This window comes from the organism of the source record quoted next, unplaced genomic scaffold, assembly GCF_019419815.1.
Source record: "Pyrus x bretschneideri cultivar Hongxiangsu unplaced genomic scaffold, Pyrus_bretschneideri_v1 Contig110, whole genome shotgun sequence".
Taxonomy (NCBI): Eukaryota; Viridiplantae; Streptophyta; class Magnoliopsida; order Rosales; family Rosaceae; genus Pyrus; species Pyrus x bretschneideri.
The window spans coordinates 535,143-607,231 of NW_025999403.1; the positions used below are offsets into that span (position 1 = coordinate 535,143).

Consider the following 72,089-nt stretch of genomic DNA (forward strand, 5'->3'; position numbering starts at 1 on the left):
TAAGATATAAGAGATTGTGTTGTTCGAAATGCTTTTTACAACATTAAACACTTAAAAGCAGTTTTAATAACCAGAGGAAAATGTTTTTTTTTTTTTCTTAAAAAAGAGGATAACTAGTGGGAAGCCACAGTTATCTATCATTTCCAGGAGCCACGAAAACTCATAGAAGCATTTCAGACTCACAAAGGAAAAGGTTGGCAATGCCATTTCCAAATCATATTTTGTAGGTCACATGATATGGTGGACTTTAACTAAAATGCTTCTGGACTATGTTTGCTATAAGTGATTAAAACTGGAGTAGGATTTTCTGCTCACTAAATCTCCTTCATGTTCAGTCCCCTCCTATTTGAACGGTTACAATTAAACCACGTAAACATCTTATGTTGACTTCTTTATAAAGAAACAAAGAAAAGAAAAAGGTAAAGAGAGGAGGGGACTGAAAAGGGGAAAACTTGGAGGAAAAAGAAAATCATACTCGGTTGAAACTTGAAGTTGTAATTACCTTTTTAGCCAACCAAAAAGTTTAGAAGCATTTAGATTTGACGTGTCTCTAATAGAAATGTTTTCAGTTAATTTTCTTATAATTTTGTTTGGGAGCTGAAATTGCGTAATCTTGGTGCTTTTTTTGTTGTTGATAGTTGTGGTATGCCTTGGCAAAGACGCTGTCTGAACAGGCTGCTTGGGCTTTAGCCATGGATCGAATGCTTAGGATGGTTTCCATAAATTCCGGACTTGTTCTTGGCCCTGGTGTGACACAACAGAACCCTCGCACAACTATGTCTTATCTTAACGGTAAGTAATTACACATTTGGAACATCTTTTAATCAACGGACAACGGTAACTTTGCATTTAAAACCTCTTTTTAAAGTTTGTAATTCGACTTTTAATTTGAGTATATGTAGGAGCGGCTCAAATGTATGAAAATGGGGTTCTAGCATTCGTTGATGTCAACTTTCTAGTCGATATTCATATTCGAGCTCTGGAGGATGAGTCCACATGTGGGAGGTACTTGTGCTTTAATCAAATAGTGAATACTGAGGATGAAGCTATTAAGCTTGCTCACAGCTTGAGCCCTTTGATATCATTACCACCCAGGTGCTTACGCTTTCTCAACAACTATTACATAATAAATCACTTATTGCTACGTACTATTGGAAACCATGTTGTAAGGTTTTGATTTTGTCCTTTGATATATGCAATGCAGGTATGAATATCAAGGGAGTGAGGTACATACCGAGCGTTTGAGGAACGAAAAGTTGAGCAAGTTGGTTGAAGCGATGCCTATTAATTAATATGACATGATCGTATTCTTTCCTAAGTTGTAATCTCCTTGTTAAAATCAACAACTGTATGCAGTGGTGAAGCCAGGATTTGCCGAGGGGTGGGGTGAAATTCAAAAGAGTGCAAAATTCAATCAAAGCGGTTGCTTTTACATTGGAGAGTGTAAACTTTTGAGTCACTATTCATAGCAGAAAATAGTCTCCCCATTAAAGCGGTTGTAAGCAATAATATCAAAATCAATGTAAGAAACTTAAATTGGCTAGGATTAAATCCTAAAAAATGATAAGCGTCAAATAACGGACTTAAACCTAGCAGGCCTAGGCGAGATCTAGGCAGGAACCATGATGGATTTAAATTATAGTAAAATAAGCATTAAACAATATTTACATTGTTTTTTAAAAGTAATACAATATTTACAGATAATGTAAGAGTCCAAGAGGAGTCTTAAAAGAAAAAATAAAAATACATAAAAGAATAAAAAATTAAAAATAGAGAGAGAGGGAGAGAGAGATGGGTTATAAACCAAAAAAAAAAACATGGGGTTAGAAAAGGTAAAAAAGGGAGGAAATGGGTAAACGGGCAGAAAGATAAGGACACGGACAATCCCATTTGGACCACTAAAGTTAAAACACCTGTCAAATAAAGCTCTCTCCCAGCTCTTACTATCTTTCTTACCAAACATACCATTTCATCACCTATACTAGTATCCAAACATCCATCTTCTCTCGCATTGCAAGCACTGCTGCCACATCTCCACCAACCACCTCCTCTTCTTTCTCTCGAAGCCATGGCAGCTTCACCCTCTCAAATTTCACGAAACCCATGAACGATCAAATCCATCTTGCTAATCTTATTAAGGAAATTTCATCTATAAGAAAAAAATTATGAAGCAGGTTGAAATTATTCAGTGAAATTTGGGAGAAGGTTGGTGTTCGGTTGAGAGCAAAGGGGCTGAACGAGCACTCCTAGGCATGTTTTCCGAAGAGGGGAGGTGCGGCCGCCACTTCTTGCCCTCACGTAGCTTCGCCACTAACTGTATGTTGTGTTATTTTTTAAGAAATTGAATACTAAGCTGTTCTTTTGTTTGTTGTGTTTTTTAACAACCAATGACATCCATCGATCGTATATCTAATACCCAACTAACAATTTACATTCTATAACTTTCAAGGTCATTCAGTTTAATTGTCTTTACTTAACTTCGTTATATACTTAAATCTTACTTTACACAGAGTGCGATCCATTAGGTTCTTTTTAGCGAGGCAGTGAGCAATTAAAACTATTACTAATCGATTGTGGACTAAAAATTACTTTCAGTTCTCCCTTTAGTGATTAATAGGATTTTTACCACCTGCAAAAGAAGGGATAATTTGCAAGAGGATACGGTAATTGTAGTATAAACGGCTCAAGTAAGGTCGTTCTTGATTGACATGCATAATTTGTATTTATAACCAACTCTTGGCTAATTATTTAAAACAAGTTTTGGAAGAGATTTGAAATTGTTAAATTAAAAGATAAACAAGAAAATTAAAATAGATGAAGCAAGGTTTTTATAAAACTAGATAGCAAGAAATTTTTTATTTTTTTTTGGATAAATCAAATTGAAAAAGGCACTAGGGTTTAGCCGTCGTCATTAACAATCCTATGTAGTTCTATAAATTACTTATGAATTTCCACATACATACTTTGAAGGTTAAGTTTTCATAATGCATATTTTCCTCGTGATGTTCAAGCAAGAACGTAGCATGCAATTCGTCTGCAATATTCAGGTCAAATATAAACATGCAAGACTCATTAAGCTTTGTGAAAACCTTTTGAAAAACCGTGAAACTCTGAAGAGTGAAATTACAATTACTAACCACAAGAAGCTCTCCTTAAATTCAGGGTGATGTTCGAATAGAAATTGCATCAAATTACTTGTCTAAATACTGTAATGGTGATCAAGTATTAAAACATATAGATATTTTAAACATGGTGATTAATAATTTAAATAAAAAAATAAAAAAACATGTATCCATTCATAAGCAAGTGAATAAAAATCACATACTCATGCCAAGGCTTGTAGCCACGCCAGTGCAAAAAGAAATTAATTACGCATATTCGTAATTAAAAACCCGGAAAATATTATGAAGAAGAAAAGGATTGAAATACCTTGCTAAATAAACTTGAATTGTCAAAAGCTCTCTAAACCAAGTTCTCCAAAGTAGTGCATAGAGAACACTAATGGCTAGCTAGTCTTATATATACTACTACAAAATAAAATCATTCCTAGAAAAGGTCTTCTAAAAATTAGGAAACAAAATAATAAAAGGATAACTTAAACTCACAATCCAAATCAACTAAGGAAATCTATCCAGTAGGTAATTAATCATGTTTCTGGACCATCAGGGCTCCAAATCAGGCCCAAAATGATTTGAAGCTTAGGACATCCTATACAAGTTTGTAGAAGAGCCAAACTCTAAAAACTATCATCTTGAAGCCCAATTCCCGCCAAAAAGACATGCAGCTCAATCTGCTAGCATTGCACGCTAGTACAAAATTAAATGGTCATGATGAGATGCTTTGGGATAAAATTCTCAAACTTTGATACAACCTTCTTGACAAATTCACGAACCTACTCCAATTGGAATTACTCAAAAATTCCACCATTTGATTACTTTATGCCAAAAATGGATTCGCATGTCCTACATTGAAAATACAAGCCAAATTATCAAAATCTTACCAAAATATACCAAGAATAAGGGAAACTTTAGTATGAAATCGATTCATCAATGATATTTAAGGCTTCCACAAATCATTAGTAACACCTATCAGTATGTCATGGCAACCCAAGCTATTCAAAAAAGGTTGGAGAACATATTTAGTTAGGGGTTACAATGCAATGTCGTCCTTCTCTAATTCAATACTCTTGATCACATTACTTTGTTAATAGTTTGTTCATGTCTATTATCCAATGTGATTCTCTTGTCTATATGACTACCCTGGATCTGATTTGGAATGACTTCCTAAATCTCATTCATACTCTAGCTAGAGATTTTTAATCATATCAGAGTATTCTCCCTCAACATTTGAAGGTTAGAGATCCCTTGTTGTACATTTACATGTCCACATCATTAAGTAACTTAGGCCCAACTAAGTCGTGGACATCCTCAAATGGAATGACTTTAACACAGCCAAAGACTAAGGATTTAACCACAAGACAACTATGATGTCTCAGGTCAAATGACTATTTTGTATCATCCGAATGATGAGTTCTCATGTGAGATGAGTATGAGAACTCCTTGTTGATCACATTCGGTAAACAATTACATAACGAATAAAAATGGGTTGATTTTAAGCCATTTGATCCAGTTCCATATCCTCAATTGGAATTCAAGAGTTTTGGAGTAAACTCTTATTAGGGTATGAGAGGTTCACCATTATCAAGCCCACCTCACAATGATATGATATTGGCTATCATTAATAATAATGAGAGACCAGCTCTTGCTCATTTACATCTATTGTAAGTACCCAACTTATTTGGCCTCTAGAGAAAGTCATCTCACAATGATATGATATTAGCATTGTTGCACTCAATTAAGTCATTCAGACCAAGTTCGTGTAGGATTCAAGAATGACCTCACAATGATATTATGGTGGTGACGATTTTTGAAAGCTCACAAAAAAATTCAAAGGTTAGGGGTTCCTTTGATTCACCTTAAAGTGAACATACTTAAATCCAACATCCAATACCTAAATATTTCTCATAGGAGTGAGAGGAATCGTTTCCAAGTAGTAGCAAGGTCTAGTTCACAGGCCATCAGCCATCGGCCAGAATTACCTTGTTGGAAAGTCACAAAACTTTAACTCTGCTTACTCGAAAACGACTATTGGTAAAGCAAGGATCGATTGGTGGTGGTTTTGTGGATTGTAGTCACCAAAAATGATAAACTCATTGCCAACTATAGTGGTGAGTCGCAGTTGGAGAGAAGAGCGAGAGGGAAGAGAGATAGGGGAGAAGGAAGCAAAAGAAAATAAAATGAAATACAGTATATATGTGACGAGGTCCTAGGGACAGAATCAGAATTAGCATAAAAATGTGAGGACAAAATCAAAAGCACACAATCGGAATTACCGTAATAGTGAATAATTGATTTAGAGTTTTAATTTAGTTTGAATTTGATTATATTTGATCAAATTGATACATGAAGCACCAAAATCACATGAGAAATGTGGATAAATAACCAAATTTTGGATCCTATATAGAATCATAGCCACCACTTTAAGTTTATGATAATTATAACCAAAACTTGATGTGGAAGTACTAATATAGTAATATACACTTAATATCAAGATTTCTCACAAAAACCAATAATATTGCAGATCTGAATATAAATGGAGAGAGTTTTTCGAATTCCCACATTATTTTTGGCAAATTAGCGTCAATTTGAGAAATTAATCTCTATCATTTTTTATTTTTTATTTTTGTTATTCAAAATATAACCTTTAAACTACCTTTGGATATCTACAACCTTTAAATCAAAATAAAAGCATGAATTAAAAACAAAAAAATAAACAATAAAAAATAAAGCCTTCGAGATTAAATTGTTAGGCATCTTGGTACTTCCAATAAGATTCTAAAATTGATAGGTGAGTGAACAATGAAAGTGTAGCCAAGTTAAAAATACGACTGTTGTATCCTTTTGCAAAAATCCTGAAGGTTGCAAAAAGTAGTTTAAAAATTATAGAGAATAAAAAATAAAAAAGTAAAGTGATAGAGATTAATTCATCATTTTAAGGTAGTTTAATGGGAGCCTTACTTAAAGAGATAAAAATATATACCATATTTCACACAACTCCAGTTTGTACTTTTAGTTTGTAAATTGATTGTTAAACATCTGAAAAAGAAAATAATTAGCCTTTAAATTTTGTGAGTAAAAACATTAACCGTCTAGCTTCGATGTTGTACTTTGAAACTGATGCTGCACTTTGAATTAATGTTGCTCTTTGAACTGATGTTGCACTTTGTGCTGCACTTTGTAAATTAATTCTAGTTGTACTTTCAGTTTCTAAATTGATTCTTAAACATCTAAAAAAGAAAATGAATATGCGTCTAAATTTTGTGAGTAAAAACATTAACCGTCTAGCTTCGATGCTGCAATTTGAACTGATGATGCACTTTGTAAATTAATTATGGTTCTACTTTCTGTTTGTAAATTGGTTTTGCACAACTATGCATCTACATTGTCGATCCTTTCACAGATGAACAATGTAAAACAAATTGAGGAGTCAATTGAACAGCGCCCAGAAGATGATGATGACGACTTTATCGATCCTCCACTTGCATCAAAAAAGAGGAAAATAGAAAAGAAAGTAGCTAAGAAGGGACCAAAAGCCAAGAAAGCTAAACCGTCAAACAACTTAGTGCTTCATCCTGAAGAAGTTGAAATGGTAGTGGCTCCTGAGCAAGTAGCCAATGAGGATGAAATTGTAATGGCACCTAAACTTCAAAAAGTTGTTGCTGATGATGAGATGATTGATGTTCAACAACAACAAGATGATGATGATGATGAAAGAATTGCATCAATTGAACAATCAATTCCTCCAGTGCAAATCCATAAATCTGTTCCTATAGTGCAAGAAGAGGCAGTGATAATAGTGGGTCCAAGCACCTCAATCCCTCCACTACCAGTTCAAGCTAAGGAACAAGAAGGAAATACAGCATCTATTCCTCAACTACCAGTTCTCCGCGAAGATTCGACAATAAAGACAAGGAAGCAGCAAACATTCTATGAATGGCTTCTTGCTCCTCTTACGGGTGAAGAAAAATGGGAATGTTACAACTCAGAAGAAGAGTTAGCACAAGAAGAGCTATCTCAAAGCCAAACAGATGTTGCAGAGTACTGGAAATTGAGGGTGAAACTTCAATTTCAGATGTTGAATAATATTATCAACACATGCCACTTCAAGAATTCTGTTATTGCAAAATAGTTGAATAGAAGGATGCTCTGCAAAGCGACAATAAGGACTTGCAAAAAGAAAACAAGAAGTTGCAAAAAGAGAAGAAAAAAATTGAAAAACTAGAAAAGTGAACTCGAGAAAAAGAGCACTGAATTCGAGAACCAAAAGAAAAATGGGAAGAAAAAAAGAATAAGTTGTTGGAAAAGAAGAAGGGGCTGCTAAAGGAGAACAATGAACTTGAATGGCAGGAAGAAAAGTTCTACAAGAAGCAGTTTGAACTCAATGCATTAAACAAGGAAAAAATGGAAAAAAAAAATAAGAGAGAAATTTCAAATTCTAAAAGCTGAGAAAATTTCTCTTGAAGAATTAGTGAAGAAGCAACAATAAGAAATTTATGAGCTAAACAAGACCTTGGGTTTCATCAATGAGGTTAAACTAGAAAAAGAAGAGAAAACTGATAAACCTGTTATTCAAGATTCTGCTACTAATTTTGCAACTGAAAAACAATTTGTTAAAATTGGGGAAAAAATTGTAATCGCCTCTAATCAAGAGGGAGATATCCAGTTAAAACAGGTTCTCCAAACTCCAAAAGAAGTACCAACAAAATCTCAAACACCTGTTCAACCTCAAACTCGAACAATGGTCAAGTGCATCAAGCAAAAACCTAGAAAAAAAAAAAGAGATATACAATTCTATTACACTGCGATGGAGAAAACAAGAGAATCGAATGAGTGGAAGGGCCATCCATCATACTTTCACCTACCAACAATGGACAAAAAAGCCATCAACTTTTTCTGGGAAAAAGCACCAATGTAAGAAAAATTACAAATAAATCTATAATTTTTGTTATACTTTAAAATACTGATTTTGCATTAACATATTTCTATGTATATTGTATTTCAGGGATATATATTGGTCATCAACTAAAAATGAGTTCAGCTACTATGACAATTTTGTGATGAAAGAAGATATGGATGGATTCCTTGGAGATGAGAGTTACAAACACTGTCATTGATGCACACAACTACATTCTTAGGGACCAAGAAAATAGTTTGGATCATCAAAACTTCTACTTCTTGGTCAATCTCTTTGTAAGTTATAAATATTGAATTTAGACAAAATCTATTCAATGCCATTAATGCTGCATACTGATTGTCCATATACTAATTATGTTTTGGATAAACAAAAAAACTCCAACAACTATGAAAACGACGAAGTCAACAACTATGAAAACGACGAAGCCAAAAATGAAAGAATTAAAGCATAGTTTGGGGGAGCAATTAAACAAGCAAATGAGTGTTGCACGAAAAATAGTTATACCTCTTCTAAATCACGAACACTACACATTGCTTGTGTTTGACACAGAGGAGAGGCATTTCAAATTTTACAACTCTTAATAGAAAAAACCTCCAAGAATGTGAAACAAACATCCACAATGACAATGCATATAAAGTGGTAAGTGTAAATTCATTGTCGCTTATATTTTCAGTGATTTCCTTGTACATTTTTCAAACAAACGCTTAATTTGTATATAGGTCAAAATGGTTGAAGAAGGGTACAACAACAGAGATAGATTATTCCATATGCCATTGAATGAAAGGGAAAGTTCAACAATTGACTACATCCGAATGAGCTCTACAAATGCAACTTTTGAGATGGATGAAGATAAATGTCCTATTCAGCTTGGATGTTCTAACATTTCAATTCATATGAACTTTGATGTTTAAAATTCCATTGTTATAACTCACTTTTACAAAAATAAAAACAAAAAAGTGTATATGTTTATATTTTTCGAATGTTACATTTCTTTTTGAAATCTATCCATTTCAAATGTTACATAGCTTTTTCAATCTATTCATTCATTTTCTTCATGATATAAAATTTGCAAAATTAGGAACAGCAAGCTTTTTCCCAATAACTACTTGTTATAAAAACGTGTATATAAAATTGAAGTTGCACAAGTATTACGTTGGTTAACTAATGAAAATAGAGGAATGGATAGATTTCAAAAAGAAATGAGTTGATACTACACAATGGAAGGATCTTATCAACGTCAATTGAATTTATCCTTTCAATTGGTTGTCAACTGATTAAGATTCTATGAGTTGATACTACACAAGTATTACGTTGAAAATTAATGTTTATATAAAACTGATGTTGCACATGTATTACGTTAAAAAAGTGATGCTGCATCCGAAGTATTAAGTTCAATCTATGCTATGATTTATCATTCATGGACATTGATAAGATCCTTCCATTTAGCAACCCCTTAGAGGATGGCATAGCCTTAAACAAAATTAAGGGCGAGGTTCAAAAATGCCAACCAATTGAAAGGATAAATTCAATTGCATCAATAGATTCATCGGTCAACTAACCCCCCTCCCCAAAAAGAAACTTATGCCAACTGATTAAGGTTCTATGAGTTGACACTGCACAAGTATTATGTTAAAAATTAATGTTTATATAAAAATGATGACGCACATTGATACTTTGCACTTATGCTGCACACATAATACATTGAAAAATAAAAAACTTATGTCAATTGATTATGCACGATTCTATAAACTGATGATACAAAAATTAATATATATGATAACTATACTACAAAAAACAAAAGGAACTTCAATGAAAAACAAAAGTATGAGTTGATGCTGCACAAAATATTACTTTTAGAAATAATGTTTACATAAAACTGATGTTGCACACTAATGCGGCCCACTGATGCTGCACAAGTATTATGTTGATTATTTAAAATTGATGCTACACAAGTATTACGTTAAAAATAGTCTCCTATCATTACAAACATGAACTCAATTGCTGAAAATTGATCTTCATAAATTGGGGAACCAAAAATTGCAAAATACAACAAACTGATGTTGCATACAAAACATATAACCTGATTGTGGATAAAATCCAAAACTTATTTTGATAAAAAAAAAAAAAATAGCAAAAAACCTCATCTAATAACAAACTTCCATAATACAAAAAAAAAATCCAATACTCAAAAAATAAAAACCAAAATCAAATTAAAGTCTAACATGTCTGCTTGTTATGGTGTGAAATCTGATGACAACAACTACATCTTGCACCTCTTGTCTCATTTTTAGACTTATAACGATGAATATGTGGTCTACCACCTTATTTCCTTGTAAGAGAAGGCTTAATAGGAGCATTTAGTAAATCAAAAGTGGGCTTGTTCAAGTCAGAAACAGGGACAATAGGAAACTGATAGCTTAGCTTATAAGAAGAAATTTTCCAGTAGTCATACACAAAATCCTCAATATCACGATGACCATGCAGAATAACTTGCAATGCATGAGCACAAAGGAATCCTTTTTGCTTCCATTGAACACATGAACACTGGTGTTAATCCAACATAACAACAAAAGAGTTCCTATCCCCTCGAAACTCAAACACATCATCAGATGACCTACTAATAATCCAATGACTACCTTTTGAACAAAACCTCTAAGATCATCTTCTTTTTTTGGACATAACAAAGAAAATCACTTTTCTAAAACACGTCTCCTGTCAGACATCAAAACCATCAACTTCCCCCTGATTGATTCAATCAAATCAAAAATAGGCATCCGACGCTCTTCAGAAATCATTGCGTTAAATGATTCTGCAGTTGCATTACTCATTTGCCCCCCCCCACCCCGATTTCCTCGAAAATGTATAATAGAATAATGCCCTTTTGGAAGATCATCTAAAAATGAATCAGAAATATCTCACACCAACACTTCTCATTTTCTCAATATTCCTATCAAAATCTTCAACACTACATGCATATGCACAATTCTTGAAATATTCACACAACTTATCCTTAAAAAATTTATTACCTGCACATCGCCTCTCTAAATTTTCCCTCAAATGTATAATCCAAAAACCATGAGAAGCAGTAGGGAAGTACTTTCGAATAGTATTCAAAAGCCCATGATGTCAGTCAGTAACAAACGTGATATTCCTTCATCGGTAATTTGAGCCAAATGTTCAACAAACCACATCCAATTCTCTTCATTTTCTATGTTAACAATACCATAACACACAGGAAAAATCTCTGTATATAAAAAAAATTAATAATTATATCAAAAAATAGGTTCTACACATAAACATTACTGATGCTGCACGTTATTAAAATAATGATGCAGTTTAATAAACTGATGTTGTTACATCCCACATCACCTAGGGGAGTGGATCCTGTAAGCCTTACATGTATATTCTCATCTCTACCTAGCACGAGGCCTTTTAGGGGGTTCCGTAAGAACTCCGAAGTTAAGCGAGTTCGCATAAGAGCAATCCCAAGATGGGTGACCCCCTGGGAAGTTCTCGTGTGAGTTCGCAGAAATAAAACAGTGAGGGCGTGGTCAGGGCCCAAAGCGGACAATATCATGCTACGATGAAGTCGAGCCCGGGATGCGGTGGGGGCCTAGGCTGGGATGTGACAATTTGGTATCAGAGCCAATCCCTGACTGGAAGTGTGCCGACGAGGACGTCGGACTCCTAAAGGGGGTGGATTGTTACATCCCACATCGCCTAGGGGAGTGGATCCTCTAAGCCTTATATGTATATTCCCATCTCTACCTAGCACGAGGCCTTTTGAGAGCTCACTGGATTCGGGTTCCATAGGAACTCCAAAGTTAAGCGAGTTCGCGTGAAAGCAATCCCAGGATGGGTGACACACTGGGAAGTTCTCGTGTGAGTTCTCAAAAACAAAACTGTGAGGGCATGGTTGGGGCCCAAAGAGGACAATATTGTGTTACAGTGGAGTCGAGCCCAAGATGTGGTGGGGGCCCGTGCCGAGATGTGACAGATGCTGCATATTATTAAACAGATGTTGTACATTATTAAACTGATGCAGCACTTTAATAAACAGATGTTGCACATTATTAAATTGATGATGCACTTTATTTAACTGATGTTGCACTTTAATAAACTTAAAAAAAAACTTACCATTATTTGCATTTTTAGAACAACAACAAAAAAAAATACTAGTATATCTTCCCTTCAAAAGTGTATCATCAAGGAACAACATTGGTCTACACCATAGGAATCCTTTAACACAAGCTCCAAAAGAAATAATAACTTTTCAAACCTATTACTATCATTATCGAGTTCTAGTGCACACAACGATCCATCATTGGCACGCACAAACTCAACAACGTACCAAGGCAAAAATCCAAATGAGAGAACCTCATCACTATTAACCTCATTGTATGCAATATCTTTGCCCAAGCTGCATGGTATTTAACATCAAGACCATAACTCTCTTTCACTTCTCTGTGAACTCACTTCTCTACGGATAATATCGTGCTACAGTGGAGTCGAGCCCAAGATGTGGTGGGGGCCTGGGCCAAGATGTGACAGATGCTGCATATTATTAAACAGATGTTGCACATTATTAAACTGATGCAGCACTTTAATAAACAGATGTTGCACATTATTAAATTGATGATGCACTTTATTTAACTGATGCTGCACTTTAATAAACTTAAAAAAAACTTACCATTATTTGCATTTTTAGCACAGCAACCAAAAAAAATACCAGTATATCTTCCCTTCAAAAGCGTACCATCAAGGAACAACATTGGTCTACACCATAGGAATTCTTTAACACAAGCTCCAAAATAAATAAATAATTTTCAAACCTATTACTATCATTATCAAGTTCTAGTGCACACAATGATCCATCATTGGCACACACAAACTCAACAACGTACCAAGGCAAAAATCCAAATGAGAGAACCTCATCACCATTAACCTCATTATATGCAATATCTTTGCCATGCCAAGCTGCATGGTATTTAACATCAAGACCATAACTCTCTTTCACTTCTCTCATAACATCGTTTGCCTTAATAGACAGATTCGAACGAACCTTGGCAGCTAACAAAGAAGACAAAATAGAAAGGCCAAGCCTTTTATTCTCCTTTTGATGAATACGTCCAGTGCAAGTATGAATATTATTTAATTTTTTTAATGAAAAAGCAACCACTAGGCTGTTGCACAACAGCATGAACATGCCATTGACACCCCTCTGACAGTTTCTTTGAGAAAACAGCAGTACAACACACTACTAGTAGAAACAATAGACATCTCCTTCTTAACTTGAACATAACCATCAACAACTAGATTTGAAATCAAGTTACTCACTAGAAGAAGGGTTTGAATATCTTCATTGCACTTTAATAAACAATTTGGTTCACCTCCATATAAAGAGTATTTCAACAGAAAGCCTCCTGATGACAAACTTGGAAACTTCAAAGTCAATTGCCCACACAAATCCTCATAACTAGTATGCGGATAAAGTGGCACAACTAATGCACAATTTTCATATACACACTTCAACACTTTAACAACAGACATGATCTACACCCAAAAGAAAAATAAAAACATAAAGTTAAACTGATGCTGCATATAAATAATTGTATATATCTATGCATTTTAAAATGTAAATCTATAATAAAAAAATTTATGCCAACTGATTAAGATTCTATGAGTTGATATTGAACAAGTATTACGTTAAAAATTAATGATTATATAAAACTGATGTTGCACAATGCATTTTAAAATGTAAATCTATAATAAATAAAAGTAATGCTACACAAATATCCCCCTCCCCCCCCCCCCAAAAAAAAATGCCAACTGATTAAGATTCTATGAGTTGATACTGCACTAGTATTACGTTATAAATTAATGATTATATAAAACTGATGTTGCACAATAATGTTGCACACATATTACGTTAAGAATTAATGTTTATATAAATTGATGTTGATCAGTGATGCTACACTTATGCTACACATGTATTACGTTGAAAAAATTAAATGTTTATGGGGGGGTTCCCAACCCCACAACCCCCAAAAAAAAAAAAAAATAAATAAATAAAACTTTTGCAAATTGATTCTACACGATTCTATGAACTGATGTTGCATAAACTAATATATATGATAACTATACTGCCAAAAACAAAAGGAACTTCAATGAAAACCAAAAGCAGCACAATGAAAAATCGCCTTCGCCAAACACTCGATCAAATAAGCTCAAAACCAAATCAAAATCTTCAAAACTAAAAAACTATGACTGAAAAAACAAGAACAATCCAAAAAAGCTAAATGCGAACAATAAAAAACTGAAAAATCAGAGACTCTTTCAAAATCTAAACCAAAATAAATTCAAAAACACACAAACACTTGAAAATCTAAATCAGAACACATAAAATTCAGAGAGATGAACATGAGATAAACACTTACTTTCAAAGAAAGCTTGAATGATTCGAATAGAAATTATGGCGAGAGATAATTAAGGGAGATGACGAAATATAAATCAGAACAGATAAACTTCAGAGAGAAAGAAAAACAGCAGAGAAAACGAAGATATAATTCGAATGATTTGAATCACCGCCGATCGCTATTTAACAGAATATGGGAATTTCGTTTCTAACGGAAAAACCGGACATGACGTCATCTTATGCGGAATTTAAAAATGTCCTTTCTTAAAATGTTTAATAGGTGTTGTCTCAATATATAATTAAGTATTGAAAGTATACTCTAAGTGTAATTTTTCCTAGTTTAAAGGTTGTGTTTTGTTTAATATGAGAAACCCTAATATCAAAGGTATACTAGTACTTTTACATCAAGTTTTGGTTATAATTATCGTAAAATTAAAATGATAGCTATAACTTTATATGGAGCCTAAAATTTGGTTATTTCTTCCAAATTTCCCAAATCGCACGATGAAATAATGCACGGTCCATTGGAGGCCTTTCCCTTCCATTTATATCCATTGGAGGCCCTTCCCTTCCACTTATATCGCTCTTTTTCTTCTTTTCTTCTTTGTTCGGTTTAGTCTTTTTGGGGTGTTAGTCCCTTGTGGTGGCTAGTTCTATCGCTGGATGCCGAGTTCAAGTCCAGTCTGCAAATTTGTTCCACAGGTTATTGCTGGAAGCAGTCTGCACTTCAAAAAAGTTCTCATGCACTTTTTGTTATTCTCTTTTTTCACTAGGACTCAGTGCACGAGGACTTTTTTGAAGTGCGAACAGGTTGGATTCATATTTTTTTGTTTTTGAAGTTTAACAAGTTGTTCTTTTAGTCTTGGTTCAAAAGAAAAGAAAGGGAGAGCAGAAAATGAGAGAGAGAAGTCATTTACTGTCGAAGCACATCTCAACCTGCAGCACAAGTAGTGCCTAAAATATGAACTGAAATGGCTGCTATTTTACACCAAAAATTTTCATGACTCGGACTGCCGCTGCTCTTCCACTCCAAAACTCAAACCTTGCTTGGGGCAGAAATCAGAAATGCTCAACTTCTTTTGGGGGATCAACTAAACCATGCCATTGCAAGAATTCTGAAGGTGGTTGTGAATAACTCTGATCAATAGCGAAGGGATTGCTGGAAGAATTTGTGGGGTTATGGCTGATGTTGGCTAACTGCTGCTGTTGCTGCTGCTGCATAGTGAAAGCTTGTTGTTGAGGCATGAAAGGAGGCATTTGCATGTTGGTTGGCGGTATTGCAAGTGCATTGCTATACGAATCATAAAATGGTACTTGGCCTTGTTGTACTTGTTGGGGCATGATAGCCATCTGCATGTTGGTTGGGTGAAATGGGGAGGCTAATTGGTAAGGATCAACAACATCATCAAAAGGATTAGACGGCATCGGTCTATGGTAGTACATCACGTTATTATTCTGATTTTGTGTACTTGTGATTGCACCATCGTACAGACTGTCCAGTGTCAACCTGTCCAGCCCAACACCCTGCATATTTTTTAACACAGAAGAGCAATGTTACCCCAATCTTCCGAGTAATTTTTTCCAACAACCGGTTATAATTAATTTGGTGTTATCAGATTTCCTTAATCCAAATCTGTAATCAGGACCAATTATCCTAAGTGCAAGCACGTGACTAGGAAAGGAAGCCTTACCGACTTTATCTCTTCAACTGGAACTACATTAGAAGTTGGTGCTGTAACTGCAGCTGCGTGGCAACTTGGTGCTGTAAAAAGTGCCACCTCCCAACTGGACTCCTCCGCACTTGTCGTATTCAGACATTCTGGTTTGGAATCTAATGTGATAAGATGTACAAGCCAAATAAACCCTTTAGTATATCTATCCTTAGACTGTTAGACACTACATGCTAGGTAGCATAGCATCAATTAAAAACAAAGGAAAAGTAGAAGTTAATTACCAGGCTCAACGATTGCAAGTGCGAGGGAATTTTTCTCATCCGATTCTGATGTTGCCAGAGTTAAATCATCGAAGCTCTAATATAAAGAATGACAAGAACAGATGAGTGAAGGAAATTAAAATGCAAGTGTCCATTTTTATACCAAACGCAGCAGCATTTACCATACCAGGAGGTCAACAACATGTGATGTGGCAGCAGCCTCACTCTCACTCTTTGGGCGGCCTTCATTTGATTTTTGTTCACTATTATTATCATCTGATTTGTGGTCAATTAACAAATCACCTTCTATCGTCTCAACTTCCTTGGGAGCAGAATCTTGCTCATCATCGGTCTGATCACAAGTTATGCTGTTGATTAGCTCTTTAATTGAGAAATTTTGATGGAAAGAGGTTTGATGCACGAAGTATATAATGCAGTTACAACTTGTTATAATTGCTCACGAGAAACATACAAAAGATTTAGATTGTTCTATTATGTGGACATTAGCCTCCCTTCGATCAAATAAGTTTGTCAAATTATGGTGAGTGCATAACATGAGAACCACAGAACAAAAAGTTGAAGCATCATACCGGTGTACATTGAAGCGTTGTACTGCAGGGAGCCTCCTTCACATAATCTTCCAGGGTAGTCAAGAATGATGCAGGGGGCTGCAGTTATAGATAATATCCACACTCAGAATCAATTCAAGGGGGACTCATAAGAAATACAAAGTCAAAATTGAAAACTCCAACCCGTTCAATTTTAATGAATTTCAGTGCCCGTCCAAAATTAAGGCTCCTGCAGCTCTCAAAGAACTCCGATAACCTCTCTTCCTACAGCAACATAAAATGTTTCCAAATTTGAATATAAAGTTTGATATAACATCTTTGAAGGAAGCAATAGTACAACAACAAGAGCAATGAGCAACATATACCTGACTTCCTGACTTCTTATATATTTCAAGTGCTTTAACTGCATCATCTCGCTGCATCTCAAAAAACTGCCAGAAAATAGAATGAGAGTGCTAGATTGATGTTTCACGAAAGCTAGCTAGGATGAACACAAAAGCCTTCCATATTGCACAGATGAAAACCAAGGCTCACCTTGTCAAGTAAATTGACAATACCACCATTAATTGCAGCATACAGCTTTGCACTTTCACCTGCAACCTGATGGAGGAACACCCTACGCAAGGTCAGAACGAAGATTACAGGAGCTAATCTGAGGTTAGGTTATAGCTAGCTAGTAACAATATTGATGAGGTTCTGATAATTCTTACCATTGAAAGGGCATATTGAATCAAGACATTATATAGTGTTCCCACCTCTGGCTGCAAAACAGCAAGATATCGATACTTTCATAAAATATTTAAGGGGGAGAGACACAACAGTGGCGGATAAGATCAGTTTTCAATTTAAAATGCAGGAAAAATGAATGACACAAATTTCAAAGAGGATAATGAAACTACAAAAATAAAGTAAAAAAGCATGGATTCGCACCTGGCAATCAAGAAGGCGAGAAAGAAGGTGTTGCAAAGCGGGTAATTGCCTTAGTAAGTCTGTGGTGTCAAGTTCCTTGGGTTTCTGTAGACATATCAAACATATTAGATCCCTTATTCGTAACAGCATCTCAAAACTGACCATTTATACGATCTGAAAATAGCAAAGAAATGTAACATACAGTTGATGTGTTAAAATCGATAGTGTTTAAGCATACCAAATGATGGGTTGGTTTAGCATAAAATACACGTTCAGTGGGCTTTAATATATTGAAGATCAGCTTGCTTACACATAATGATTTATTCAAACTGCGTACCGAGTGATCTTTCTGAACGTCATACTTCAATACGCGGAAACATTCAAGGTGCTCTTCAAGATATGATGCATATGTCCGCACCCAGGCAGAATAACCCAATGCTTGATGCCAAAACACACCTCAATGGTCAGTCTTAGCAGTGCTAGCTAGAAAACCTCTTCAGATAATAAATTAATGTTAAGAAAAGGAATAGTACGTACCACTTGTACTTGATTCATCCCAAACATGAGATAAATCCAGCATATGACCTCTACTCCAGCTATATTTGACTAGCGAGTCGCAAAATGTATCATCAACTTCCCTCAACCCGCGGTGCACAACAATCACAGTTTTCAGTGCTACCTAGGCATATACATAACTGCAAGCTAAGACTCTTTGTATTCTTACAAATATTGTTTATATTCATACATTAACAAATAATGGGAAATGTCCATTGCAGACGGAGATCATTGGAAACAAGGATCATATATGCGGAGAGTTATTTGAAGAAAGATGTATATACAACTAATAAGACAACGTGGAACCTGGAGTTATATACTTCTTTTTGTCAGGTTGAATACATTTCCAATGTTATCACAACACGAAATCAAGGGGTTACGACAACCATCAAAAAGCAGGTCATCAGGTCTAGTGTTAGCTGAATAATCTGATATTTCATCTGATATTTCGATACGAAACTGGTATTGAATAAAGAAAACTTGAGGGTTCTAGTTTACATTTATTTTCCCTTTCTTGATCTAGTACCGCATGAACAATACTAACTACCTATATCTGAAAGGATCCGATGTAATATGACTTTAATTTTACCACCATTATTGCCTATATTATACATTGGTAGAGTGGAAAATCGGTTAAATTTGAGAAGAAAAACTACTTCCGCTGAGCTGCTGAAAACACTAAACCGTTTGGATCCATTAGTAGATTATCTATGATATATTTATCGACTAACCCAATCTTATCGTATGCAATTGACATCTACTTCCTGAACCTATCAGTTACTTCTGCTGTATGTATGCACTGCATGAAGCAGTTGTAAAGGGAAACAAAATAAGCAAGGTGGTCAATAGGAGCATACCTTCCAACTGTGGGTCTTAGAAAGACGCCTGGCAAGACCAAAGATGCAATACGCAACTTCAGCGCGAGGTCTTGAAGCTGACACTGCATTTAATATAGCTGGCAACACAAGAACATAAGCAATCTAAGTGGAGATGAAATGAAAGTAGGCGAGTAGCAAACTTGTTATTTTCTGAATTGACATTAGATACTCGGAAAAACTTATTGCTGAAATTTCTCTGCATCCTATCCATATAACACAATGAAAAACAAGTCTGAAAACATTGGTTTATAATCTGAGGCTACTTTTCTAGTAGAACCGAACTGAATAATTGAATGCTCAACTTCCCTAGCTATCAGTGGGAATTTTCATATTACAGATCAGAAGTATCCAATCGAATGAAAACCATAGATAAACAAACTCAACGGAACAAGCATGCATGTTGGCAAGCAACAGCAATTCACACACTTATAACATGTTTCTCCTTGGGCAGTAGTTCATCATGATTTGTGGCCTTGGCGATGGCAATGTCCAGTGCCTGCATTGCATATCCCCTATCAAGTTTTATGAATCATAAAGTGATCAATCTGATAAACTAAGGTGACAACACACGCATGCTTTAATATTACCTTGAAATCACCATTGGCTTTCGCCAATCCAACTGTTTTCAACGCTTTTCTTAAGCTTTTCTGACTGCCGGCGCCTGCTGCCATTCCCGTTCAAGAGGATATGTATATAATTCTCCAATCCCCTGTGAATAAGCTCCGACACCAAACTGAACAAAACATTCCAAATTTTAGTGTGGACGCAGAACTTTATTTGAAGCACAAAATCGAAAAAAATGTGTTTCAAACTAAAGAAAAAGAAATGCACAATGATCGTTTTATATCGCGGTTAATATCTATAGTACCTCAAGGAACAAGAAACACCTTCGGCAGTACAAATTCTCGTATCAAGAATTGAAACACTTTCATTCAGAAGCCCTTGTCATACAAACCAAACATATATTATGTTGTTAATCGCCCCTAATGCCAATTCCCTATTAACAAGCATGCACTTACGCATTTTCAAATTTTTATGATCTGCAATGCACATATATATTGTATGTATTAACGAATTAAAAGGTAGAAAAATATTTATAAATAAAATAAAATAAAATAAAATAAACAACGTGATCACCAGAGAGGGTTTGATTGCCTGCCAGAGACAGGCAGTGATCGGAAGGAATGGCCAAATGTGGACTCCAAAATTGCAAGGACGAAGACGAACGCGTGAAAAAGGCCTCCGCGTTATATTCGCACCGCAAATGGAGGTGATAATAAATCCCGCGACATTATTCAGTTATTTAAACTAACACGTTTTAATATTTGTTGTGATTTCACCAAACCCGACAAGGCTCCAAAATTAAAAAAGGACTTGGCCGAAGCCTAGCATCGAGCCCAGAAGCAAGTTAAGGCCTTCTCAGCTAAGGGATACAAGCCACATGTCTATAATTGATGTGACAAGTGATGAAGACTAACTTACTACCAACTAAAGAACATTTTTTAGTGGCATTACAAGTACAAGGCTAATGACTCACTACCCTCTAAGTGCTTTCGGGCAACAGCAAAAGTTACAGCAGTCGGGCTAATTTGTCTATATAACGGAGAAGAGACAACAGAGACAAGAACACTCAACCAATTAAACAAACAAACATACAAACTCTGCTCTCAAGCCAGATTTGTATCCAAAAGCTAAAATCAACCCAGATCCAGTCTTTTTAGCGATAGTCCTTTAAGGAAGCTATCTCTTGTTTAGTTTAAAAGCTCTGCTACCTCCCTCAGTAGCATAGTATAGATTCCCTTATAAGAAGTTCAACCTTACCCGACAAGGTGAAATCTTGCCCGAAGCTCTTTGTTTGTTTTCTAAATTAGTAGATCTATTACTTAATGCTTTCTCCAGCATGTATTCAAGTCATTTCCACTTGTTTTTCTATTGTAAAGAGTTCCATTTGCATCTGGATTTGGTTAAGTTTAATGGATATGTTTCCATTAAGAGCAATCTAGGACCAAACAAATGACTTAAAGGGCTCTGAACTCCCTCCATTCAAGCATACAAGATTATAAACTAAAAGTCCTTGTTTGCAAGGCAAAAAAAAGAGCTTAATGTGGACTTAACTCATCCACGACAATCCTTTGATAACAAGAAGTATGAGTAACTTGGGGCGCAAGTAATCGACTTCAAACACACTTGTTCTACATCTGCTATACTGAGATAGCAATGGCACGCCTAACACTTAGTTAGTTTTGATTATGAGTCTCAAGGCCTACACCTAAGACCCCACAAAGGCACCTTTCAGGACTAACTTTATTCTCTTCTTGTAGCACATTAACAAGTAAGAGCCCAACTACACATCCAAAGTGTCAATCCCTTGGGGAGCTATGCTGAGGTCCAAGGAGCCTTCTCCAGATAAATCTTTGCTCGAACACTAGCACTCCTAGAAATTTCAAATTATAAAATAAAAAATATGCACCCCTTCAAGTCTTTTTGTATTTTCATATGTAACTTCCTTAGGTTTTACAAAGCTTTCACATAACTCCTTCGTTACGGCAACAAAAAAATACGATAAATCTCAAGGGACGTCCTTGTAATTAACTCTAAATTTGTCAAATAGAGAATTATCATGGAATGAGCTTTTCGAAAACAAATATGACTTTCATAGGTGTTGGTACAATTTTTGAAACGTCATGACCTTTTATGAGAATACAAAAAACATTGGTGTGAAGTGTAAATAACTCTTTCACATTTTATACTTTTTTGGGAGCTGTTAAAACTAGCACTCTAGCCACTTAGTACTATGGTCTGTGGTATTGTTCATTATTTGTAAGTGAGAGGTCTTAGGTTCAAATCTTGTAGACAGGGAATTCAATACCAAATTAGATTGCCTATTATGTAGCTTAGCCGAACTTCATCTCTCCTTAGTGTAAAATATATTGTTGTACTAAAAAAAAAAAAAAAAAAAAAACTGGCACTCTTAAATAGCCATTTAGAAAAAGAATTTCAAGTAACATTTTATATTTTTTTTAAATCTCATTTTATCGTTTAAGTTCCATTTCTACATCTCTTGCTTCATATTTTTCGTCTTTGCGAGATACTAGGCTCCACATAAGTGCGGGGAAATTCGTACACAAAAATAGTTTGCGACTCTCATTCAGGGACTTTCTTCTTATATTTGAAACCTTCTTATTAAAAATTATGTAAAATTATCTCTTTAAAAAATCAATTAAAATTAAAGTCGTTTAGTCAGTTAATTTATAGCTAATGTGGATGGGTTGATTACATTATTTTACTTAATATTTTATAATATCAACGGTTTTGATCATAAATAAATTTTCCCTAAATCCGTGAAGAACTATTTTAGGGTAGGAATTTACCTCTAATAAAGGTGCCCATTTTGATCCTTACATGCAATTAACCCATTCAACTAACTACGCCAGATGCAGGATATTCAGTTTATGGGATTTAAAGACAGCGTGCAGAGCAGATGGGTAAAAAAATCCAAATGACTTTGGCATGTGAGTCTGTGACTAATAGAGGATGAGATCTGTACGACTGTATGGCTTTGACTTTTGCACTTGAGAAACTTTGCCTGCAAGAGATTCATGCAGGAAAGGTTCGGTGCTGTGATTTTTTTTTAAACAAATTTCAGTGTTCAACTGAAAACATTATGATTCATCTTCTATCAATAGATAACTGTTGAACGACTAATGATTTCAAATTTAGTAAATCTTTTTGCAGAGATAATCTTTAAAGAGTAAGTAATTTAGAAAATAAGCGGTTTGAAACATGCACAATAAGAAGAAATGTGAAGGTTAAGGGAGAAGATCCTAACAAGGTCGTCAACATTCTCTTTATCGTTTTTTGTCCTTTTCCAATCCAATCCTTCTCTTAGTTTGGCAAAAGATGTGACTGAATTTTTGTGAGGTGGGTTTTTTAATTTAGCTTTTGTGCGTGTTAAATTTGCCCTTTTAGGGTTGTGTCTTTTGCTCATGTCTCATGGTGGTGTTGATGTAGTTAATCATGATGCAATTGGTAGCTTCGTTGGCGGTTTTTTGCGCAGCGACCCTATCGTAGCGGCCATTATTTGTTTCTTCTGCAATTCCTCTTTAGAGGTGGCGCTGCTTGTATGCAAAGTGTTCCCATGTTTTTGCTGGCGATTTTGTGCGCAAAGTCTCTTCAAGTTACAGATTATAAAATGATTGAATTTCTAGTGAGGATTAAAGTTCTTTTGATTTTGAAGTGCCATTTGTGTTCTTGTACTTTTCACACTAAAAGATCTGCAGATATAGCAGTTATTAGATTGGCAATGTTGGCCTTGTTTTTATTTTAGGGTTATTTTTGTCTGAGGATCCTTCGGATTTAATCCAAGATGGGCTGTTTGAAGTTTGTAAATTTTCTTGAGTTGCTAATAAAACCACTATCGTTTCGTCTAAAAAACATAAATAGTTGAAAGCCTTGCTCATTCATTGAAGAAAACGAAAAGTTATCAACTCTTTCACACTACCATTCAAGTAATTCCTCTTTATTTGTAAGTGAGAGGTCTTGTATTCGATTCTCACCAGAGGTGGATTTGAACCACATTATTGCTAGCCCATTGTGAGGCTAAGCCCCTTAGCATAATATCGTTTGTTATATATATATATATATATATATATATAAAATAAAAAATAAATTATTCTGATGACCTGGTTAAATAGCACATAAATCACAAGGAAATAATCAGGCCTCAAAACTACACAATGATGGTGAATGCTGATTCTTGAAATGCAACCATAGAGTTAACAAAACGAAGGTTTACTGGAGTAAGCTGGATTTGTTTATGGTATCATACTTGCACCATCTTATTGAGATTCACACCTTCCTGTGAATTTTTCTCAGCCAATGTTTCGGCATGGTGCTCCAAATATTCTTTGCTATTCATCTCTGTTAATCTGCACTCCGCAGTGGTTTCACAGTCAATACTAGCAAAGTTGCATTATTTTGATCAAAAAAGCAAAGTTGTAATATAGAGAGATCCAGAACAACCAGATTGACAACTTCATACAACCAAAACTACGTCATGTCAAAATAGACTTATTCTTCAAGTTTTTTTCCATTCCCTTCCCAATTCAATCCCAGAAACCTTAAAGTCACTTATTTTCAGTTACACTTATTTCGTTTTAGGGGTTGTAAATGGTGAAAGTAGGACAAAAACATGACGCAAGATTCTAAATGAGATATTCCGGTTCCAGTTGTAAAAGGTTGGGATAAGACAATGCATGCCTAAAAGAGGTGAAGGAGAACAAGACCTTTTGATGACCCAAATTTTCTAAACATAATGCACGCCACATTTTCTTTCCCGCCCTTAAATCCAAATCAACAGAATTGATTTGATACTAACCTCGGGAATTTCATCCAATCAAAGCGTGCATATTTTCAAGAAAATTGGGAAAGTTGTCATGTAGTACTAGAAAGGACGCACCAATGAGCAATAATAGACAAATGAGACAGGTACAAAGATAGAATCCGAGTTCCAAAGTAATTGCTATTATCGATTCTGCAGAGGAACATACCTACTAATGGTGCGGTCTTTGGCAAAACCCAATTCATTATCCACGCACAGCCCTGCAACATCATTTTTCCTTGACCTCGAAGAGGTTCTAGGTGCAATTTGTTGGGCATCAGCGATTGTCACTATCTTTTCAAAGAGTTCAAAGGGAGTTCCCTCAGCTGTACACAAAAGCCTGGCCTTGTTCTCGTACATCACCTGTGGCCACATTGGTGAATAGCATAATTTAATACAGCTTATCTATTTCAAATGCTACAAATCATGATGGGGGAGAAAGGAATGGTGATTAAGCTATAACCCAAATGAAGTTACAGCAGTATCCTATGGAGGACAACCAAAGATATGAACAAATCTTATTCCCTAATATTTCAGAAAAGCGGAATGTTGATGTGTTTGGGAATTAGCAGGAAAAAGAGGAGGAGGTATTGAAAAAGATTTTACAGAGGAGATGTGTTCCCTTCCGTGTCAATTTGGAGCATGAACTGACCGAATTCCAAAAGTTGTAACTAAAATGGCCAACCTATTTATGAAGAAACAGAGAACATACATCAACTAGAGTGACAAACCGGTATGCAGCTGTCCTATTGTGGAGTCCGAAAACTGGGACGCCCTCCAATGCCAAGGTATGGTAGTTCTCTGTAAAAGGAAAATGAAAAACCTTTAAGAGAACTTATTCTTGATTCTTGAAATACGAAATTTGCATAATAGGGTGTTTGGCAGCTCCTACTACTAAAGAAGAGCCAATAGTTCTAAGGAAATACGATTTCAATCTTTGTGCATCCAAGTAAAAATAAAATCTATAAGGGTTGACAAAGATCGATATCTATCATTCATTTGTCACATATAGGAATAGGCGGATAAAAGACACATGAATTTTGAAACTGCGCAAGTATTAGTCAAGAATAAGATGAGAAGAGGTTTTAATTAAAAAAAGAATACAGGGACGTATGATCCAATGTTCGACATCCAGATTTATGTTTTGCAGCTCCTATTCTTAGTGTAGGACTGCAACAGTACTAAATATTAATTTGAATCCGTTCCCAAGACTCAACACAACGATGTCATATATCGCTATCTGAAATTAAATTTAATATCCTAATATGCATGAAATGATCGAATCTGCTAGGCTTTACTTACTGCACAATCCCAAATAATCTGCAGCTCCCAATGGTCTGTCACAGAGTTCCTCAAAAGGAAAATACGCACATCCATTAGCACCTAGCGGAACCTTATAGGAATTAAAAAAACATATAGTCAGATCCAAAAATCAACATTACATAATATTTCTCAGCACATGCCTCAAAGGCAACCAAGAAAGTACCTTTAATGTCCTTCCCATTACTACTTCTGCTTCTTGTGGAACTGCTTCGTGTTCCCCAATCAATTCTTGAAATTTTTGCTCAAGAAATCCCGACAAATCTTTGCCAACAAAGTAGAAACCCTGCTCCGCCTGTAGTTAAGGTGCAATCATGAGATTCGATATTTATAAACATTAGGTAATATCACCTGAACATGTGGAATAATCTTTATGAACTTGATATCTCACCGAAGTCAGTTTCCGGTAGTCTACTGCAGAACCAATTTCATGAACTACACATCTTTCCTACAGCCAAAATATCCCGTTGTTATGAAGTGCAAACTAAATAACAGATAGGAAAGCATGATAAAAAGTCATGTACACAATGCGTACACAAACAAATTTTCTAGCACCAAACAAAACCCAGTTAAAGATTTGGTCACTCCACAAGTGGTTTGGCTACATTTTAACTTGTTTTGTGCCAAGCACATTTTAAAATCACTGGTTTGAACCAATCTAATAACGAGCAGATGAGATCACATCCAGATACATACCTTCAAGGTCGCAATGAACGGCAGAAAAAGATCCCTCTGCAGTCCACCTTCATACAGCTTATCTGGAGCACGATTGGAGGTGGAAACAAGGATCTAAACTTGCCTCGCACAAAAAATTAAAAATCAAAATCAAAACAAAAAAAATTGTATGAATTTCATTGGAAACTGCATAGATTCAGTGTATAAAAGGCCATGAGCACAAGAGAGTAAATAAAAGTAAACTACTTACAATACCATTATCGAACAGATGTCTAAACAGACGATTTAATATTAATGCATCAGCAACATCAGTCACCTACAAAAGACGACAGGATAATCAGTACAACAAAAGAACAAGTAGTAGGATATGATTTCCAATCATATTTTCACATACTAGTACTCTACCATGAATTCATCCAGACACAATAAGACTGCCTCGTCCGATATCTCTCCTGCAACAACTTCAAGCGGATCTTCTACACCCTGGTGCTTCTGAGAAAATACACAACATCCACGCTAACCTTAATGGGTAGTTTTAAAAGAACTAGTACCAAAGCAACAAATGTCCAGAATGAAATGAACAGTTAGTTCGAATGTGCAGATGAAAATTAACTGACTGAAAAAAATGTGTTCCTAATCCGGAAGTATGAAAACCAGTTGTACTGTAAATGCACAGCTCTTATTTTCAAATAAAATCTCTCTTTTCAAAAGTACTGTAAGACAATCTGTTCAGATATCTACTGCACTACATGATACATTTCTCACAATGGGAGTTAAACAATGTAACCCTAAAACTTTACCAAACACAGCATACGTTCGCATAAGAAGATATTTCTCAGATATGACAAATGAAGTTTTTTTTTATCAAGAATTGCATCTTACTCGCAATGTTTTATGTACATTCAGCATAAAGTCATGAAAATGAATCCTCTTTTTCCTCCAACTGCATTGTCTGAGAAATGAAAATCAAAGTATTAGAAGATAAATATGGCAATATGTGATGGAGGAAAAGTTGGAAAAGTTGACATTCAAGAACAGAAATAAATAAATTTTGATAACCGCCAAGATCCATTGTATTTACAAGGACTGTTCCTCAACGACTATGAACAACAGCGTGACAATATCTAGAAAATTAAACAATGATATAACAAAAAGAACATTCATTTAAACTTACAGCTGATAAAAAAACAAGTCCATCAACATGGTTTTACCGGTTCCCACTCCTCCATATAGATAAAGACCTTTGACAGGTGAGGTTGAAGATTGTGGGATGAAACGAGACCACAACCACCTACTCCTGTGTACGGACAAAAGGATGAATGATTGGTAAATACTTCTAGATGGAACAAATTAGAAGTAGGAAAAGAAAAAATTCACCACGAAGCTAATGATAGGCTATGCCAGCCTACAATTTGAATTTGGATCACAAGTGGTGAAATTAAACAAGTTTCAAAGAGTACCTTCCGGATTTTGCTGAAGTTGAATATCTATCCAACTGGCAGGCATCAGCTGATTGAACAAGTTCATCATAAAGCCTTTGGAGTTCTCTTAAGGTGCCTACCTGCAAAAATTAGTCGTTTAAAAAAGAAAGAAAAATAAATAGAGAACGCATATTAATTGTCTTAAGCAATAGTACAGTTCTTTCAGCTGTTATCCAACCAGAGCACCCCACATTTAACACATGATTTACTAAATAAGACCGAAAGTTTAAATCTTCTGAACCAAATTACGGGATAATTTCCCTCTAAATAGTGTCCAGTAACAAACATTATCTGTTCAACCAAACCAAACAAACAGTATGTGAAAACAAGAAGCTGACTTCCAAGGTTTGCATGCACCGTCACTGCGCCATTTAACACTTCAAATTTTGAATGAAGGAAGATACCAAACAGTTTTCATTCTTACCAATTCCTCATTTATACATATGAAACTGATAAAGAATACACCCACCGAGTTGTTTTCCGTACCTGGTACGCATCACCGTCAACAAGTTCCCCTGCAGCAATTCTTCGTTCATACTCAACAAGTGGCCCCGCTTTTTTTACATCTGCTATTGAACTCAAAACCATCAAAACTTACACTAGAATGCTTCTTTACAAACTAAGACTACCCAAAATAGAAGAAGTACCTCCATTAGTAACTTGAGCTGCATCAATTGACAGAGCTCTTGAGACCATAAGCGTGGGGGGTGGAAGTATATCAAGCTCGCCATTTTTAGCAAATTGATGAGCAACGCCAGCACAGGTGTTTACCAACGGCTTCTGCCTTGTCACAAAACCACTTGAGTAATGACATGCTTGATGCCGCAAAGACAATCTACATTGGTGAATAGATTGAGCAATCGCTCTCATTTTCAATCCAAGGCTCTGATAAGAATCGAATTTCCAATAAGCTTGCTTAACGTATCAGACTAACCAAACCCTGAAAACAATGGCATCTAAACAATTTACAATTCAAATATGAATTGTAAGCACGAAAATTTCTGCAACGAATAACAAAAGAACGCTTGTACAAAATGATATTTCCAAAATTTGATGCCTACAGTTTGTGCTAAGAAAAAGATACTAGTAATAATTACAAGTTCCTGCACATATTACGTCAATAATTTTCCCTTAAAAAAAACAAGTCAATAATTGTTCATGGGTCGTTTTACATATGATAATTTAATTCAAGTAAAAATGGATCAGTTAAGCCCTAATTCAAGAAAACAGCTTAATTCTATTTACCACCCAAAATTATTTATAAAGTAGAAAAAGAAATCATAACATCATATTCCAGAATTGCAGTAAAAATTTAAGAACACAGAAAGAAAGTAAAACCGAAAACTCACCTGAAGAAGTTGCTGGGTTTCTACTTTGAATTTGAGATAAAATTGCAAGTTACAACAAAACCAGCAAATAATCAGAAGACAAGAACCTCGGATTCCGACTTCTTGTGAGGAGGTTGGGTTTGGTTCGGTTCGGTTGGGTTTTCCAATGCAAATTACAGCACGTTTGATTTGCTTTGGCCTCCCTCTGAGCTGCTTAAGTTTGACTATCTCATCTCATCTCATCCCACCACCATCATTTGAGCTTTTTTTGGTAACTATCTCCCTCTCCCTCTCTCTCTAAACTTTTTTCTGAGTTTTTTTTTTGTGTGTACCAAAAAGATGGAACATTTCTTCAGATTTAGAGGTGTGCTATCCACACACCCCATTTTACTTCTCACACTTCTTGATAATTTTTGTTTGTTGATCTTTTTCAATTCATCCGATCTGAAGGTCAAAAATTAAAAAAATGTGTAAGAAGTAAAATATGATGGGTAGATATCACATCCCCAGATTTATTGTGAAAAACTTAAAAGGGAAATTGGGTGGAATATCCAATTTATAAACTAATTAACCAATAACAGCCTTCGCCAACCACTTCGTCCTAATTTGGTACCGAGGTAATTCTGAAAAAAGTGGCTATTAAAAAAAGTTGGGATTTTTTTGTGTTTGGTAGATATTCAGCTTCAGTTTTTTTTCACAGTTTTGGGTGAAAAAAGCCAAAAACACAAAACTGCAAAGTCCAACTTTGAAAAACCAACTTTTTTTCACATTTGTTTTACATAAAAGTTTATCAAACACTATAATATTGTTTTTTTTTCCTCTCAAAAGCATTTTTACAAAAAAAGTTTACCAAACACTCTGCTACTTTATTTCATAGCTGCTTATTCTCACAACACGACAAAAGCATTTTTTTTTTTCAAAGCACAGCGATATCAAACCAGCCCTTAATAATACGATCTAGTATTCTTAAGTATCATTCTAGGCAAAGACAATTTAAACTAATAATAGCCCTCCTAATTAGACCATCTCCAACCCACGGGATAAAACTTAAAATATAAGCTTTAAAGCCCCCTAAACCATCTCTAACCACTAGGCTAAAATAAGTTTTGAGAAGAAAATATATCTTTAGGCTAAATTCCCTCCAAGATTTAAGTTTGATTTAAACTATTCTGGACATACGAAACCGTCATATTTTAAACATCTTTTTGTCTTTTACTTATAATCTAACGGCTGTAATCAAATGAGATCAATTCTAATGGTAAAAAAAACAAAAAAAAAAAAAAAAAGGATTTGACGACTCAAAATTAAATCTAACATCTAAAATAATTTAAAAAAAAATATTTGAATCAAATTTCACTTAAACTTTAATTATATATCGGAATTTAAATATTTTTAGATTAACATTATGTTTGGTTCATGAATATTAAAACATTTTTTCCTCGAACTATATTATAGCACGCGGATTAGTGACACCACATGACTAATTGAGGGTAAAATTGATACCAAGCAACAGTAGAGATTTTTGTGTTATCTGTGAGACATTCAAATGACATGGTGGGAGAATTGCATCAGTGAACTCGGAATAAAGATAACAGAGTCATAGACCTAATTGAAAATTAACCATTAACAATATGATTGAGACTAATAAGATCAACTAAGCTAGAAAGCAAATGAAACATTCTTTCCTTATTCTACTATATAAAATGCTGAGTTCAACCTTACAAAATGTCACACAAATTTGATAGATAAAATATCCTTATTCAAATGATTTCTTGCACGCAAACGCGAGACGAAACTAATTATGCAACAAACTTAAGCTCACATTTATCAGTCCCGTTATCCTAGACCTCGTGGTCAAAAAAAATTGTGGTCACCCACCATTCGATCTTAAGTCCTCCTGACACACCCCGACCGAGATCAGGGCGTGCTGGCCGTCACGTGGAAGTGACGTAGCCATGTGCACAGTGCGGAAGCTAGTAGAAAAGTAATAATATAAAAGTACGAGTAATTAAAAACTAGCATACAAGGTCAAAGTAAGTGTGCTAGCGTAAAAGAGACGCTAAGTTCAGAGCAATAAGCCTACAGCAGTCCAAATTAAAATGATGCGACAACAGTGCACCCGAAGGTGACCCTACATTGGTGAGTGTCTGTCAGAAATGCCAGGACGCCCTCTGGGAAAACCACCGAACCTGCTAGACCACTAGAATCTAGAGGGGCGCAAAACAAAAGCATGAGTGGGCAAAACAAAGTTCTTTGAAAACCATTTCAAAAACAATATTCTAACCCCTCGCTGTAAAACCTGTATATTTCCCAGAAAATAAACATATACACGTACTTATAAATATGCCAATCATGCTCAAAGGTATGCCATGTCAAAGCCTCATAATGATATGCAAGTGCTCAGGTATAAATCATATCAATAACATATCACTGGCAGCCGGAGTCCCCTAAAGTGACCTGTGCGGCTGAATCTAGAGCTCCAATCTTAATCTCAATCACTAAACCTGCCCACGAGTCGGAACCACCTATAGTGGTCTGTACGACAGGCCTGGGTGTAAATACATATAAACGCTCTAGTGCTACGATCACGTGAAGGCTGTGCGAATCATCACGGGTCACCTACGAGTCGGAACCACCTATAGTGGTCTGTACGATAGGACTGTGCACCTAACTTGGATCCAAGCTGAGCGTGTGGTGCGGGAGGTGAACATCACGTGAAGGACTGTGCCCTACTCTGGGCGGGAGCACTAACACCGGGGGTGCAGGTTATGAGCTCTCTATGTATCTCAAATCACTACTAAACATAAATGTAAATCACCACTCACCTGGCACTTACCTGTGCGTCCACAGCACCAATACATACACACACATATATATAAATGCAACTAATCATGCATAATAACCGACAATAACATAAAAGGAATGGCATATAACGAATAAGCATTTATATAAATTTCTGGGAATTATATGTATATAGGTATATACGGAAAACCAAAAGCCCACTCACTGGTATGTGGAAGGGTCGTAGCCCCCCTGCCTCGAGTGAGCACGCTCGTCCTCGGGATACGTATCACCTATATGCGAAAATACTATAAAAACGTTAATTTTAAAGCACATAACCTTCCGTTCAAAATAACTTCTCATACATTGCTCAAAATGGACAATTGAATATACCAACGTGCTCTACACAACCTCAGGATCACAACCATATTTTTAGAAAAATTTTCCACCGCCGCCCGCGCCGGCCAAGGTACGACCACACGCGCCGACCACGCGCAGGCACGTGCCTGGCACGCTGACGGCGTCAACTGACGCCGTTAGGAATATTCTGTCAGTTTTGACAGATTCCGTTAACGGCGTTAGGAATATTCTGTCAGAATTGACGGAATATTCCGTCACCTTCTCCAGCGAGTCTCCGGCGACGTCGCCGGCGCCGGAAATTGGGAAAATCTGCAACTCGAGTTTTCTCGTTCATTTTTCAACCGTTTTTCATGATTCTAACACCAAAATGAAGCCCTAAACTAGTAGAATACGTCCAAACAAGTTTTAAGGGCTAAAACCTACGAAAACTCACCTGTCACCAACCTCCAAAACCGGTCAAGCTCGAACCAGGCGATTCCAACGTCCAATTTCGTCCAACGAAGTACTCCGAGGCTCCTGGGAACCTCACTAAGACATCTATGAACTTCAAAATTCCAAAAACATGCTAGATCAATGTTTGCATGAACAGTACACAAATCTGCCATTGTCGAATCGACGTGAAAACAACAAATTTCATACCTGAAAATGGTATGATCGTGCTCTCCTTGACCTCACGACCTCGACTGTGCCCTTAGTTTCTTCGATCTATGATGGTTTAGTGTAGTTATATGTGTGTCCGTACGAGTTCGAAGGAAGAAGAAGAAGAAAGGGAGCTCGGGAGAGAGAGAGAGAGACAGGGAAAGAGACAGAGAAAGGGATAGAGACAGTGAGAGTGTGTGTGTGGCCCAACACCTGCCAACACCACACCAAGCAACCAAAAACATAACAAAACGAATTAGGGGCAAAGTTGTAATTTCACACGTACGTTAACATGAATTTTGGGACGGGCCATCACAACCTACCCACCTTAATAGAATTTCGTCCCGAAATTCAAAACAACCAAATAACAACCCCTAGTGGTCGAAGAACAATCTAGGATACAAATCCCTCATCCGATCTTCTGTCTCCCACGTAGCTTCCTCGACTAAATGATTCCTCCACAAAACTTTCACTAAGTTCACCGTCTTGTTCCTTAGAACCTTCTCCTTCCAATCGATGATCGTCACTGGTTCCTCGTCATACGTCAAATCTGGGTTAATCTCTAAGGGTTGCGGAGGTATTACATGAGACGGATCAGCAACATAATGTCGGAGCATAGACACGTGAAAAACGTTATGCACCCTGGCTAGCTCCGGAGGCAACTCCAACCTGTAAGCTACCTCACCAACTCGCTCTGTGACCATGTATGGTCCGATGTACCTGGGACTCAACTTGCCTTTCTTCCCAAATCTCACTACACCTCTCCACGGTGAAAGCTTCAGAAATACCCAATCTCCGACCTCATACATTCTGTCCGTAGCATGCCGATCTGCTAAGCTTTTCTGCCTGTCCTGGGCTGCTTTCAGGTTAGACTTGATTACCTGAACGTTCTGAGTAGTCTCCTCAACAATCTCCGGACCCACTAAGACTCTTTCTCCAACCTCTGACCAACACAACGGTGTGCGACAAGCTCTACCATACAATGCCTCAAATGGCGCCATGCCAATACTCGAATGAAAACTATTATTATAAGCAAATTCCATCAAATCCAAACGCTGGTGCCAAGCATCACCAAACTGCAACACCGAAGTTCGCAACATATCTTCTAAAGTCTGAATAGTTCTCTCTGACTGTCCGTCTGTCTGAGGATGGTACGCCGTGCTGTAGAGTAGTCTTGTACCCAAAGCTTCCTTAAAAGCCACCCAAAACTTAGATGTAAATCGTGGATCACGATCCGAGACAATACTCATCGGGACACCGTGATATTTCACAATCTTCAAAATGAACAACTCCGCTAATCGGCTCAAGGAATACTTCTCCCTCACTGGAATGAAATGTGCCGACTTAGTGAGCCGATCAACGATCACCCAAATACCATCAAAACCATTATGTGTACGCGGAAGCTTGTACACGAAATCCATGGTAATATTTTCCCATTTCCACTCTGGAACGGGAAGCGGCTGCAACAACCCAAACGGCTTCTTCCTTTCTGCTTTGACCTGCTGACAAACAGCACATCTACTCACGTACTCAGCTATCTCCCTCTTCATGCCCGGCCAATAATAGAATGGTCGAATGGTATGATACATTTTTGTAGCTCCTGGATGCATGGCATAAGCCGAAATATGTGCTTTATCGAGAATTTCTTTCTTTAAATCCAGATTATATGGCACGAACATTCTTCCCTCTTGCATCAACATGCCATCTGATTCACGAACTCTGAGGTCTCTCCTCCTACCTTTTTCTCGAGCTTGGATTAGTTCTTGAGTCTGCTCATCAGCTACTTGAGCTGCAAGCACCCGATCGACTAAGATGGGCCTAACTTGGAAATTAGCAAGCAAAGCCACACCTCGATCTTCTGCTTCTAATCTCACTCCTGTAGAACGCAAGTCCGCCAAAAGAGGAATACGACTCGCATACAACGCATTAATGCGACCCTGAGACTTCCTGCTAAGTGCATCAGCAACTACATTTGCACGACCAGGGTGATAATCAATCGTACAATCATAATCACTGAGCAACTCCATCCACCTCCGTTGACGAAGATTAAGTTCCTTCTGAGTAAAAAGATACTGGAGACTCTTGTGATCAGTAAAGATCCTACACTTCTCACCATAAAGATAGTGTCTCCACAACTTCAACGCAAAAATGATAGTAGCCAACTCCAAATCATGTGTAGGGTAATTTAACTCATGAGGTTTCAACTGACGTGAAGCATAAGCGATCACCCTACCCTGCTACATTAACACGCTTCCCAGACCATTCAAGGAAGCATCGCTATAAACCTCGAAATCACCCATATCGTCCGGGAGTGCCAAAACCGGTGCATGAGTGAGACAATGCTTCAACTGCTGGAAACTCTGCTCACACTTATCATCCCACTCAAATTTAACATCCTTCCTCGTTAGTCTCGTCAAAGGTAAGGCAATCACGGAGAAATCCTTAACAAATCATCGATAATACCCCGCCAAACCAAGGAAACTCCTCACCTTGGTGACGGTTCGCGGTTGCTCCCAATTCTCCACCGCTGCGACCTTCTGAAGGTCAACCAGAATACCCTGAGCAGAAATAACGTGCCCCAAAAATGCAACTTGATCTAACCAGAACTGACACTTGCTAAACTTAGCATATAGTTAGTGTTCCCTCAACCTCTTTAACACCAAAGTAAGATGTCGAACATGCTCCGCCTTCGACTTAGAATACACCAGAATATCGTCGATGAAAACAATAACGAACCTATCCAAGTATGGCTGGAATACCCGATTCATTAAATCCATAAAAGCCGCTGGTGCATTCGTCAACCCAAATGGCATAACCAGAAACTCGTAATGACCATAACGAGTCCTGAACACCGTCTTAGGAACGTCATCCCTATTAATCTTCAACTGATAGTATCCAGACCTCAAGTCAATCTTAAAGAACACGCAAGCACCTCGAAGCTGATCAAACAAATCATCGATACGTGGCAACGGATAACGGTTTTTAATCGTCACCCGATTCAATTGCCTGTAATCAATACACAGCCTCAAAGTTCCATCTTTCTTTCTCACAAACAATACTGGAGCGCCCCAAGGCGAAGTACTAGGCTGAATGAAACCTTTATCCACCAATTCCTGCAACTGAACTTTCAATTCCCTTAACTCAGCGGGAGCCATACGATAAGGAGTCAAAGAAATAGGATTAGTACCTGGAAGCAACTCAATAGTGAACTCCAAATCTCGATCTGGCGGTAAACCAGGCAAATCCTCGGGGAAAACATCGGGAAAGTGTCTGACTACCCTCACATCCTCAACTCTGCTGGGAACGGACTCATCTAACACCACATGAGCTAGGTACCCCTGGCAACCTTTAGACAACAACCTTTTAGCTCTCACAGCAGAGATAACGCCATGTCTCACCCCACTCTGCTCACCCACGAAAGTAACCACGGGTAGTCCAGGACGACGAAACGTAACTATTTTCCTGTAGCAATCAATATTGGCACGGTTGGGGTGCAACCAATCCGCGCCTAAAATCACATCAAAATCAACAATATCTAACGGGATAAGATCAGCTGGCATAACAATACCCTCAACTATCACTGGACACCCCGGGTACACCCGATCTACAATACATCTCTCTCCTCTAGGCATAGCGAACTCTAAATCGTACCCTAGAGGTGTGGGGCGAGGTTGTGTCACTTGAGAAAATGTATGAGAAATCACTGAATGAGTAGCTCCGCAATCAATTAATACTCTAGCAAAATAACCAAGAATGTTTAACGTACCCATAATCAAATCCGGGTTGTTCTGAGCATCCTGCAGAGAAATGTTGTGAATACGCCCCTAGGTCTGCTGTCATCCCCCGCGACCTCTGCTCGTCGGACCACCGCGACTCTGAGTACCACGCCCCTGACTAGGCTGGCCAGACTGCCTCGAAGACCCCGCACTACTCGAAGCAATCTCTCCTTGGTGAAACTGTCTTCCCTGAAACCACTGAGAACCGTCCACTGGAGCTGGAGGATACGGCATATAGCCGCTAGAGTACTGAGGATAACCACCCTGGGAATGGGGGTCCTGGGGATACTGATACTGTCCGGGGGCATACGGAACAGCATCACCCTGATAGTGATAGGCACCACCTCGACCTGCCTACCCATAACTACTCGGACCTTGAATCTGCTGGATAGGTGCAGGTGCCGGCAAGAAAGTCTGCTGCGGCTTCTGCTGCTGACTCTGGGGGCATTGCGCAGCTCGATGTCCCATCTGCCCACAAGTAAAACAACCACTGCTGCCACGCCTACACTCACCCAAGTGTCGACTATTACACCTACGGCAAAGTAGGGCCCTACCTCGGCCACCATCGCCCTGTCTCTAGCCCCGAGCACCACCAGCAAACCTACCTCCACGTCCGTGACCAGTGGCGCTGAAACCACCGCTAGAAGAACTAGAACTAGTACCACCCCTCTTGAAATTCTGGGTCTGACGAGGCCCGAGCGACGTTTGACCTTTACCCTTAACATCTTTCTTTTGATTACCGTTCTTCTCTTCTTCATCACTCTCGCTCGTCTGGTTCTCAGAATCCTCAACTCTCAGAAGAACCTCGTAGAAATCCTGGTAAGTATCACAGTGAGTAGTAGTCGCCATCGAACGCCATTTCTTCCTATTACCTAAGCGGAAACGACGAAGCATCTCCGCCGGATTACCAGCAATCTCCGGATGATAGCGAGACAAGTCAGTGAACTTCTGATAGTACTCATTCGCTGTCATCTTCCTCTGTTTCAACTCAGTAAATTCCTGCTTCTTACGATCGATGTACTCAGGGGCACAAACCTTCTTTTGAACAAAGCAATGAAAACATTCCAATCCGTCTTCTGAGCTGGAGTCAAACGACGAAGTTCCTGCTCCCACCATGCTGCAGACTCCGTACCCAGAAACCATGAGGTTGTCTCAACCCATCTCTCGACTGGAAGATTCCCCTGATTATTCAGAACACGAAAAGTCTTCTCGATGTGCTCTAACCAACGCTCTGCGCCCTCGTGCCCCTCATTACCCTGGAACTTATCCAGTTTCAGATTGTACATAGTCTCCAGAGGAGTCCTCTAGGGAGGGCGAATCGCCGACTGGATGGCGGTAGCAATAGCTTCCCCCAGCTGAGCAATATCGGGGAAACTAGGCTCATCAGAGCGACGTGGTTCCTGACGAGGCGGCATAGTTCTGACAGAAGGCACCAAAATCATTAGAATACTCACAAAAGACACAGGACTGCCAAACCTAAGCTCTGATACCAAACTGACACACCCCGACAGAGATCAGGGCGTGCTGGCCGTCACGTGGAAGTGACGTAGCCATGTGCACAGTGCGGAAGCTAATAGAAAAGTAATAATATAAAAGTACAAGTAATTAAAAACTAGCATACAAGGTCAAAGTAAGTGTGCTAGCGTAAAAGAGACGCTAAGTTCAGAGCAATAAGCCTACAGCAGTCCAAATTAAAATGATGCGACAACAGTGCACCCGAAAGTGACCCTACATTGGTGAGTGTCTGTCAGAAATGCCGGGACGCCCTCTGGGAAAACCACCGAACCTGCTAGACCACTAGAACCTAGAGGGGCGCAAAACAAAAGCGTGAGTGGGCAAAACAAAGTTCTTTGAAAACCATTTCAAAAACAATATTCTAACCCCTCGCTGTAAAACCTGTATACTTCCCAGAAAATAAACATATACACGTACTTATAAATATGCCAATCATGCTCAAAGGTATGCCATGTCAAAGCCTCATAATGATATGCAAGTGCTCAGGTATAAATCATATCAATAACATATCACTGGCAGCCGGAGTCCCCTAAAGTGACCTGTGCGGCTGAATCTAGAGCTCCAATCTCAATCTCAATCACTAAACCTGCCCACGAGTCGGAACCACCTATAGTGGTCTGTACGACAGGCCTGGGTGTAAATACATATAAACGCTCTAGTGCTACGATCACGTGAAGGCTGTGCGAATCATCACGGGTCACCTACGAGTCGGAACCACCTATAGTGGTCTGTACGATAGGACTGTGCACCTAACTTGGATCCAAGCTGAGCGTGTGGTGCGGGAGGTGAACATCACGTGAAGGACTGTGCCCTACTCTGGGCGGGAGCACTAACACCGGGGGTGCAGGTTATGAGCTCTCTATGTATCTCAAATCACTACTAAACATAAATGTAAATCACCACTCACCTGGCACTTACCTGTGCGTCCATAGCACCAATACATACATACATATATATAAATGCAACTAATCATGCATAATAACCGACAATAACATAAAAGGAATGGCATATAACGAATAAGCATTTATATAAATTTCTGGGAATTATATGTATATAGGTATATATGGAAAACCAAAAGCCCACTCACTGGTATGTGGAAGGGTCGTAGCCCCCCTGCCTCGAGTGAGCACGCTTGTCGTCGGGATACGTATCACCTATATGCAAAAATACTATAAAAACGTTAATTTTAAAGCACATAACCTTCCGTTCAAAATAACTTCTCATACATTGCTCAAAATGGACAATTGAATATACCAACGTGCTCTACACAACCTCAGGATCACAACCATATTTTTAGAAAAATTTTCCACTGCCGCACGCACCGGCCACGCGCAGGCACGTGCCTGGCACGCTGACGGCGTCAACTGACGCCGTTAGGAATATTCCGTCAGGTTTGATAGATTCCGTTAACGGCGTCAGGAATATTCCGTCAGAATTGACGGAATATTCCGTCACCTTCTCCGGCGAGTCTCCGTCGACGTCGCCGGCGCCGGAAACTGGGAAAACCTGCAACTCGAGTTTTCTCGTTCATTTTTCAACCCTTTTTCATGATTCTAACACCAAAATGAAGTCCTAAACTAGTAGAACACGTCCAAACAAATTTTAAGGGCTAAAACCTACGAAAACTCACCTGTCACCAACCTCCAAAACCGGTCAAGCTCGAACCAGGCGATTCCAACGTCCAATTTCGTCCAACGAAGCACTCCGAGGCTCCTGGGAACCTCACTAAGACATCTATGAACTTCAAAATTCCAAAAACATGCTAGATCAATGTTTGCATGAACAGTACACAAATCTGCCATTGTCGAATCGACGTGAAAACAACAGATTTCATACCTGAAAATGGTATGATCGTGCTCCCCTTGACCTCACGACCTCGACTGTGCCTTAGTTTCTTCGATCTGTGATGGTTTAGTGTAGTTATGTGTGTGTCAGTACGAGTTCGAAGAAAGAAGAAGAAGAGGAAAAGAAGCTCGGGAGAGAGAGAGAGAGACAGGGAAAGAGACAGAGAAAGGGATAGAGACAGTGAGAATGTGTGTGTGGCCCAACACCTGCCAACACCACACCAAGCAACCAAAAACATAACGAAATGAATTAGGGGCAAAGTTGTAATTTCACACGTACGTTAACATGAATTTTGGGACGGGCCGTCACACCTCCACTGTTGGATTACGATCGAACAGTGGTTGACCATAATTTTCTTACACCATGGTGTCTAGGAGAATGGGACTCATATTAATATTTCTAGCCTGTACCTCTTAAATTCAGATATGATTCTTCAATTTTCTTCAATTTGTTGACAACAACATCCATAAGCATCCGCTCTGACAGTGATATCGCAGAGCATGAGAGTCCAATTTGCATCATCAAAACCGAGCATTCCTTCAACCTTCTTGCATGAACTGGGATTTGATCACCATGTGCATCTTCACATTCAATCAGCAATGAAGGGTCAACTATGTCCATGACATGGTCAGGCATCGCCATCGTCGCGAACTAGTGAATGCTTAGACCACCTTTGAACATGTCATTTGTAGGTTGTCTTCATGTGAATATTTCTAGCAACAATAGTCCAAAGCTGTAAATATCTCCAAAGATGGAAACTTGGCCTCCCATGCCATACTCTGCCATTTAATACATGCATTAGGACTTAATTTGGCCTAGTGATAAGTTATTAGGAAAAGAAAACATTGGAAGTGAGAGAAACTTATACCTGGAGGAATGTAGCCTTCGAACCCTTTAACCCGGTTGACATGGTTTGATTTTGAGAGGGATCATCGAACTCCTCCAAGATGAACCTTGCTAAACCAAAGTCACCAACGTAAGTCACCGACGTGAGCCACCATATCTTCGTTAAGAAGAACATTCCCTGGCTTCATATCACAATGAACAATTGAAGTTCCACAACGATGGTGGATATAATCCAATGCAGAAGCAACTTCAATTGCAATATTGCATTTTTGGATAAGGCTCAATCTCTTGCTTCGAGATTGCTCATCATCTCTTAGATGCAGCCAGGCATCTAGGCTTCCATTCACCATATACTCAAAAACTAGACTTTTGAAATCTTGGCCCTGATTGTCAATGCTTGAGCATGCAGTTATGATCCTGAGAAGATCAATGTGCCTTATGCTTCTTAAAGCTTTGCATTTGTCCATAAAACTCTTGGATGCTCGTTGTTGAAGAAGGTTTAATACCTTTATTGCAACTAGAGTTCCATCACTGGGGAGTACTCCTTTGTAAACAGAACCAAAATTTCTTGAACCAATCAGATTTCCCTAGAGAACCCAGTTAGTTGATTCAACAAGTTTTGAGTAAGAGGCTTCTAATTTCCAATCCTTATAAGGACATGAAGTTGTAGGTAGACCTTTTCGCTTTTTAAGCATTGAGTAGGCGACAATGAAGCCAAACATAGCAATTAAGAAGGCAAGTGCACAAGTTACAGGGATGACTACATTTCGGGCAAGTAGTCCTCAAGATGAATGAGGCTTTATGTTGGGGCATGCAAGTAAATGTAATTTTGAGTTGCCAGCACAGAGCTTAGGATTTCCAAGAATTGAGAAACCAGGTACATTTGAAAAGATTCCGGCTTCAGTTATTTTACCCTCAAAATTGTTATATGAAGGGTTAAGATGGGTAAGAAATTTAAACTTGCTTAGAAATTCAAGAATTTGCCCAGATAAGTTATTACGTGAAAGATCCATATCTTCCAGGCTTTTTAAACTTTTAAGAGATTGAGGAATTATTCTTTGAAACTCATTACTTTCCAAATTCAAGCGCACCAACAGAATACAACTGCCAAGGCTTGTGGGAATTTCAGCTGATAAATTGTTTCTTGATAAATCTAGCTCTACTAGATTTACCAAAAGACCAACTTCAGACGGCAGCGAACCAGTCAAATGATTGTCATACATTCTCAAATAAATTGAAAGGGATGAAAGCCCAAAGACCTCTATAGGTATGGTGCATGTTAGATTGTTATCAGAAAGTGTTGGAAATGTGCCCTAAAACCAATCATATGATGATACTTTACGGACATTTCAAACTAATGTAGTTTAAATGTAAAGGGCAAAGATTATTGTTTGAGCCGTCTCATATAAATGTTATATGCTTAAACGATAAGTCCAAGGAATATGTGATTGGAAGAATGCGATCTAAAGAAGTTAGATTCATGAGACCATTCTTTCGTTGACACATCCTAAACGTTCCTGATCATAGGATTGTCAATTGGGCATTGACAGTCCGTTAAGATCAGTACGTGCTATGTCTTCTCTCAGGGAGAGTAACTAGTCTCGAGTCATTGGTGTGTGTGACATCAAGACAAGTACGTAGGTGCTCAATAGAGAATGAGTTCACTGAACACGATCAACGAAGAGTTCTCATATTCATGTCACATGAGAACTCATGGTTGGGATAATGCAAATTAGTCTTTTGACCTGAGGCATCACAGTTGTCTTGTGGTTAGGTCCTTAATCTTTGATTATGTCAAAGTCACTCCATCAGGAGGGTGTCCATGGCATCGTTGGGGTTAAGCCACTTAGCCATGGAGGCAAGTGAATGCGCAACAAGGGATCTCTAACCTTCAAACTGTTTGAGGGAGAATACTCTATGATATGATTAAGAATCTTTGGCCAAAGTATGAATGAGATTTAGGAATGTGTTCCAAATCACATTCAAGGTAATCATATAAGCACAAGACTCACATTGGATAATAGACATGAATAAACTATCAAACCAAACAATGTGGTCAAGAGTATTGTATTAGAGAAAGACCGTATTGCATTTGTAATCCTAAAACTGAATAGGTTCTCCACCTCTTCTGATTAGCTTGGGTAACCATGACATGCTGCTAGGCGTCAACCATGGTTTGTGGAAGCCCTAAAAGTGTATTATCACTAACGGGAGAATTGAAAGTAAGTTTCAATTCACAATCGATTTGAAAGAGTTTGAATCGCCCACTGCCTCGCTAAAAAGAACCTAATGGATCGTACACTGAGTAAGAATAATTAAATGGTTTAATTATTTATGGCAAGGATTAATTAATATGATTATTAATCAAACGAATAAGTTCGCTGAAGACCTCGGGATAGTTTTGGACCTTAAGGCCCAATGGGCTTCGAACGTCAAGTCCATTGACTTAAGTTGTATGACAACTTAATGAATAATGATTCACAAAGACCCAAATAGCCCAATGAATACCCTAAGGCCGGCCATTTAGAGAAAGAGTGGGTTTTGACTTATTTACAAGTTTGCCACTCAAATGAATTAAGGTATAAGTGTGACTTAATAGCCAAAATTCATTAAGGGTTGTTTTTGGGGAAATTGGAAAAACACAAACTCTCCTTTCTCTCTAGAAATGGCCGGCCACCCTTGAGAAAAACATCTAGCAATCTTACTTCCTCAAGGTCACTCATTTCTTCTCCAATCTTACCTTGGTGTGGAGACTTAGAGGTTCTCAATTTTGGGAACTTGGAGAAACCTTTTCATCCATCAAAATCCATGGATCTAAGATGCAAGGAATGAAGGCCCTCTCTTTGGGTGATTAGCATTTGCTTATGCAAAGAGGAATCTACAAAGGTATTGATTTCTCAACTCACTTTGTTTTGAGTTGAGTCTTGGTTCACCTATCTACTAGGCTTTGAAGTTCATGGGTTAAGTTTTGTTTTTGAGTGCATATAAACATGATTCCGCCTTTTAATTGTTAATTGCATGTTGTAATGTTGCTCAAATGAACTTGTTTTTCACAAATTTTCCTTCAGAAAGGTCAAGCTCTAGTAGATGTTGGCAGTCTCCTAGACTTGGTGGTATATTTCCCACAAATCTATTGATGATTAGATAAAGTTCTTCTATCAATGAAGTCAAGTTACCTAGGGACGACGACATTGGCCCAGAAAGATTGTTGTCACCCAAAGATATTTTTTCCAACTTCTGAAGCCTCCCAATTTCTTTAGGGAAACTACCACTGAAATAGTTATCCTCCATTCCAATAAAGACCAAGTTTACAAGATTTCCAATACTGTAGAATTTTTCAAGTCGACGAGCCGAGGGCCCACTCCAACAACACCGATATTGTCCCCACTTAACCACTTGCACAATCCTCAAGTGTAAGGTTTTATCACAAAAGGCCTCGGTGTTAGTTAGAGTGAGGTAATCCTATTTAAATGGCTTTTTCTCCTTCCCTCCTGGCCAATGTAGGATAGATGTTTCCAACATTTCCCTGCATGTGAGACCCCATTTTATGGGTCACACATGGAGATCCACACATCAGCAACCACGTGGAGCCATGTTGGGGCTCATCGATCGAGCGGGGCCAAATGGGGACCCATCTAATCACATGGCATCTTTGGCCTACGTGGAGCCATGTCGGGCCTCACCCAATCGAGCGGGGCCAATGGGGACCCACCCAATCATGTGGCACTACGGGCCCGTCCCTTAACTCTGATACCATGTAGATTTTCTAGATTTGAGATTCAATGTGTTTTATTATATTCAAATGTACAAGTGACAAGGTATATATGAGACATGAAAGGGAGGAGAAGCAGCTAACTAGAAGGAAGAAAAGAAGGTTGTTTATCACAGCTAACTAGGGCTCACCTACTTAACACAATCAGTCATCTTCCTTAGATCAAGGAAAAGCTTTATCTACTTTACACTAATAAATCACTTCTCTTAAATTAAGGAAAAGCTGATTTACAACAATATGGCCTTAAGCTTACCCCAGAGATACTACCCATGGTAGCTGACCCTAGAAGCTAACCCTAAACCCATCAAGACACACTTCATTCCTTCAACGTATGCCAAGCTCAATTCAGTACTAGAGAAAGCTGGATTTGTTCGAAGTAATGCTGATTCCTCACTGTTTGTAAGAATGGGTACCCACTACAAAAAAAGTAGTCATTACCAACGAAGATTTTCCGAGGGCCTAAAAAAACAGTCGTAAAAAGCACATTTTGTGACCATAAAATATGAGTTGTCGGTAACATGGCATGAAACAAATTTTTATTACCAACGCACATGATGTCCTCGGAAAAAGTCTCAAGTTTCGTTGGAATTGTACTTTTGTTTGGCAAGAAGAATTGGCGCCAGTTATATTAACGACAAGTAAAGTTCTTATCGAAAATAGAATGGTTATTTTCGAAGGTTTACTCATGTTGACGAAATTGATTTAGTATTATTGAGGGAAAAAAAGTCCTCTTGGTAATGTTTTCATATTTTCGAGAGAAAAAAGTCCTCTCGGTATTGCTTTTATATTTGCAAGGGTGATTAGTTGTTGTCGGATGTAATCATATTTTTTCCGACAAAAATTTTTCTTTGTTAGAATAAATTTTAAGGCATATGGTTTTGTTGGAATCAATTATTTACTAAAGGTCACATGTGTCGTTTGAATATTCTTGAAATAAATTTGATGCTTAATTTAATCATATAGCTTAGAATACATATGGAGAAAATTGGACCATAAAATTAAAAAAATAAAACTATTGAGCAAAAAGGTGTATAACTTAATATAGTATTCTATGATAAAGAAATAATTTGCATGCCCTTGTTAAATCATAACATTTGTCATGGACATTGAACAAAGTATAACCACATCACTTCCACAACTAAATTTTCAGTCAAAAAAAAAAAAAAAAAACCACACACACACACAATCACAATGAGAGCTTATCCCACAATTTCATCATCTTCGTCATCATTTTGGTTGGCTTGAATACCCCCATGCGCCTCTTCTTCTTGGTATGGCTCATCATCATCATCAACATTAGGCATCTCATAAACATTTCTAGGCTTTGTTTCCACCACATAACTCCAAGCCTTATTTTTAATCTCTCTCACATAAAAAGCTTGGGTTGCTTGGTTTGCCAGGACAAATGGCCTCTTTAGTATTCAACTTGCAAGTTGTATTAATACTAATTATTCCATAACAATCTATCTTATAGCCTGTTTCTTTTCACACAATGTCATACCACTCACAATTGAACGATACAACTTTATTGCCTTCTGTGTAACGAAGCTCAACCACGTCTTTTAATACTCCATACCAAGGCACACTATCAATCTGATTCTCCCCCTTAACCATAACTCCACAATTTTGTGTTTTTTTTATTCTCATCATGTTGTAATGCATGAAACCTAAACCCACTAATATAGTTATTAGGCTAATATTTTACTCGCCTTTCCAGATCGAGAGCCAACGAAAGCATTTGCTCATCAACTTTGTGATGCGAGAATTACTTGACACTCAAATTAAACCCTCGTTTGACAATTGTAGTAGAATGGATAAGTGAGGGATCGTTCTAGACCGGGGATTAGGAGGGCTTGCTAAAACCTTCTAAATTGACTTAAAAACGTAAAAACAATATAAAACACTAAACTAGACTCAAAGAATGTGAAACTAAACGTTAAAACACTAAGACAAACCAAAAGAATCAAAATGCTTTAAAAACACAAACTAAATTGATTTCTAACTATATTGAACATTAAAGCAAAAGGGGGATTGAGGTTTGACGAAAATTGAAATAACGAAACAAGTTAATAACTAGACAGAATGTAAATATGAAATTGATGAAATAAGATGGTTGGTGAATTAGCTAGAGGTTCTTTCTCCACACATGATGTTTATGCATATGAATCAATTTCCAGTTATTCCTTCATTGAATTATGAACGACAATGCCCCAAATTAACCGTGACATCACTAGTTAATCCTTAGATTTTCCTTATATTATTGGATTGGATGGCATCATTCGACAACCCAAAACATTCTCAAAAGTTCCCTATATGTCATCATAATAGAGATACAATCGAAGATCATTAAGAAAAATGAAAACCATAAGCATTGACAAAGCATTTGCAACTATGACATCATGTTACTCATGCTAAGAATTAAACTTAACGCGATTGTGACAAGCGACCTTCACTACTTTCAAGTATAAGTTAGTAACGATTATGTGAAACCTTCTTAAACTTTAGCCACATATTCATGCATGCTAATTAAGTGTCGACCCTCAATCAACAAACACAAATAAGTTAATCATCAAATAGTAAAGCCAATTGCATTCACGAATCAAGAGTTCATAACCGGAATTCATCAATTCATATTACATAAATAATCATGGTATTGAAATCACCCCTAGCCAAAAAGGGTTTAGTTCCTCATAACTTTGAAATCAAAGAAACACCTAAACATTCCAACAACTCAATCTTGAATTGTATGAACGTTTAGGCACTCTTCTCTTCCATTCCTCATATTACAAAACAAAGAGAATTGAATTTAAACATTGAAATCAAAGAAACGCGTAAACATTCCAACAACTCAAACGTGAATTGTATGAACGTTTAGGCCCTCTTATCTTCCTCTTTATTGTGGCACAAGGACTAAGGGATGTTGTTGGTGTGTTGAATGGATTGGGGGATTATGGAAATGGATGAGGAGTGGTGGAGAAAATGGTGCAGAAAATGGAGAGACACTCACGGCTAAGGAAGAAAATGGAAGTGTTTGTGGTATGTTGTGTTGTGAATGAGATGAGATGGTCCTTGAATGAATGAATGCAAGGGTATTTATAGGAGTAGTGGAGGGAACATGACAGCTAGGAGGTGGGTGGAAATGTGGCTGCAAGGTGAATGAATGATTATGAGTGAATGCATGTGATAGTGGCTGATTTGGAAAGCTGAAATTGTGATGGGAAAGCCACGGCAAAGGGACGAATTTCTGTGGCTGCATGTTTAGGTTTGTTTAAGGGTGCATGTGGGTGAATATTAAGTTGGAAATGCATGTGCAATTGCATGTGTGTGAGCTGGAAATGGGATGGTAGCCACGGCAAAGGGAAATGAGTGATGGGTTGAATGTGTTGGCAAGGCTTGTGGAATTGTGTGAAGTGTGTGTGAATTAAAGAATGAATGGTGGTGTAATGATGAAGAATAAAGGGTGCAAAGTGAATGAATAATGAAATGGGAAAGCATGACCAAGGTGGAAATGCATGTGAAATGTTGGAAAGGAATTGGGAATATGAGTAGGCCACGGCATGGAGTGTTTGTTTGATGATGATGCATGTGATGGGTGGAAACAAAGGGGGAAACATGGCACAAGGGTGCTTGAGTGAATGATTGAATGTGCATGTGGATTTAAAGAATGAGTGGTGGTGTAATGATGAAGTGAATGCATGTGGAATTGCAAGGAGTGCACGACATGGATGGTGTTTTGTGCATGTGGCTGCAATGGTGTGTAATGATGGAGGAATAAGTGCATGTGGTTGAATTGGTGGTGAATGTGCATGATAAAGAATGGATTGGGCTGCAATGGTGTGTAATTGGGCTAGGGTTTAAGTGCATGAAATGGACCCAAATTGCTCCCCCTTGCATGGCAAGGAATGGTGTTTGTGTTAAGCCCATGGCAATGTGATTGTAATTGGGTTAGGGCCATTGTTTTGTGTCCTCAAGTGCATACAAGGCCTTCAATTTCATCCAACACTTGGGCTCCAAGAATAAGCTATCCATCCTTAGCCCAATAGTGCTCCAAAAAGGCCCCAAAACACTCCATAATGCATCCTTTCGTCAAACACGTCTTATAATCCTGAAAACACACAAAAGAAGCATAAAGAACTAAAATAACTAAAGAAACATAACGTAAATGTACGAGAACAAGCTAAGTAAGTCGCCTAAATATGCTCCTATCACTTTGTTACCATAGTATAGTTGTTTGATCTGCATATATGGAAATAAAAGTATTGTAGAAACAATATATCTAATAATCAACAGTTTTCACATAAATATTATACATACCCTCTCATGAAACCAATTTGAAAATTGAAGCCTATCTGACTCCTTCATATTTCTAACACCAGAATGCATTAGAATATTCTTATGTTCTCTGCGCATATAACAAGAAGTTAGTTAAATTAATATATTAAAATATTGTAATACTAAATATAAGTAGTAAAAGATCGAATGTTGAAAGTTCATTTGGTATGAGAGATTTCTTACTGAATAAAAGGTAGACATTCATCACAATTTTGTAGGACATAAAACTTGGCAGCCTCAAGGAGTTCGATACTCATCTCTTCAAGTACACCTTTCCCAAAAGATTTACCTGGTGTTGAAAAAATAGGTAATTGAGATGTATCAGATAACGATTGACCTCTATCATCATTTCTATCCCTTTGATTAAACTTAGTTTCAACTCGATGCAAATAACGAGAAATACTACGTTCTCCAGCAGCCACACATCGAGATAAATTTCCAGAGTATCCATCTAAAACTTGTAATTCAAATAACCATTTACATAAAACTCTATTATCATCATCTGACAACGTATAGTCACCTGGGAGAAAATCAAGCTTACCATCTTCTCTTACTTTTGGATGATATCTTTCCCTTATACCCATTTCGCGAAGATCAAGGCGAGCATTTAAAGAATCATTTGTCTTACCATCAATGCTCATCATTGTGCCAATCACTCTCTCAAATACATTTTTCTCGATGTGCATAACATCTAAGTTGTGATGCACCAAAAGTATATTGTGCTCTTGATTAGATTAGGGTTGCATCCATGCCATTTTTTATATTAATGCCTCCACCCTTCAAAGGAGGCAACAAAAACTCTCCATAATCAATATTCGGAGTAACCGTGAGCATACAGGTCACCTTAAAGTCATCTTGTTTGTCTAGTTTGTCCAGTTTAGGTTTTGTGACAATGAGTTCTCCTTATGCCAATTTTAAATTTAGGGTTTATGTATATATTAAATTTCAATTATTCATTTTTCATGGCTGCTGCGATTTTCTAACAATTAGGGTTTATGTATATATTTTGCCTTTTATTTTAGCTTTCATGGTTTCATTTTTTTCATTTGTCTATATTGGCATCTAATTTTCTTGTATTTGTATGATTGATAGATATGGCAAAAAAAGGAAGGAGCCAAAAAAATTCATCAGGCACACGTTGTCTGTCATTTAGACTCTCTTTAAACCAACATGATACCACCACTGAACTACATAACAATGAAATGCAAGAGACCCAACATGCAAATATACAAGGTATTTTTATATGTGGATTTTTAATTTATATGTACAAAAAGAAAAGCTACAATGGGATTTTGTCTTTGCCTAATCAAGTATGGGTTCTTGGCCATCGGAAATTATTTTTGACTTTGTCTGAACTACATGTTAGTTGCACTGGCATGGAAAAGAATAGTATAAGACCCATGGAATCATCCTAGAAACTTTTTTTTTTTGGCTGCAAATGTTGAGAGTAGGTTGAGGGCTACAATTTGATAGGAAAAGCTTAGGCTGGCCGTCGTTTGGTGCAAATAATTAAATTGGAATGTATAGTCTAACTTCAAAGTATACTTGAAGATAGAAGAGAGTGATATTTTGTTTGCTTAATTTCATGATTCAAAGGTTGTTGGTTGTTTTATAAACTTTGTCCTATGTTAAAAGAAACTAATTCTCTCATAATTATGTCTTATTTAGCTTTGTGTTTTCTTTGTAAAATTGTAGCCACGGCAACAAGAGAAATGAGTCAAAATAGAGCACTGCACACTACTACTCATTCAGCTACACCCTCTTCAGACCAACTTGGTGTTACCCAACCATCACATGGTAGCAAAATACATGAGACACAACAAACATCTATTGAGAATCAACCTTCAAGTGTCCAAGGTACCTTATTTATATCGATTTGAAAATGTGCATTTTTGTAATTGGTTATTTATTAAACATACAAGCACATTATTATTTTTATTGATTAGGTCCTACCAAAAAGAAAGGTAGAGGGAAGGCTCACGGTAAAAATGGGAATGGCATTCCGATTGTAATACATGATAGCAGGTAATGAGCACAAGTCATTGAAAGCATGATTGTCAAATAGTTAACTATTTAGATATGTGAGTGTTTTAATCTAATTTTAATTTCATAGGATTGTAACCACAAATGCTACGAGAACTATAGGGTGCTCTTTAATCAAGTTATTAAAGGGCATTGGATTACATTTAAAGATTATCCAAACAATTATGAAACCTTTTGTGAGTGTTAGAATATTTATAGTGGAGAAATAAAAAATTCAACAATTTAGGAAAGTGGTTTCTGCACATCCATTAATGACTTGGATGTGGAGCAGAGCCAAGACTAGTGCAATTGTTGGAGAGTGTTGCAGGTAGTCGTGAAGCCAGAAAATGCCGGAGGAGGAACAAATTCAAAAGAGTGCAAGGTTAACAAAAAGCCAACAATCAAATCATTTTAGCTAGTAAATAATATTAATGTCATCCACAATATATCAATACAAACAAGTTACAATTGTTGTCGGTGAAGTTTCATGTCATGAAACATTGCATAATAGATTCATTACCAATAAAAGCAAATACATCTTTCTCAATGTAAAGAACCATGCTACTACTCAATCATTAATCATCCATTTTGTTACTCAATGGTGTTTTCACAATCTTCCTAGCAGAAAAAACTTTCTTTAGTTGCATATCAAGGACTTGAAAATAGAGGTCCACACGATAGCAATGAAAGTTTGTGACTCTTGGAGCTTTACGCTTTGATTTTCTGTGTACGAATGCAAATACTCCATTTTAGGGACGATAATATTATTTTCCTCACAAAACTTTTGTACATCATGAAACAAGTCCCCAAAGTCATCATCTTTCAAGGATTGTCATCTTTGTTTGCATACTTCTACTAATGCCATCGCATTCACAATATCTTGATCTTTCTTTTGTAATGCTTGTGACAACTCATTTGTAATTTCCAAATATAAGTCTCATAAAAAGAGGTGAAACAGAGAATCAAAAGTTTGTATTTATTTGAATAACCTATTTGCTTCACCTAGAATATCTTGGAGACCATCACCTTTAATCCATTCAAGCACCTCCACCACGGCTTCAAACATAACAATAATACAAACTATAGTACCATGTCAGTCCAAATGTGTACCATAAGGATGAATGAGACTACTCTCTTGATTTAACCTTTTCCTGTTTCAAGATCACCAATATCAAGAGCATTCTTAATTTGTTCTTGTTATTTCTCAATAATTGCACCACGACACTTGCATGATAATCCTATAATATTCACCAAACTACTAGCAGTTAAGAAGAAAGTGGCAACATCCACATTTCCCTTGGATACGACTAGAAGAACTAGTTGAAGTTGGTGTACAAAATAATGAACATAAGATGCTTTGGGATATTTGTTTTAAATCTTTGTTTTAAGACCATTTAGCTCACGTCTCTTATTATTAGCTCCATTAGCTTTACCATAGCATTGTCCATCTAACTGGGACATACTCAAATTTGTTATTGACACACCCCAACTCAGAAACTCCACTTGGACCCTGAATCGAGCTGTGCTGGCCGACACTTGGAAGGTGACGAAGCCATAAAATGTGATAGTGTATAAAAAGTGAATAAATTTGAATCTAAAAGTGTCTAAGTACCAGAGTGCGCTGCGAGTGGGAGCAAACCCATTTCACACGCGATGTCAGAGCATAAGTAAGGTACAATAGTGTGGGTAAGAATCATACCCTCAGAATTATCCATCAATACTAAGATTCGCCACAAATTCTTGTCGATACAAACTCAACAGCTAAAACCTGGAGGGCACCAAACAGAAGGTGTGAGTAAGCAATAAAACCAAGCTTCCCAAAGTTATTTCCTCTCTAAAAGTAATGCCCCTAAATGTAAAACTCGTATCGTTTTCCATAAGACAGTACAACATATATACATATATCCAAACCATACTCAGAAATGACCAAAACCACGGTTTGCCATCGAATCCACCGTACATTAATAAGTAGGCCAAATGAACTAAATCAATACAAAGTGATATATCAGTCAGAGTTATCTAAAATGACTTGTACAACTTAACCGTATCTCATCAATCATGGCTAGCATATAAGTCGGAGTCACCTATAGTGACCTGTACGACTTATCCATATCTCGTCAATCCTGGCTAGCATATAAGTCGGAGTCACCTATGGTGACCTGTACGACTTATCCATATCTCATCAATCCTGGCTAGCATATAAGTCGGAGTCACCTATAGTGACCTGTACGACTTATCCATATCTCATCAATCATGGCTAGCCAATAGCTCAATAAGTATACATGCACACGAGTCGGAACCACCTAAAGTGGTCTGTACGACAGGACTGGGTGTAAATAAATACGCTCAAGTGCTACGATCACGTGAAGACTGGACGAATAATCGCAGGTCACCTACGAGTCGGAACCACCTAAAGTGGTCTGTACGACAAGACTGTGCACCTACCTTGAATCCAAGGTGAGCGTAAGGTGCGGGAGGTGAACATCACGTGAAGGACTGTGCCCTGGCCACGGGCGGGAGCACTAACACCGGGGTGCAGGTTTATGAGCTCTCAATGCGTCTCAATATAACATGTGGAACTCATGCCAACCACTACGACAGTATCGAAGTTGCCTAACACATAACTGTAGTCATGCTATAACGCAATCGATTCAACTAGTACCATAAACACACCTAAACTTACCTGGGTGTCCTGAGTTCACCTTTGCACTTGAAAGCATTCCCAATAATTATATGCAAGTAATATACATATGGATATACCATGATGCAATCTAATGCTCAACCATGTCGTAGCATGTTCAATTATAAACAATACAGTGAGAAGTGTACAATCAATAACGCCCTACTCCCAAACTACTTATTTTCAGGGATAATTATCCATGACAACCCAATTAACTCTAATTTAACCAACTAATTCACAAAACTAAAACTTGTCTTTACCAATTTCCTTCGCATTACTCAATTCCCCAAGCAAGGCTTTTGTCTCAAATATTTTATGGCTGCATCTAACGTCTCGTTAGACTGCCTACGTACCCTAAATAGGGATCAAGCCATTCATAGTTCATATAGGTACTTCAAGCATTCACAATAATTATATGAAGGTAATATACCTAATCAATTTAAAAGTGTCGATAGAACTCTCAATAAAATGCACAATAAAAAGGAAAAGATGTACTCACCTGGAGTCCACGCTATGATTCTCTAGCGCACGCATCGAGGCGTCCTGAATGATTGGTCCCTGTGACCAATTATCAAATCACATCTCAGAACTCTTATCCGTAGAATATGTAATTCACATAAAACACAACCTCAATGACATTCTAAAATAGTTTGATACCCATTGACCACAAGTCAACCGTCGATCAAAGATAGACGGTAGGGTTTACAACCCTGTATAACTTGACCCGGAAGATTCGCATATCAGATTTCCAATCCGTAACTCCCAACGATCCACAATATGTTTCTAGAATAACATATTAAAATTTTATTACGATCCAACGGTCAGATCTCCGCCAATTGCCTAAAACAAGTGGCCGTGAACATTTATTTTACTAACTTACAAATCCAATTCAGGAAGATCCGTAAGTCGGATTCCCGATCCGTAAATTCCTATGATCTTTAAATATTACTTATTATAATGTATCCAATTTTGGTGACGATCCAACGGTCGGATCATCGATTCACATTTTTATCAAGTAACGTATCGTAACGAATTTAGGTTCCAACTATCAACCTACGTCATTCAAATGACAAAACTGAATTCAAGACATTTGACATAGCCTAAAAATAGCATTGGCGGCCCACTGGCCACGCGCCGCCGTGGGTGGCGATCGGCCGCCCCGACTCGCCGGAAAATCCAACTATTTCCAAAAATTCTCAAACTTCATAGAAATGAAGATCTCAGTGAGTGGAGCAACTTTCATACCTGCCACAAAGTCCAAAAGTGGACGGAAGATGGTCAATTTTTCCCACAAAGCCGGCGGGTGCCTAAAACTTCCCGACGTCGATTCGTCGTCCACGGTGGTCCAACGGGGTCAAGGTTGGTTGGGTTTTGCTCCTGGGATGATGGGCTACAAAGCCCAAGTGGTGGCATCGGCCATCGCTTTGCCGATTTGCCTGAAAATCGAAAAGGGTGGCCGGAGCACCATTGATTTTCGTCAACTTTCATGGCCTCAAACCGCCTCATACCATGCTTAATCAAGGTGGTTCTTGGGTGGGTTTTGTAAAGGGGAATGAGAGCTTCAAGATGGTGGTGGTGGTATCGAAAAACTCCACCGGAGTTTGCCGGAATCGGCCTTGGAAAATGGGTGGTCGCGAGTGGGAAAAACCCACGGGAAAGCTGGGATTTTTTTTTTTTTCTTTTCTTTCCTTTTTCTGATTGGGCTTCACCTTAAATAACCAATTTCTAATTGGGAATTTAATTTAATTAACACTAAACCTTGAATAACCAATTTCGAATGTCCGTAACTATACCGTTATAATCCGGACTCGCAAACGGCTTTCGCCTATGCGTTCACATCCACGAGTATTACGAGAATATGTTAAAAGAATAAGTCATACGTCTCTCTAGACGATGGTCAACAGAAGTCAAAGTCCTTGCCTCTAGGGCAATTTCGTAAATTCACACTTTTAAAATAAAATAAAAACGTAAAATTTGGAACGGGTTGGCACAGTTATAGCAAACAATTTCTCAATGGCCTCTTCAAGCAAGCTAGTGGTTATAGAGGCGGCGTGTTGAACACCCAAAAACCTTTTAATTACTTCTCTTTTGTTCACATAATATAATAATACCACAATTTGCTCTTTAGTTGAAACATCACTTGATTCATCAACCAAAAGAAAAAAATGGCACCTTTTTGTATCTTTAGTGATTGCATCAATAGTTTCAATGGCACAAGCATGGACAAGATCATTTTGAATATCGGAAGAAGTATACTTGAGATTTTTGGGAGCATTCTCAAACATAACATTCCTAACTTTCTCATTATGATTGGCGATATGCTTTCTCACTTTGTCAAAATCACATTTGAAAAGATAGCAATAACGGCAAAATGTTGGAAATGTGCCATAAATCCAATCATATGATGATACTTTATGGACATTTCACATGTTAAACTAAACTAGTTTAATATAAGGGCAAAGATTATTATTTAAAGTCGTCTGATATAAATGTTATAGCTTAAACAATAAGTCCGAGCAATATGTAATTAGGAGAATGTGATCTAAAGAAGTTAGATTCATGAGACCATTCTCTTTTATACACATATCCTAGACATTCTTGGTCATAGGATTGCCAATTGGGCATTGACAATCCATTATGATCAGTACATGCTATATCTTCTCGCCAAGAGAGTGACTGGCCTTGAGTCATTGGTGTGATTGATACCAAGACAAGTATGTAGGTGCTCAATAAAGAATGGATCCACTGAACATGACCAACGAGGAGTTTTCATATTCATGTCACATGAGAACTCATCGTTATGATAATGCAAAGTAGTCCTTTGACCTAAGACACCATAATTGTCTTATGGTTAGGTCCTTAATCTTTGATTATGTTAAATGCATTCCGTTAAGAGTGTCCACAACATTGTTAGGGTTAAGCTACCTAATTATAGAGGCATGTGAGTGTGCAACAAGGGTCTGTAACCTTCAAATCGTTGAAGGAGAATACTCTATCATATGAGTAAGAGTCTATGGCCATAGCACATGAATACGATTTAGGAAGTATGTTCCAAATCACATCCAACTTAATCATATAACGAGAGGATCACATTGGATAGTAGACATGAATAAATTATCATCCAAACAATGTGATCAAGAGTATTGGTTTAGAGAATGACCGTATTGCATTGTAATCACAAACTAAATAGGTTCTCCACCTCTTCTGTTTAGCTTAGGTAGCCATGACATATTGCTAGGTGTCATTTATGGTTTGTGGAAGCCTTAAATATTAGCAATCACTAATCTTCGTTAAAGGGAGAATTGAAAGTAAGTTTCAATTTACTATCGATTAGTAAGAGTTCTAATCGCCCACTGCCCCACTAATTAGAACCTAATGGATCGTACACCGTGTAAGGTAGAGATTGAAGAAATAACAGAGTTGAGTATGGACAATTAAATAGTTTGATTGTTTATGGCTAGAATTAATTAATATGTTAATCAAACAAATAAGTTTGTTTTAGACCTCAGGTTAGTTTTCGGCCTCAAGGTTCAATGGGCTTCGAAGATCAAGTCTAATAATTTAAGTTGTATGACAACTTAAAATACAAAGGGTCCAAATGCCCAATAAAAACCCCAAGGCCGGCCATACATAGGGTTTGGTTTAATTTCAACTATGCCACTCAAATGTGAGTGGCTATAAAAGGAAATTTATAGGCCAAATTCATTTAGGGTTCTCCTTTGAGGAAATTGGAGAGAACAAAAGCTCTCTCTTCTCTAGGAGGCCGGTCCTTAGGGAGGATTTCACTAGCATTAAATCATCCCCAAGTCACTCATCTCTTCCTCATTGCTTTCCTTGGTGTGGTAATGTTAGAGGTTTCCTTTCTTGGGAACTTGAAGAATCTATTCATCCATTTTTCAAGAAATCCGTGGAGCAAAGAAGTAAGGAATGAAGGCCCTCTCTCTTGGGTGATTAACCTTTGCTTATGCAAAGAGGATTCAACAAAGGTGTAAGAAATCTCAACTCCTTTCTCTTTAATTTGAGTTGAGTCTTGGTTCACAACTACTAGGCTTTGAATTTTAATGGGTAAAGATTTGTTTTTAAGTACAAACAAGCATGATTCTGCATTTAATTGTTAATTGCATGTGTAGATGTTGCTTAAATGAACTTAGTAAAATCAAAATTTTCCTTCACAAAATGCAACATCTTTTACTATACTATACTCCAACCACTTAAAAGTATCAAACTAGCAAGTGATAAAACATCGATTGTCAACCCCCATTTATTTTCTTGGCATTTTGTGGGGTTTAGATTGACAAGGATCCTTTTGTAGATAGTGTCTTTATATTGCTTCATGATAATTAGGCTCAAAATCAATCATTTGAGGTTGGAATTTGGTACCAGGTAGAATATCCTGCAAATAAAAATTTAATTTTGCATAGTAAAGTAGTCAAATGAGCTAGCCAACTAGTTACTAGTTAGTTAGTGATATGAAGTGCAGTTGCAAGAACAGATCCTAATTGATCAATACATCCAACTAATCAGAGTCTACCCATATTGATTTCACAACAATAATTCCTAAACTTGAACACATTTACATATGAATTCATTATGGAAACAACAATGACAAATCAATTATGAATTAAAGTACGCTGGATAGACTAGTCAAACTCACTAGTCAACTAAGTACTGATTCATCAGTTAAACAATTGCAAATCTACAAATCAAACTTAGTTCACTACAAGTTATCCTAGTCAACAACAATTCAATTCGTTGTTCATAATATGTAGTGTAAACTTAGTTGCTGACACATATCATATAACAACTCATAGGATGTATGAAACATATGCAAGTAAATAAGATATGCTGATTAGTCAAACTCACTAGTCAACTAAGTACTGATTCGTCAGTTAAACAAAAGCAAATCTACGAATCAAACTTAGTTCACGACAAGTTATCCTAGTCAACAATAATTCAATTCGTTGTTCATAATATGTAGTGTAAACTTAGTTGCTAATACATATCATATAACAACTTATACGATGCATGAAACATATGCAAGTAAATAAGATATGTTGACAAGTTTAAGAGACAAAGAACGCAAGAAGTTTTTGGCCAGAAAAACCCACATCCAGGTTAAAAAACTAGGGACTCTCCACGGAGTCCAATCCACTAGTACAAATAAGGTTCTTACAAAGTACAATGCAAAGCTCAATTCTTAGGCATAGTCTATGAAGTAGCTTTACCTTTGTGCAACCTTACTTTGCATGAGTTGAGGATTTCTTTGGTCTTCACGAAGTGGTAGTTCCTCCTTAGCTCTTCACATTGTGGCACCGAAATGGTGTCTTTTTCAGTCTTCATAAGATGGCAGTTCCTCCTAAACTTTTCACCTTGTGGCACCGAGACCAATACACACAAATTCACATGATATGACAATGATGATAGCGTGCAATTTGAATTCAAGGACTAGTCAGCTTCTTCAGTTAAACAGTTTAAGGAAAAACTGATTGTCGATGAAAATTTCAGCAATCTCTTGCTTTGACGAAAATGCACTTGCAAAACAATCAAAACCTTTGATCAGAGACCTAAGCCTCACACGCCCACTAGGTGGGGGGAGGGGTTAAGCCAATGGATCTCTGATGCCTAAGTTAGACTATCTGAAAAGAGTAAGTTTTTAAGGTTGTTAGGGGTAGCTAATGCTTACCAAAATTTGGTAGAGATGGAGGTATATATTGATGAAAGGCCAGTCATGGTGTTAGGTTTTACCCTATACATGGCGGCATCCTATTGGCCAAGGTTTATGGAGAGAATATTCTTAAGATATTAAATAGGAAATAATATCTTGAGATAATGGTGTAAATATCCCTAATTGATTTAAATATGGATTACTTACTTGAATGGAGTTAATCTTCAACTGAGAATGTATTAAAGATAGGATTTGAGTAATGAATCCTTATCTTTAATGCTTTGACTTTCCTTTGCAATGGGCAGTCTTATTTAGTTGCATGGACCTTCAGGGATGCTGAGTTGCATGTGGGAGTACCTGAGGTGCCTGCCCATTTAATGTGGGCAATCTTGTCTTTCTTGACCAAAACTCCACGTGTTGCCTCTAAAATTTTTGGGATTATTTTAGGCTCTACACTGACGTGAATCCAAAAATGGGTTCAATTTAAAGATTTGAAACTTGAAGAACTTGACCACCAAATTAAAACAAAACCATAAAGACAATGCTACCCTAATATGCAATGATTGGGGGTTTAATGCATGAATACGGTTTTGTGGCCAAGGTTTCTAATGAAGAACACAAGAGGCAGCTCAAGTTTATAAACACTCTTTGAAAAATGTAAACTTCCTAGCCAAAACAAATAAGCATATAGGAATATTTAAGCAAGCAATTTCAAATTAAGCAAAAGTGAAGATGAAAAACAATGACTCTCTCTAAAATTAATCTCACTTAGCCAAGTGAAAAATGAGACAAAGCTAGGGTTTTAAGTAAAATGGGAAGTTTCTTTTCAGCAGCAAAGACAAGGGACACCTGTCAACACAAATGATAATATGTGTAGATCAAAGGCTGAAAAATCAACCCTGGATAAAAAGTTGTCAGTCAGCCCATATGGGTTGTCTTAAATTGCATGCCTAGTCAACTGGACAACAGCGAGTAATTTTGACTACACAACACCACTAGATAAAAAGCAATATGAATTTATGTGTGAAATGCATATGCATGAACAAACCTTCAAAGTGATGGCCCAAACCTTTGAGTGAATATATCCAACAATAGCAGCCCTTTCTGCAGAGTATGTCCTAAAACTAATTTAAGCATGTGTGGTGCAAATTACATTATCGACAAGGAAAGCCAAATACAAAAGTCTAGACTTCACAATCTCCCTCCTTGGCTTTCCTTGGCAAAATACCCTAAACCTTGAACTAATTTCACTCACCCACACTCAAGAAAAAAGGATGAATTCTGCATAAAAGCATTCTTGACAAGAACAAGTGAAATTTATCATGGTTATAATTGGGCCTAACAATTCCAAGTTATGTAACACAAAAATTTCTCCCCCATTTTGTCACGGTAAGACAAAGTCAAGGAAGAAAATCACATGCAATGGCAGCAAATAACACCATGAAATGAGCAACAAGTAAGCACATGCTTTTGTGTCCTCAAGCAAATTGGGCTTCAATAACGCATGGATCTCGGAAAACTCCCTTAAGGCTAACTTGTTAAGCTGTTCACGGTTGCTTATGCAGGCAGACGCTTACCTCTCAAATAGAAGGGCCAGCCCTGGCACCGCCTTGGCAATGGAATCACCATCCTCGCTCTTCGCCACTACACGCTCTTCCAGAATCGGATCGAACTTGGACACGGAAGGCTGTCTCGGAATGAATCTAGGCACATGGGGCACGACAGAACTCTTATGCTGTGCAATCCTATCAGCAACTGTTTTTGCAACCCTCGGACCAGCAGGCTTCACAGGCTCAGATCCAACAGCCTCTTTATTCCCCTTGGAAGAAGTTAAGTTAATCACAAGCCTCCCAAGAGTGGAAGAACCCTTGCGAGCAACAAAGGAAATCTTCGGCTTCTTCTCCAACAACAGTTATCGAGCAGGCGATGAAGATCTCTTTCTCCCACATCCATTAATAATAGGCTCCACGGTACCAATCGGAGGAACAATCGCCTCATCCTTGATTCTACTAGTATCCTCCTTCAAGGCCAGCCCACCTTTTCCTGATGGAAAGGATTGAGTAACTAGTGCCACTCGCCGTATTCAACAGGGATCCCTAAAGCAATATGCACCTTCTTCATGTCTGGAGAAATCTTGGGAGTTGAGTCAAATTCCGAATCTACATAAACAGAGGAGGATAAATCAGAATGCTGCTCAACAAAAGTATAAAGCAACGTAAAAACTAAGCGGCTCACTTACCGTCGATGAAAATAATTGGAATGCAGTTGCCCAGGTGATGAGTTAGATTCCCATTTTTTGCTGACTTGTTGGGTCTCCCTGGCCCAGTCATAATCATTTTTGCTCGAACGAATAGCAGGTCCTCAGCTGCCCAACACCATTGATGTGGCCTATGTCAAAGAAGTACCAAAACTCGTTGGCAGTTAGATCCAAGTCAAAAAAACCTGCTCAAGTTGTGGAAACCCACCATCACATGGACAGTGTTCGAAGCATTGAGCAGAAGCACACTTCATGGAGTAGATCACCTCCTGAAAGAATCGAGGCATAGGAAACGTGTATTGCAACACAAAATAGTAAGGGTGAAACTTGATAGCTTTTCTAAACCCACACAGTTCATGACTACTACCTTCCTTGGCCCATTTCACATGAACCCTAGACAGAATTGTGTGCTTGAACATCTCAAGAAAGTCCTTGAACTGCTCATCGGAACTTACCTTGACATGAGCAGCCCTGAAGTAGCATAGCTTACTTGCAGATCTACCATGGAGATATAACGGAAGAATAAATTCATCATTCTTATGGCTCAAGGAAGACATGTTGGGAAAAATCCTACAACGGTGCAAGGAAAAATTATTAGAAGGCTACTCGAAGAAGAAACAAAACCAAAAACAAAAAAGGAGAAATTTGCATTGAGCAGCGCGCCAGGCCACAACCCAACTGGGTACCCCGCAACCTAATCTCATGCCGGGCTCTAACCTAGTAGGCCTTCACAGCCCAATTCAAATAAGAGGGCTGGCACCCCCGCGCCTCCCTTTTTCCTTTGTTGTCTCCATCACTAGACAGGCCCGAGCTTAGCAGCCTAGGATCGGCGCCCCAACACCCAGGTTCACTCGCCCAAGTTGAGCAGCGTAAAGGCCCGAGCCCAGCATAGGCTAGCAGAGCCATATCACACCAGGCCCTTAGCTTCCTATTGAGCGGATCCATCCACAGTAGCCTAGCTGCCATGACAACAGCCTCACGGTTGCTACTTTTCGCTACTCCTCGACCCCCGTTAAGCTAAAATTTGAGCCCCGAGGCTACAAAAAAAATCAAGAAGAACGAGAAATTGAATTTCTTCTTACCTTAAAGAAGAAGAAAAACAATAAAACACAATTCTTTGCACAGGCAAGCAAAGAAGATTGCTAGGGGAGGGGGAAGAAATATCCTGTGGCTTTCTCTCTTTCTTGTAGGGTTTTAGTTGCACTCCAAATTTATTTAACCCCCTGCTTGGCGCAGACTTAAATAGGTTTTGGTGGAAATTACATTCCCTTTTCCTAGAAGAATACAAATTCAAAGTCAAGGTAGGAATTTACATCAAATTGGGAAACAAACTCCATGTTTACCTATACAACTTTGGATTCCTGCACCTCCTACCCTTTCCTGCGAGCAACCCAGCAGGTGTGGGGGCATTTATGGAGCTAAAAATAATCCCAAAAATAATGGAGCTGACATGTGGATTATTCCCTAACAAAGACAAGACTACCTCTATTAAATGAGGAGGGAGCATTCTCATTCACCATGCCCAGCTGAGGTGGAGCAAGAAGAGATCAACAGCTGCTCAAGGCACCTCTGCTCGTAGGAAAGTCAAAGGTACTTATGATATAATAATTCTTTATTTTTATCATAAATACATTCCTAATCAGAGAGTACCTCTTTCAAGTAAGTAATCATAATTCCATTTATATAGGATATTTACCTAATTACTCCAAGATATTTATTTACACAAATATCTTCGAATATTCCCACCAAAGATACCACCTAGGGCAATGGTGAAGCCAGGAATGTTCGAGGGGAAGGGCGGGACTTCAAAGGGTAAAAGGTCCTAAAAAAATTAGACAACCAAATAATGGACAATATTAATGTCTATTATAACCCCTACCTATCAAATGACCAAAATGCCCCTAGTGATGGTGTCTTGAATAAATATAGGTTGAGTTGTGATTTTTGGGAAGACCAAAATGATAGAAAGTTGTCACGTTTGATAACCATTGACTCCCTACTGCTTATTTCAAGAATGATCATGAGAAAGCTGCTATGCCTATTGTTGTTTAGTTCCAGTTTATCGGGAGAAGCACTTGTTATACTTGGTCATTTACTGATTTGAATTCCTTGTACAATTTGTTGTACAAACCAAATTCTATATGTATTAGTCCTATATATAGTTGTTTTAAATAACAGAGTGCTCCCAAACCTTATATGGCTTAAGATCATAAATTCATGAATTTCATGATAAGAACTAATTAATAAAAGAGTCAAAATTAAAAGAAACAAAAAAGAGAGGAATAAAAAGAAAAATTTAGCACAATAATGCCTAAATAATAATAAATTGTTTAGTTTTGCTGCTTTTTTTTTATTGTTTTACTTAGGGATGCTCAGCTCAATAGAGCACTGTAATTTTTGTTGTTTCAACCATTTGCCAGGAAGATACTCCTTATCCCATAAAGGCAAAAGCTTTTGCTTTTGGTTATCTACTGTAATTCTCCCACATGGGTAGTTTGGTAAAGGTCAAATAAGTTAAAAAGATAAAGCCAAATGAACCATTTAAAAAGTCTTCTTTTTGGGTTTTTTAAAATAGAACGCAACCGCTTCGCATTGTTGCAGCATACATGGATTCAATTTGCAAATTTTCCGACGACGCCAAATGGGCAGATCGCCACTCTTGGGCTTGATTTCAGGTAAGGGGAGGGGCAGTCCCCCCCTCCCAAACCCTCTGTAGATTTGCCACTGACCTAAGGCCGGCCACCCCTAAACCCTAGAGGGTCGGCGCATTTCCTCCTACTCTTCTATAAATAAAGACATTATCTCCAAAATTTAGGAGGTTTTTTGCTATCCAAAAATACCTAAACACATTCTTTTCAGAATTTTAACTTTGGGATCAGAGATTTTTCGGCCAAAGCCCTCCTTCGCCAAATTCAGCGTAGGCGCATGAGGTTTTTAGCCTTAATCTTAGGTGTTATTATTTTGCAAGTACATTTTTGTCAAAGAAGAGATGGCGGAAATTTGCATCCACAACAGCCACAACCCAACTTTGATCTACCTTAAATCTGTTCCAAACTCCAGCTCACTCTGTCTGCCTCTCTTTCCCTCTTCAATGTGCGCAACGACCAAATCTTATTTCCCACTTCCTCTCTGTTTCCCTCCTTTAGACAAAACATACCAAGTAAATAAATAAAAAAATTAAAATTTTCTAAATGCACAGGATCATAACAACCCAATTCTATTCTCAGCCGTTAGACCTTTGTCTGCACAAATGTCAAGCTTTAATTCAATTCGTTTTGGGTCAATTTTGGAGCCCTGAAGATCCAGAATCGTGGGATTCTTTGTGGCTGGGCAGATTTCCCAAAATTGGAATAGGAATGTATTTCCTAGTTATCTTATTTTATTTTGTTTCCTAGTTTTTAGAAGACCTTTTCTAGGAAGGATTTTATTTTGTAGTAGTATAAATAACGCTATTTAGACATTAGGGTTTTGAACGCATCAATTTGAAGAACTTGGCTAGGGTTTGACGATTTGTTTCCTCTTTGAAGGTATTTTCTATCATTTTTCTATTTCAATAAATTAACTTTTGTTTTATGATTATTCATAACTAATTCTCTTTTACTAGGGTGAGGCCACGAGTTTTAGTAAGAATATGTAGTTTGTTTTCAATTTACTTATGATATTATGCATGCAAATTTTGAATTATTAATCACTGCTTTTAAACTATCGAATTGTCTTAATGCTTAGCCCTAAAATTGATATTTAGAAAAGTAATCTGAACCAATTTTGGTCAGAGGTCGGTCCCTGAAATTGATGAAGGCTTCTTGTGGTTAATAGTTGTAATTTTACTTAAGATGAATACCACATCTTAAGAGTTGCATGACTTTTCAAAGAGTTTTTATTAAGCTTAATGAGTCTTTCATGCTTAAATTTGATCTGAATGCCACTGAGGGATTGCATGTTTGATATACGTTCTAGGTTGGGGGTCTAAGTAGAGCATACTTTAGGAAAACTTAACCTTCAAAATATGCATGTATGTTAAAGTGACGGTGGAACCCTAATGCTTTGACCATTTAATTTCCAAAAATTGTATTCTTTTGTTTTCTTTACTTTGCCGCTTTCTTTAATTGTTTTTATTTAAATTCATTTTTAATATTTTAGGTCATAAAATCAACCTTGTCCAAACTTTGTTTTCAAATAATTAAATAAGATTTAGTTTTGACATAAATTATTCATTCAATCCATGTGGAGAACAACCATGTTAGGGCCATCTATACTACAATTACCTTGTACTCTTGCAAGTATTTTTAAGTGTTTTTATCCCTACTTTTGTAGGTGGTAAAATTCCTATCAAATACCACCAAAATTTCCTTCATCGTGGCAAGGAAGAAAAGTCAAAACATCAAAGATAAGGTTAATTGTCAAATCCTATCTTTAATACTCTCCTAATTGAAGATCAACTCAAACAAGTAAGGAATTCTCATCACAATCAATCAAGGATACATTCATCATCATCCAGATATTAATATTTTAGGAATATTCTTTCCTCATCTATCTTATGGATGAACCTTGGTCATTGAGAAGCCACCAAGTGTTAGGAAAAACTCTACACCTAAGTCGGCCACCTCCCTATATATACCTCATCTCCACCAAATTTTTGTAAGATTTTGCTACGCCATTAAGCCCAAAACACTCACCCTTTTCAAAGAAACTGACTTAGGCATCGGAGATCCACTAGCCAAACCCCCCTACATCATGGGCACGTGAGGCTTTGGCCTTGATTAAATGTGTTATTTTATTTTGTAAGCACAATTTTGTTAAGACCGAAGACTGCTGAATTTTACTATCATAAATTTGTGCTTTCACTGAGAGCCTGATTTAACGCTCGAAGAAGGCTCTCGCATTCACTTTTCGAATTTCTTGTTGCATAGATTTTCCCACACGTTCCTATTCCTAGGATTTTTAAAAGGGCATGTTTAGCAAAAAGGGTAGGATTGGAGAGAAATGAAATTGCACATGTTCCAAAGCATTCCTAAGTTTACTAACATGTGGGAAATTAAAAAATGGGTGGGGTCCACCTAATATCCGGAATCAAATTCCAGAAGTACCCATAATTGGAAAATTGAGGTAGAGGTGGTATTTGGATTCTGGGGATAAGGCTACATCCAAAAGTACTCATTATCATTCATAATTGACGCCCTTCTCCGATTCTAATTTCAACAGCAAGTTATAAGGCATCAGTTCATTAATTTTGAATCGCCTAATGACACACCTGACCTGGAATGTCCACTAGGACTCCGAATCGAGCTGTGCTGGCCGACACCTGGAAGGTGACGAAGCCATAAAGTATAGTGATGTGGAAAATGTGAATAAATTTTAACCTAAAAGTTCCTCAAGACAAGAGTGCACTGTGAGCGGGAATATACCCATTTCACGCGCGACGTCAGAGCATAAGTAAAATACAGTAGTGTGGGTAAGGAACATACCCTCAGAGGTAGCCACTTATACTAAGATTCGCCAAGAATCCTCGTCGATATGAACTTTCAGCAGCTAAAACCTGGAGGGGCGAAAAACAGAAGGGTGAGTGGGCAAAAACAAAGCTTTAGAAAACACATTTCTCTTTTCTGAAAATAATAACCCCTCACTGCAAAACCCGTATAGTTTCTAAAAATTAATACTATGTATATAAAAATCTTGTTCAAAAGCAGTGTAAAACAAAGTATATGCCATGTCAAGTATCTCAACAGTAAATATGTAAGCCAGGTGATATAAATCAATATAAAAATGATATGCCAGCCGGAGTCACCTAATGTGACCTGCTCGGCTGAACCTATTGCTCATCAATCCAGCCGGAGTCACCTAATGTGACTTGTATAGCTCTAACCCTGCACACGAGTCAGAACCACCTAATGTGGTATGTACGACAGGCTAGGTGTAAATAAGTATGCTCTAGTGCTACGAACACGTGAAGGCTAGGCCCTAGCCACGAGCGAAGCACTAACACCGGGGTGCAGGACAATGAGCTTTACGTGCATCAATTCATAATCAACTACCATGCAACCATACCATTAATATATACTCATCTGAACTTACCTAGGCCTCCGCAACATCATGTAATATTATGCAAAGCTATACTAATGCAGATGCTAAAATGTAAAGCAACATGACATGGCATTTTAAACGAAATTCCATTTAAAAATAGTTTCTGGGAAACGTGTATATATATATATATATATATATATACCAAAAACCCATTTACCTGGAGTCCGCACTATAACTCCCTAGCACAAACATTAAGACGACGATGAGTTATTAGCATTACAGGATTGTAACATCCCACATCGTCCAGGGGAGTGGATCCTGTAAGCCTTATATCTATATTCCCATCTCTACCTAACATGAGGCCTTTTGGGAGCTCACTGGCTTGAGAGTTCATCAGAACTTTGAAGTTAAGCGAGTTCACACGAGTGAAGGAAGATTTGTGAAAAACAAGTTCATTTGAGCAACATCAACAACATGCAATTAACAATTAAAAGGCGGAATCATGTTTATATGCACTCAAAAACAAAACTTAACCCATGAACTTCAAAGCCTAGTAGATAGGTGAACCAAGACTCAACTCAAAACAAAGTGAGTTGAGAAATCAATACCTTTGTAGATTCCTCTTTGCATAAGCAAAGGCTAATCACCCAAAGAGAGGGTCTTCATTCCTTGCATCTTAGATCCATGGATTTGGATGGATGAAAAGTTTCTCCAAGTTCCCAAAATTGAGAACCTCTAAGTCTCCACACCAAGGCATATTGTAGAAGAAATGAGTGACCTTGAGGAAGTAAGATTGCTAGATGTTTTCCTCAAGGGTGGCCGGCCTTAAGGTCCAAAACTATCCCAAGGTCTTTTAACGAACTTATTCGTTTGATTAATAATCATATTAATTAATCATTTCCATAAACAATTAAACCATTTAATTATTCTTACTCATCTCCGTTGAATCTTCAATCTCTACCTTACACGGTGTACGATCCATTAGGTTCCTTTTAGCGAGGCAGTGGGTGATTCAAACTCTTTCAAATCGATTGTGAATTGAAACTTACTTTCAATTCTCCCGTTAGTGATAATACACTTTTAGGGCTTCCACAAACCATGGTTAACGCCTAGCAGCATGTCATGGTTACCCAAGCTAATCAGAAGAGGTGGAGAACCTATTCAGTTTTAGGATTACAAATGCAATACGGTCTTTCTCTAATACAATACTCTTGACCACATTGTTTGGTTTGATAGTTTATTCATGTCTACTATCCAATGTAAGTCTTGTGCTTATATGATTACCTTGAATGTGATTTGGAACACATTCCTAAATCTCATTCATACTTTGGCCAAAGATTCTTAATCATATCATAGAGTATTCTCCCTCAAACAGTTTGAAGGTTAGAGATCCCTTGTTGCGCATTCACTTGCCTCCATGGCTAAGTGGCTTAACCCCAACGATGCCGTGGACACCCTCCTGATGGAGTGACTTTGACATAATCAAAGATTAAGGACCTAACCACAAGACAACTATGATGCCTCAGGTCAAAAGACTAATTTGCATTATCCCAACCATGAGTTCTCATGTGACATGAATATGAGAACTCTTCGTTGATCGTGTTCAGTGAACTCATTCTCTATTGAGCACCTACGTACTTGTCTTGATGTCACACACACCAATGACTCGAGACTAGTCACTCTCCCTGAGAGAAGACATAGCACGTACTGATCTTAACGGACTGTCAATGCCCAATTGACAATCCTATGATCAGGAACGTTTAGGATGTGTCAACGAAAGAATGGTCGCATGAATCTAACTTCTTTAGATCGCATTCTTCCAATCACATATTCCTTGGACTTATCGTTTAAGCATATAACATTTATATGAGACAGCTCAAACAATAATCTTTGCCCTTTACATTTAAACTACATTAGTTTGAAATGTCCGTAAAGTATCATCATATGATTGGTTTTAGGGCACATTTCCAACAATCTCCCACTTGCACTAGAGCCAATCAGCTTAGTCATCATTGATGATACCTCTTCTGTAATTCATTTCATAAATGGCTGAGTAGTAGGCCTAAACAATGGATATCTATATGTTATCCATAGAAGCAACCTTGAGAATAACGACGTCACCATTATACATGATTCTCAATCATGTGGTTCAGTCTCTCATTTGAGTTCGGACCTTGATGAGACCTTGATTCCCTGGCTTGAGCTATCGCCCCATTAGTGTCATACACTTTCTGGTTGGAACCGAATGGAGAGTTCATGAATGAACTTTCCCATCCAAACAACAATGTTGTAAGCTTCTATATGGCAATATATTTTGCATACATGATGGAACACATTAAAGTCATTTACTTTTAACGTTTCCACCCAAATATCTCTTTAGTAATAATAAAGAGATATCTCATTATCACTTCATTCATAATGAAGAGATATTCTATGATGGATTAGATTCATAATCTAATACATTTACGCTTCCATTACGTTACTTTAATTCTTCCTCATTCTTGAGGAATCCATCCTTAGTATTTCTTAAATACCTAAGGATTCACTTGACAGTTGCCATGGTTCTGATCCTGGACTTGCACTGATATCATCTTGTACCGTTCTAGGTACAACTTATATCAATGTTTTCATACAATATGAAATACATAAATCACCTTTCTGCGTATGCATAAAGGATTCTATTTACGCATTATTTCTTTGGGAGTCAAAGGGTACATTCCCTTTGAGAAGAACAACTTCCTAGTCTCACTAGAATTGTCATTCTAATTGAAGTTTATCATCATATGAGAAACTTCCTAGCATCTCTTGTCTATTTTAGGGATTGATATAATCCAATTATATCTTGAAATCTATCATTATAGATTTCCATCCCATGTATATAGACTATGTCTCCCATATACATTCTATCATTATAGAATGTTTAAAGTCATAACTTTAACGATGAAGAATTCCTTTCATTTTCAAAATTAATATAGATCATGTATATATATTTAAATTTAGGAATATGATCAACTCCCACTAATCTTTTGTAAACCTAGTAAACAAAAGATTCATTTACATCTTTATGAGAAATCAAACAATTGATCTTTTCTCATAAGACGCTTATAGCTCCCACTAGCTTGCTAAGATCCATGATGGATGGATCTCTACAACTAACATGTCTTAGAAGTATATATCATATATATATGGGTAATTGATAATGTCCAACGAACTAAATCTTATTTATGTTCATTCTTCTCCTAATGGAGAAATTCATTATCTTACGATGCTACTTTCCTTGATATTTTTCAAGGAAATTAATCTAAAGTGTTACTTTTTCCTTGGATCAAATCTAAGGAGGTAAATGCTTTAGACGTCTTACTCATCTACTTACATTTCTTGAATTCTTTGAAACCTTTTGCAAAGTATTCGGACTTGTGTTTATTCAAAATAAACTATAGTCCAACCGAGAGTGATCTTCGGTGAATGTCATACAACATGAGTAGTATTATGTTGTGGACAAGTGCCACTAACATCTAAGTGAATTAACCTCAACAACTTTGTGATTCTTTCTTCTTTCCAAAAGAATAAAGATTCGAACATTTCGCCTCTATACAATTTTAACAAGAAGGTATTGGATCCGGATCTAACGATCCAAAGCATCCATCTATGACCAACTCGTAACTTATGTTTTAGAGGTATCACAACTCAGTTGGGATTAGTCACTACCTTGCAACCTTTTGGGTTTTAAGCATCATCGTATTTTAAACAGTAAAACTACCACATCATCTCTACTATAGAGACAACCAATTAAATTACAATAATCTAATTATTGATTAATAAAGAACAATGTTTTGTCAAACAAAACATTCATCCATCTCTACTATAGTGACGGATTTAAGTTCCTTAAAATTGGAATGTAAAGACAATCTTTAGTATTTTCCAATTTCTTTGGTAGTTCATATGAGGAAGTAAGTACAATCCGCTTTCGCAGAGATCTATATTTTATTCACTTTCCGAATGTGAAGTACTTTCTCTTCTCTCATTAATCTTCTACTTTTTATTAGCACACTTTTACAACAATTGTAAAACATAGTTGCTAATACAGAATCATGTATTCAA

The 72,089-nt window shown here is 37.5% G+C and overlaps 4 protein-coding genes across 16 annotated transcripts in view; 1 reads left to right on the forward strand and 3 right to left on the reverse strand.

The window, feature by feature from the left end:
• Positions 1-1,434, forward strand: part of LOC103942202 (cinnamoyl-CoA reductase-like SNL6) — a 2,520-nt gene extending 1,086 nt beyond the window's left edge. The window contains exons 4-6 of the mRNA XM_048577360.1: positions 639-792; positions 903-1,095; positions 1,205-1,434. Coding sequence (XP_048433317.1) covers positions 639-792; positions 903-1,095; positions 1,205-1,292 — 435 coding nt within the window. The 3' untranslated portion in view covers positions 1,293-1,434. The remainder of the gene's footprint in view (positions 1-638; positions 793-902; positions 1,096-1,204) is intronic.
• Positions 1,435-15,332: 13,898 nt separating this feature from the next.
• On the reverse strand, positions 15,333-20,570 carry LOC103942697 (putative clathrin assembly protein At5g35200). Of its 7 annotated transcripts, none has more exons than XM_048577372.1 (17): positions 20,431-20,570; positions 20,162-20,234; positions 19,881-20,026; positions 19,720-19,789; positions 19,273-19,370; positions 18,398-18,539; positions 18,171-18,298; positions 17,882-17,965; positions 17,662-17,712; positions 17,486-17,551; positions 17,317-17,382; positions 17,135-17,215; positions 16,973-17,050; positions 16,570-16,734; positions 16,404-16,479; positions 16,141-16,280; positions 15,333-15,973 (listed from the first exon to the last, which is right to left on the reverse strand). In XM_048577372.1, exons 3-17 carry the CDS (start codon positions 19,962-19,964, stop codon positions 15,509-15,511), a joined length of 1,794 nt encoding a protein of 597 aa, XP_048433329.1. In that variant the 5' UTR covers positions 19,965-20,026; positions 20,162-20,234; positions 20,431-20,570; the 3' UTR covers positions 15,333-15,508. The 7 variants fall into 7 exon arrangements, with proteins under 7 accessions (XP_048433329.1, XP_018501865.2, XP_018501864.2 ...); XM_018646349.2 differs by having other exon boundaries at positions 19,720-19,805; XM_018646348.2 differs by having other exon boundaries at positions 18,198-18,298; positions 20,162-20,333.
• A 3,381-nt stretch (positions 20,571-23,951) lies between these two features.
• Positions 23,952-29,792, reverse strand: LOC103942698 (AFG1-like ATPase). 7 transcript variants are annotated; one of them, XM_048577378.1, is made up of 15 exons: positions 29,585-29,792; positions 28,797-29,034; positions 28,636-28,718; positions 28,129-28,229; positions 27,843-27,965; positions 27,551-27,620; positions 27,074-27,160; positions 26,919-26,984; positions 26,690-26,782; positions 26,385-26,441; positions 26,160-26,288; positions 25,976-26,066; positions 25,386-25,474; positions 24,843-25,036; positions 23,952-24,221 (listed from the first exon to the last, which is right to left on the reverse strand). In XM_048577378.1, the coding sequence occupies exons 2-15, from the start codon at positions 29,017-29,019 to the stop codon at positions 24,116-24,118; spliced, it is 1,512 nt and encodes a 503-aa protein (XP_048433335.1). In that variant the 5' UTR covers positions 29,020-29,034; positions 29,585-29,792; the 3' UTR covers positions 23,952-24,115. The 7 variants fall into 7 exon arrangements, with proteins under 7 accessions (XP_048433335.1, XP_048433334.1, XP_018501866.2 ...); XM_048577377.1 differs by having other exon boundaries at positions 29,499-29,792; XM_018646350.2 differs by having other exon boundaries at positions 28,797-29,089; positions 29,585-29,791.
• Positions 29,793-41,361: 11,569 nt separating this feature from the next.
• On the reverse strand, positions 41,362-49,987 carry LOC103928167 (probable L-type lectin-domain containing receptor kinase V.3). The gene is made up of 3 exons (XM_048577393.1): positions 49,527-49,987; positions 49,326-49,413; positions 41,362-41,826 (listed from the first exon to the last, which is right to left on the reverse strand). The coding sequence occupies exons 1-3, from the start codon at positions 49,985-49,987 to the stop codon at positions 41,362-41,364; spliced, it is 1,014 nt and encodes a 337-aa protein (XP_048433350.1).
• Between the last annotated feature and the right edge of the window lie 22,102 nt (positions 49,988-72,089).

Coding starts and splice junctions, on each gene's coding strand:
- LOC103928167 (XM_048577393.1), bottom strand. CDS start 49,987: ATGATGAGCATTGATGGTAAGACAAATGATTCTTTAAATGCTCGCCTT. Junction 49,414..49,526: donor GAATGTCTACCTTTTATTCA/GTAAGAAATCTC, acceptor TTATATGCGCAG/AGAACATAAGAATATTCTAA. Junction 41,827..49,325: donor CAAATTGGTTTCATGAGAGG/GTATGTATAATA, acceptor TGGGTTCTCTAG/GGAAATCTGATTGGTTCAAG.
- LOC103942697 (XM_048577373.1), bottom strand. CDS start 19,964: ATGGCAGCAGGCGCCGGCAGTCAGAAAAGCTTAAGAAAAGCGTTGAAA. Junction 18,299..18,397: donor GGATGAATCAAGTACAAGTG/GTACGTACTATT, acceptor TTTGGCATCAAG/CATTGGGTTATTCTGCCTGG. Junction 16,480..16,569: donor CACATGTTGTTGACCTCCTG/GTATGGTAAATG, acceptor TCTTTATATTAG/AGCTTCGATGATTTAACTCT.
- LOC103942698 (XM_048577378.1), bottom strand. CDS start 29,019: ATGAGAGCGATTGCTCAATCTATTCACCAATGTAGATTGTCTTTGCGG. Junction 28,719..28,796: donor AGCTCAAGTTACTAATGGAG/GTACTTCTTCTA, acceptor TGAGTTCAATAG/CAGATGTAAAAAAAGCGGGG. Junction 27,161..27,550: donor ATGTACATAAAACATTGCGA/GTAAGATGCAAT, acceptor GTATTTTCTCAG/AAGCACCAGGGTGTAGAAGA.